The sequence below is a fragment of the Canis lupus genome, chromosome 7 (genome assembly GCF_003254725.2).
Source record: "Canis lupus dingo isolate Sandy chromosome 7, ASM325472v2, whole genome shotgun sequence".
In the NCBI taxonomy this organism is placed as follows: Eukaryota; Metazoa; Chordata; class Mammalia; order Carnivora; family Canidae; genus Canis; species Canis lupus.
The window spans coordinates 7,857,492-7,918,813 of record NC_064249.1 but is presented as its reverse complement, the minus strand read 5'-3'; the positions used below and the strand labels follow the sequence as shown (position 1 = coordinate 7,918,813).

General features: G+C 45.5%; 2 long non-coding RNA genes across 4 annotated transcripts; one reads left to right on the top strand and one right to left on the bottom strand.

Annotated features, from left to right (window-relative positions):
* Window positions 1-4,855: 4,855 nt before the first annotated feature.
* Window positions 4,856-13,879, bottom strand: LOC112648340 (uncharacterized). Its single transcript, XR_003128938.3, has 5 exons — window positions 13,757-13,879; window positions 10,160-10,290; window positions 6,691-6,809; window positions 5,583-5,672; window positions 4,856-5,484 (listed from the first exon to the last, which is right to left on the bottom strand). It is a non-coding gene; the product is annotated as an uncharacterized LOC112648340 (long non-coding RNA).
* LOC112648341 (uncharacterized) lies at window positions 7,459-47,857 on the top strand. Of its 3 annotated transcripts, XR_007411797.1 has the most exons (4): window positions 7,459-11,048; window positions 20,226-20,572; window positions 43,741-43,892; window positions 44,607-47,857. It is a non-coding gene; the product is annotated as an uncharacterized LOC112648341 (long non-coding RNA). The 3 variants fall into 3 exon arrangements; XR_003128939.3 differs by lacking the exon at window positions 7,459-11,048 and having other exon boundaries at window positions 20,082-20,572; window positions 43,741-43,907; XR_003128941.3 differs by lacking the exon at window positions 7,459-11,048 and having other exon boundaries at window positions 20,085-20,572.
* Window positions 47,858-61,322: the final 13,465 nt, after the last annotated feature.

Here is a 61,322-nt window from a genome sequence, read left to right as displayed (position 1 = left end):
TTTAAAAACACCTTTCTGAGCAATAGGATATCTACATTGGTTGAAATGTGGGGGACGAAGACCCTTGTGTGTCCAGTTGTCGTCTTTTATAGAATGGGAAGAGAAGCAGGGGGGACCCTCTGCTGGGTGGTTCCATCATGTCTCTGATGTATCTCCTCTCCCCTGTTTCTAGAAGCATAGCATCCTGATCCCAAAACCTACCATCCTGACTCTGCTCCCTGGCACTCACCTCTCCATCCTGATCCCAAAACCTACCATCCTGACTCCGTTCCCTGGCACTCACCTCTCCATCCTGCCCTTGACCATCTCAGCCTCCTTTTGACTAATCCTTCAGCATAGGTTCCTTGAACTTCTGTCTTCTGCCCTCTTGCTTTCTCCTTGTCTACTCTTAATCTCAATATCCACTCACAGGGTCTGTTACCATCACGTACCATTTACCATCACGTAAATGTCCCAAATCAACACCCCCCACTCCCACTCAGTGTTGTCGACCCTACCTTAACCTCCAAAAGTCCACTTCCACCCACAAATAATCCTGAATATATAATAGCCTCCCTCAAACCACTCTCCCCGTTTCCCCAGAGAGGCTGCAGAGCTACCACTTTCCCAGACACTCAAATTGGAGAGCCAGGCACTTTGTTCGGCTGTGTTGGTTCTTTCGTTGCCTTCCAAATCCAATCAGCTGTTACTCACTTTCAGTTGTTGCTTCGAATTAGCTTTTAAATTGTGCCTTTTCAGTTTTTTTTTAATCATTTGTGTTTTTTGAATGAATAGCGCATTCACGTGGGTCAGAAATCAGAACTATATTAAAAGACATACATTGAGCAGGGGTGCCTGGGTGGCTCAGTTGGTTAAGCGGCTGCCTTCAGCTCAGGTCGTGATCCCAGGGTCCTGGAATCAAGCCCCACGCTGAGTCCCACGTTGGGCTCCTTGCTCAGTGCGGAGTCTACTTCTCACTCCCTTTCCCTCTGCCCCTCCCCCTGATTACTCTCTCTCTTTCTCTCTCTCTCTCTCTCTCTCTCAAATAAATAAATAAATAAAATCTTTGGGGAAAAAAAAAAGAAGACATACATTGAGGTGTCTCACCCACTGCAATTCCCTGCCCTGCCCTCTATAGGTTGCCAGCCTTATTAGTTTCTGGTGTACCCTCCCATATTTCATGTGGACGCAAGGAAAAGAATAGATCGATATAGATACATAGATACAGCTGTAGATGGATATTTCCTGCCATCCTTTTTTACACAAAAGGCAGTAAGTAAATGCTGCCTCCTTTATATTTTCATCTCTACAATTTTAATTCAGGCCCTCCTCCTCTGGTACTGTTGTGGTAGGCTAGGCTCTAATTGGTCCCTGGGTGAGGTGGTCCCTTAGGATAGCTAAAATTGGCTCTGGAGAAGTCTTCTAGGTTAGACGCCTAGATGACTGGCTGTCTGGCCTTGGACAAGCAACTTAACTTCTCCGTGCCTCAGTCATCCCATCTGTGAAATAGGATAATTCCTGACCTTATTTCACACACAAGTAGGGTAGAGTGAGACAAAATGCTAGTTGCTTAGAACCGAGGCCAGCATACGATAAGCGGTCAATAATTGTGGCCTTACTGTTTTCTCTCCAATCCAACTTTCATTCTTGCTAGAATTATCTCAAGAGAACATATTGCTGCTAACTGAAAAAAAAAAAAAAAACTTTTACCTACAGGATAAAGTCTAAACATCTTAGCCCATCACTGAAGGCATTCCAGGATCCAGCACAAAACTGTCCTCTCACCTCTGGGTCCCTCTGTTGGGACTCCATTGGAGCTGACACTCCAGGCGCACTGTAGGAGACCCTGATTTCTAACACGCTGCTTCCCCCGCAAAGCTCCTGACCTTCGCTAGTGCTGGTCTACCAGTATAGGATGCCCTTTCCTCATTTTCTGCCTACGGAAATGCTACAGATTTGAAAAAAAAAAATCCTCATCAATTACTATCTCATCCAGAAAGCCGTTCACGATTTCCCAGCTTCCTCTCTGGCCATTCTTCCTCTGTGCTGTTCCAAAAACTCTTTGTCTACAGCTTTCCCCGGCTCTTTATCTTTTTCTGCCTTGAATTCTAGCCTGGGTTTCCACTGCTTAGATTCCCTAGGTGCAGCATCTCTAACAGCTGTCCTCCTCTTGCTTGAACACTGGCACTGGGGTAGTTTATCACAGCCTCAGAATAGTGCCCACGGGCATCAGTGTGTGTTAGAAAGTTTATCTCCATAGGGAGCTGAACGCCGCCACTCTGAGGTCTTCTCCAGCACACACCCACTTGCACTCATTCCTTAAATATTTATCAACACTGACTGTGTAGTGGGTCTCGGGGACACAGGACCAGACCCAGACTCTACCCTCATAGAACTGCGGTCGAGGCACATGAACCAGCCAAGTCCATGCTCTGTAATGTGCTCTGGTACAGGTCTGAGTTGGACGAGGAACTGCTGGTCAGGACCAGCCCACTGGAGCGCTCCCCAGCCCCTTCCCTTTTCCTTCCATCCACCTGCACACTGCTAGCCTCGGTGAGCCACAGGGTCAGGGAAGAAGTCTCAGATGCGGAAACAGAAAAAAAATTCCATGTTGGGTTCCATGAGCTAGTGTTACCTCTTTATGCTGAGTTCCAAAGGCAGATGTCCTCACGGGCACTGACCAAGCCACACGTTGGACATCAGGAGGCAGGAGTAGGGGCAGAGGGCCCATTACTGGAATAATAGCACAGGTGACTAGGGAACTGGGCAAGCATTTGGGAATGTTTCCTGGGGAGCTGTAGGAGAGCTTTTGGCCTGAGAACACGTGTGTACTTGTGCAAATACACATGCGTGCACATACTCACACATGCCTGCAATTTTGCCTGGTTCCAATTCTTTTAATGGCTTCATTGCTATGATTTCCCCAATCAGCGATTCAACCAAATATTTATACAACATCAACTATGTGCCCAGTAGAGGAGGCAAGACACAGAAAGCAAGTGGAGATGAATCAATAGTGAAATCAGGTACTATTAACTCACATCCTCACCAGATGTGGGGCCGTGGCAGGAAGGGCCTGGGATGGAGGCATCAGGAAAAGTTTCGTGGAAGCCGGCCTGGGCCTTATGGGTGGTCTAGGACCAGGCAGCCTGGCTGAGGGCTTTAGACTTGGCTGTGAAGGCAGTAGAGACATTGCAGCATCTCAAGCAAGTCTGTTTGTGGGAAACCAGCGGTGGGGTGCCTGAAGTGGGGGAGAACTTGGAGACTAGAAAGCCAGCAGGGAGGCTCTGCTGTCACAGAGCTGAGGGGGTGCAGGTCTGAACTAAGGGGGTAAAGGAGAGGAGAAGGCGGGCCCTGGCCCCTCGCAGAGCATCCTTTTCTCTCCCAAAATGACCTGTGCATCTGAGCCTGCCACAGGTGACATTGGCAAAGGGAGTACTCACTGTATGTCACCTCCACTGCTCCCATGGGGTCATGCTTTCCCCTCAAATGAACAAACTAAGGGGTCCTCTTACGGTTTGGGATAAGGAGGAGACAAGGGAGGTGTGCTCATGAGAACATAACAATCTTCCTCTTTCAAAGAGCACTGGTCTACATTGTCTTTTATGTTCAATTAGATCTCCAGATTGAGCTTTTTGGAGAGCCACTTGACAACAAGACGTGGGGTGCCAGGGTGAAAGAGGGGAGGGAGAATGATCTCCATGCATCCAGCCATCCATTCATTCATATACTGAAGAAGTCTAATATATTAGGCTCTGAACATACAGTGATAAATCAGATAGGCACAGTTTCTTCCCGAATGAGTCTTGCATTCTAGCAGTGAAGTCAGATTTTAAACAAACATGGATAATTATAGTTGTGATAATACTAGGAATAGTTTAGGGCACTGTGAAAATATGTGTTAGGGGACCTTACCCAGCCCTGAGAAAGTGACTTTCAAACTGGCATCAGAAGCAAGAAGAACTAGCTACGCGAAAAGTTGGAGAAACAAAAGAACAGGCAGTGGAAAGGCCCTGGGGTAGAAAAGGGGCCACACCTGTTGAAGAGACGGAGAAAAGTGCATTGTCACTGGCCAGTGAGAACAAGGAGAGAAGCCCTGGAGGCAGCTGGTGAAGCAGGAAAAGAAACAAATCTTGCAAGGCCTTGAAAGTAGGATAGGCAGGATCATGGGGCGGGGGTGAGGAGCCACCAAAGCACAAACACCACTTATTTCATAGTACATTTCCAATCTGAAGTTGGATAAGAGAGAATGGAGCAGGCTCGAAGTGGGGGCGAGAGGGAGGAAATGGAAATTATAGGAGAGTAGAGACAGGCGGGCACCCAGGCATGAATCAACGTAATACTTGCTACTTTAGTGTTTATTTGTTGTAAAAATAAGACACCAGATTTCTGGCACTTCCAGGAATAGACACCGCCACAATAGACAGTCTTGGTCCACATTGTTTTCTGCAGCCTGAGACTGGCTCCTCTTTTTGTCTGAGCTGGATCTTTACAAAGCCTCCTCCCCCGACCACTCTTCCCTGGCTCCACAGGCTGGACGGATGACCCTGTCTGTCCCCTCAGAGCTCACGTCTGCGGCAGCACGCACCCTGCTCCAATGGGTGGAAATTGGCGTGGGTCAAGGTCCCCCCCAGCTGGTGATGAGCTCTCCGAGCGTGGACACGACGCCTCAGTGACCTCTATACTATCATACCACCTGGCGGAAAGCATGTTGCACAAAGGTCTGAAAAATCAAAGAGCAGAGTACAACCTACGAGAAGAGTTTTCTGGAGTGTCTGACTTTGACACTATTATTAGCGGAAGGAAGAGGACGTCCAGTGCATTAGTAAGGGGTTTACCATGGGCTGCCCCTACACACACGCAGAACCCAAAAGAATGTATGAAAACAATCATTTATTCTGGTTTGTGCTGCAGCTTCTAGTATCTTTAGACGGTGCAGAGAGTTGGGTGTCAGGGTTGGGCTAGGGAGGAAGGCAGTAGTTCATTCAACCTAGACTTTCTCTTCCTTCTCCTCTTTCCCATAACCCCTTCATCCTATATACTCTGTCCTTAGTTCTTTACATTCTTCTCTTCAGCCCCTGCCAAGGTTTGGCAAACATTCGGCTATATCTAGCTCCACCCTGAGTGGGGTGGGGGTGCAGGTGGGATAGTGACAAGGTGAGTAGATTTTCACCTGTTCCCCTCCTGACATGTTTGCCATGTGTCTCTGTGCTAAAAGAATCTATCACCTCCATTGCCTTGAGTCCCATTCCCAAATCCCATTCCCATTCCCAGCCTTGGTATGTGCCATGTTCCAGGAATAAGTAGGGTACAGGACAAAGCCTTTCACCCTGGGCTTCAGATTTTTGGCTGATGATCTCATCAGTTTCCATGTGACAGCCTGGTTCGGGTCCCCGGCACAGACTGTAGAACCTTCCTCTTCTGTGTCCTTCATTGTTTGCATGTATTTCTCTCTCCAGGGCAAGAGGAATCCATCACGTCTCTCCATGGTCACCAGCATATGACCTTGAAAGACAGTAGGGGTGGGAGGGGGGGTCACGTGCAAAACATGGATGGTCATGAGTATCACTAGTCTCATCCAAACTTTTATCAAGGCTACTTACAGAGTACCTGATGGTCCAATTTGATTTTAATTTCCGTTTTCTGTTTCTTCCTAAGCCTCCAGGGAATGAACAAATAACAAAAGAAATGGCCTACAAAGGAAAAAAATTATGAGGTGAGAATTTCACCAAGGAATTTAGTCCATATTATTCTGCTCTAGTATAAGGCCTTGGAACTGGCCTCGAACTGGGGTTTGGGGAATCTAGCGTTTGTTCCGACAGTATCTTTTTTTTTTTTTTTTTTTTTTTAAGATTTTGTTTATTTATTCATGAGAGACACAGAGAGAATGAGAGGCAGAGACACAGGCAGAGGGAGAAGCAGGCTCCATGCAGGGAGCCCGACGTGGTGGGACTCGATCCCAGGTCTCCAGGATCAAGCCCTGGGCTGAAGGCGGCGCTAAACCGCTGAGCCACCCGGGCTGCCTCCACAGTATCTTTATTAGCCAAGGAACCCGGACTATGTCTAAACCTTGAGGGCCTTCCTAGTGCCACATGTAAGGAAAGGATTGTATGAAACATGAAGGGTTAGGGTGCGTTTATTCCCCTTCGAAAGTCACGTGTCCACCTCCCGAGCTGCCCCTGCATTGGGCAGAGTTAGAATGCAGCAGGATTGCTCTTGGCCTCTCCTCGGGAGAGCAGGCCATCAGGGCTCCTGCACCGCCAAGAGCAAGCTGCGACTGCCCTCTAGTGACAGCATCCTGCCCAGACCTGGTGGCTCTGTCCACCCCACTGGCTGATGGTGGAAAACAGATCTTTCTTTTCCTTGGCAGGACTCTCTGACCAGCCGTTTCTCAAAAGACGCTTTGCCTCAAACTTCCCCCTGATCTTGCTTTGGATGGTGATTTCTGCTCTTTCTATAATATTCTGAGAACTAACCTGTATTTTTCAGGTGTCTACTATGGGTGGGGGGGACTGCCAGGCATTGAGGTGACACCTGCCCTCTCCTCTCATCATGTCCCTCTGCGGCTCGGTCTCCCTTAGGAGGGGGACATCTCAGACCAGGCATCCCCAGGATGTCAGCCTTCTGGCAACATTCCAGGAATGATGACTGAGCCTCCTTCCCCCTCTTCCATGTAGGAAAGGACCCAGTGGTACCAAGGGCACTACCTACCAATCTCCTCTGTCCTCGTGGTGCCTGGCGCAGAGAAGGCATTCTGGGAGGATTTGCCTATTGAAGGATTTGTCTCCTGGACGAATAGTTGACCTTCAGAAGTGACTCTTGGATAGATCCTGAAATTCGGTAAATTATAGACATCTCTGAGAGCTACAGGGAAGAGGCCAAGAGTCACACACGAGAGCAGACTTGGGATTTGAATTGTGGGTGCTTGATTACTAGTGACGTGATCCTAGGCACGATTCTTAACATTTAGGAGCCTGTTTCCCCAACAAGAGGTTCATGAGAATTCAATGGGACAGAGTATGTGGAGGGCTTGGAAAATGATACGCATGCAGGAAGAGGACCTTTTGGGCGCGTGACTCAGTTTGGGATGCCGCAGGGACCAATAAGAGAGGAAGGCGTCTCCAGAGGGCACCGTGGAGGTGGCACACGGAGCCATGGGAAAGACAGTGTCTGCATCGATGGGCAAGTGTGCGTGTATGTGTGTGTACCCCTGTGAGCCAGGTGTCTGGGACAGAGGGTTTCCACGTACAGTGAGGTCTCAGCTTCAGAGCCTAGAGTGTAGAGGGGACAGGTCCTCTTGGGGTAACTGTCTTTTCCAGGAAGACAGATGGTCCTGAGCACACTAGCACCCAGGGAAGTCCAATGTATGCACTAATTATGGCCTTCATCATAGGTGGGGATGCAGCGAAAGACAAAACCTGTCCTTAATAATGGGAGGGTGACAACCAGAACTCTTGGACAACTGGTGATGCTAGGACCTGGGAGCTAGACATCATTCCGGGGACATATCCACCCACTCGTGTCCCTGGGGAAAGCAGCAACAAGAAAATCCCTTTTCTTCCTCTCCTAGTTACCTACCTACCAAGGGCAGGCAAACCCCTTCTCTCCCCCCTGCCCAGCCCCCGCCCCCGTCCAGGCTCCTGTCGCTGCCAGCAGCATCGCCACCTAGATGCTCTCATCTGCTGTTGCTGGGGAGCTGGAACACGTAAATAATAGGACTGATGATAAGTAGAATTTAGCAGAAATGATTTGCTTCTGAGGAAGGAAAAATCGCTTGATGCAGACACCAGATCTCTTGTTTGACTGTTCTCAGCTCTGTGGTCCAAAGTTGACCTTGGGAGATGGATTGACAGAAACTTGTGGAGGGAGGGAAAGCAGGCACGGCGTCTCCAGGGCAAGGTCTGCGGGCTGAGAACCACGGCCTGGGCTCTGCGGGGGCATCAGGAACAGACCAGTTCGCTCCAGATCCAAGGCTAGGTCCTGCGCTTCCTGGGAGGTGAGTCCGCAGCAGGGGCCCGGAGCAGACTGACACTGACCCCCCCCCCACCCCCGGTGATGGACCGTTTTTATCTCCACTTTCAGCGTTTCTCCCTCCCCCCAGTTGGTGGGAGGAAGCCTGGGCTTTCCAGAACCTTGGAGAAAGCAACCACCCCAAAGGATCACATAGAGGACGGAGGCCTTTGTTCTTGCGGTGGTGGTGAGGCCAGTGGACTCCGTGTCACTAGAAAATTATGATTGATCCTGGGTTCTAGAGGACCCGGATGAGCCTACTAAAAGGGTCGTGTTTGGGGGCCAGGCCTGCAAGATGGGGTGCGGGAGAAAGAAGGGCAAGATCTTTCTTTCATTCTTCTGGACTAGGGCATCGTAGATTCCAGGCACAGAAGAAAAGATCAGCGTTAAAGGCTGATGCCATTCCCTTTACAGCCTGGGAAGCTTTGGGAGTATCAGCCTTTGAAACCGAGCCAGGCCAGTTGTTTCAGACATTTCGCTGTAAGGTGAGGTTGGTCTAATCAAAACCCGTAACTCAGTTGAGAAAGGAAGGATTGGGGGTCCCCAGGGCTCAGTATCTGGAGAGGGTGGCAATGGGCAATGGGCGGGATGGCAGCAAATTGTCGCATCCCAAAGTACCCACAAGCGGTCATGGGGGCATCACAAGTGTGCAGAGGACCCCAGTGGGGAGTCCAGGAGCAACCAGCATTCTGAGATCGTCGTGCCACATGGAGTGTCCTCTCATTTTCTGCTGAGGAGCTTACCAGGCATGCTTCCAGAGCAGCTCACCTTTGACCTCCTCTATGAAATCCTCCACACCAAAATAGCTCACTCTTCCCACATTATTTGGCAGCACCTTATTCGTTCTTCCATTATATTCAACGTTTTTAATTACTGTGTTAATTTATTTCACTACGTTTGGGGCCCTTAGAGTAGATGCTGTCTTTAAGTGCCTAGGCTATCACAGCTAGTAATTTATTAATTCATTCAATTAATATGAATTAGGGTTCAGGACAGCAGGCTGAAAGATAGCATGGGGGTGAGATTCTGCAGGGGACATACCTGAGTGAGACTCCAAACCTGGGTTGGGGGTGGAAACAAAGGCAAGAAAGTGCCCTTGTCCCAGAAGAATCGAGCCCTGGGCAGAGTGTTCATGTGGGGGCTCCAGCACAGGAACCCCAGGAAATGGGGTTCAGGGAGGAGCCTTGGTTGCGTGAATAGTCGGGGACTCAGTCTGAGAGCTTGGAACAGATCTCCAGCCCGGCAGAACTACGGTGACCGCCAGCAGGCTGGACTCGTTCAAGGGCAGATGGGAAACAGCCCTGAGGATCTGCAGAAATCCTTGGGGCAACTTCAGAGAAGGCTTTAGGCGTGGGGTGGGATTGACAGGGCCATTTGGGTTTTTACCCAGTGAGATTTCTAAGCTATGCTGATAAGTGAAGAAGCTGAAGAAATTAGGTCTAAAATCTAATTCTGAATGACTTCTTTTTCTCTTTGTACCCGGGGCAATGGCATCCCCATCGGCCTGACGGAAGACTTGGTGGTTGGAGAAGTGCACATCCTCCTGTTACGAGTTGAATTGTGTCACCCTCAAATTCCTATGTTGCAGTCCTAACCCCCAAGTGCCTCAGAGTGTGATCTTATTTGGAAGTAGGGTCCTTGTAGCTGTAATTAGTGAAGACGAAGTCATTAGGATGGGCTCTAATCCAGTATGACTGGTGCCCTTATAAAAATGTGAAATTTGGACACCGACTCATACACAGGGAGTGTACTATGTGAAGACGAAGAGAGAAGTTGGGGTGGTGCTTCTACAAGCCAACGGGCCCTAAGGACTGCTGGCAACTCAGCAGAAACTAAGAAACACGGAAGAGATTCTTCCTCAGAGCCTCCAGGAGGAGCCAACTCTACCAACACCTCGATTCGGGACTTCCAGCTTCCAGAGCTGGGGGTGGGAATCCCGTGCACCTGGGCGGGGTGCAGGGTGGCGGGAGGGAGCATTGGGGTTAGCCTGCCTCCCCTGCCCACGGGCTGGAACGAGAGCCACACAGAACACCCCAAGTCGGCCTTCGCTGCCCTCTCAGTATGTGGATTTGCTGACGGTGTGAAACCCTCCATCCCGTTCTCTGCACTTCCAGGCTGGAGCCGGAGCCCAGGGGTGCCCCCCGGGAGCTGTGTACGCAGCACGCTTTACATGTCAGAATTATCCGAGAAGTGAGTTGCTGCGGCCTCTTTTCCAAAGCACAATTCCCACGGCTGGTCCAGTTGACAGGTACTCTTGCAAGACGGGAAAGATCCATTTCCGCGCCTTTAACCACCTGGTGCCTGGGTCGGAAAGAGTGGCTTCAGTCACTACTTGGGAGAGCTACCTTGGTAATGCTGAGCACAGCCCTGAACAGGTTAGGGACCCTTCACGATACGGGTCTTCAATGCAGAATAACTTAGATGAGCACTCAGCTCATTCCCAATCGTCCGTCCCCTCCGTCAGATCCCTGGCTGCAGACATGGGTTTGAAGTGTCAGCAGAAAATGTGAATGTTGAGTAAATGAGTGTGAGTGTGTGTGTGTGTGTGTGTGTGTGTGTGTGTGAGAGAGAGAGAGAGAGAGAGAGAGAGAGAGATGGATGGAAATAACTGACCACAAATCTTTGATAGCTGTCTAAACAAAATAGCCAGCATTTTCAGATTGCCTTGAACACTGTTGTGTTTCCAAATCGCTGCCAAAGAGATTTTGAACTTTTATTCAGAAAAACAGGAAATGAGAGGGTTGTAAACCCCAGGGAAGCAATCTGACATTTTGAGGCCAAAGACCGACTCCCTTTGATGCACTAACAAGGACCGTTAAGTATCCTGTGTTTTGGGTTAAACAGATCCCTCTTGCTGACCTAACATTCCCCCCAGAAATATGGAGTGACCCCGAGTGAGCGGGGCCAAGCCTGAGCTCCGGATTGGAAAGGCTCTAAGGCCCTGGACCAGTGCCCTCTGTTGGCCACTCTGGGCTCAGCCAGAGGCTGTTTCTGCAGTTAAATCGTACCTATTCCAACCATCAGTTAAAAACCAAACTCATGGAATCCAGGGTGTCCAGGTAGGATTATTCTCTTCCTGCTTCCACCTGTATTGTTTCCTAGCTCCCCCTTTCCCAGTTTCTTGTGGAGTGTGTGTGTGTGTGTGTGTGTGTGTGCGTGGCTTTCATAAAATAGAATAAAGAGATAGTTCTTATTAGTCTTAATTATTGTGAAATCCACGGACATTTTGCGAGCCTCGCTCTCTGCAGTGGAAAAGCTTATTTTTCATGTAGGTGCTCTAACCTGAGGGATGTAGTCCTTATTCCTTGGGACTGTGTCTCAGTTATGCTAAGACTTAAAGCCTTTTTGCATGATATTGTCAGGTGAGAGGCCGCCCCTCGCCCACGAGAGTATAGGGAGAAGAGATGCCCAGGTCGTGGGATGGGAACACTGCAGCTTGAAGTGTTTCTCCCCACGGAGCAGGGCCAAGGGGAGGAAGGCAGAGCAAGGAGATTCCTGGGTCCCATTTAAAGAGCACTTGTATGACGTGGGAGGCAATCCTAAGAGAAAAGTGGAGAAATGTCTTGTCCCATCCTCCAGGTCTGTGGTCAACTACTGGGAAGATTGCATTAAGGGACCAGATACAACCTGCTTGGTCTTCTAGCCACTGTGGGGCATCAGGGAGGGTCTTTAAAGACCTTCTGTTGGACCTGGACCCCATTTTCACATATCTGGCTTGAGCCAACTCCTTTGTGTATCAGTAGAGCTACTTGTGTGGGGGGATGGTCTCTCTGCAGAGCTGTTTATATTTAGAATATTTAGATCTAGGTTTATCCAAAAACCAAGTCTTTCCACTATAGTCTCTCCAACTCTCTCTTCAAAAATTAAATGAACCGTGCAGTGATGGAGGAGAACAGCCGTTAGGAAGGCGGACTCTCATGTCAGACTGGTGGGTGGCAGTCCCTGCTGTGTCTCTCACTCCCTGTATGACCTGGGAAAGCCACATAACAAAACTCTGCCTCAGTCTTCTTATTTATAGCCTGGGAGTATTGATGGTGCTCACCATAGAGGGTTGTTGTGAGGGACAAGTGAGTTAATGCACAAAAGCACTTAGAACAATTCCAGGCACGCGTGAGCGCTCTCTAGTTTCTTCCCACCACCACCCTCACTCTACGACAAACACGTAAAGGGTTGAAAATAAGTCCCCAGTAACCACTACTGCATTTGTATGTGATTTCGAATGTTCTCATGAGTGAAAAAGGAGACGCTCGGGTGGGATGTCTGTTGGCACAAGTGTTCACCAACATAAAGCTTACCTGTCATCTTAGGGACGGGGACGACTTCTACCTGAGGCACGCGCAGGGCCATGTGAGGAGTTCTGGTCAATAAAATGTGAACGGATATGATTTCCGTCACCACTTTGGGGCTGAGACAGTTAAAAGCTCAACTAGGATTCTTCACTTTTTCTTCCCTTGTCACAGCAGCTATGAAGGTCAAATGTCATAGAAGATGCAGCTACAAGATGGGGGCGGGGGGCACTGATTAGCCTGGGCCCTCCAGTGACTGTGTGGAGCACAGCCCCACTAACCCTTTTTCCATACTCAGCATGACCCAGAAATGAACTTCTGTGGTGCGAAGCCACTGAAATTCAGAGTTATAACCATAGCACGGCCGAGTCCAGCAGTTCTCGCCCTGGTCCGCTTACTTGGGGGCTCTAAGTACAGATTCTCAGGTTCCATACCACACACAGTGAGTCAGAGACGGAGGGTAGGGCTAGCCATCTGGGCTTCTAACAGCTCCCTGGGTGGTTCTGACACAGGTCAGGTCCGAGAGCCACTGCTCTAACCTCTCCTGAATGCTTTCTCAGGGTCCCCTATACACAGGGACTTTGCCCCCATAGGTGGCCATGGGTGGTGCTTTGGGATGATCCATTTTGCTTGGCCCCTTTCCATTGGTAGAGATATTTAAGCACCAGCTACCTCAGAGTGGTTAGCATCGAACATGTCAAGGCCTAGGGTATTTACCTGAGGTCAACAAACCACCTGGAAATGGGTTCTCTGTTGCTTTAAGAAGGTGAGTACCTTCTTTTCAGGTTCTTTTCAGGTGTGTCTGAAAGTGCTGGGTTTATTGTACTCTCACACTCTGCTTTACCCCAAGCTGATGACCCCTAGTTCACCAAGGAGGAGTATAGAGCTCTGAGTGGTCGTTTGTCCACAGCCTGGAGCTGTATAGCTCTGCACCACATGCAGCCCTGGCGCTGTGCGTCACCCAAGGTTAAATGGTGGTAGAGAAAAATGAGGACCTAAAGACGTCGGCTGCCCTAATACACTGCTTAGTTGTCTGAGCTCAGCCGGATGTCAGTCCCGGTGTCCATTGCTGGGTCTGGCTGGGCCCCACCAGCATCAAGGTGGCGCCCAGGCAAAGGGGAGACCCGAGAGGGACAAAGCAAAGGGCTGGGGTGTAGGATCTGATCCGGGTCCCAGAGAAGTGAGAGCCTGTGGTCAGCAGAGGGCAGTGTTGCTTCAACAACCGCATAGCTCACTTGGGTTGAAGCCCCAATTGCTCCCATCCGCGTTGACAATACTGATGGAAATGACAGAGGCCAGAGGGTCTGGTTCATTTGAAGAACAGAAGCGGCAAAAGGGAGATGGACACCTACATGCCCACCATCTGTATTAGACAATTAGCATTTCCTCTATAATTCGTTCAAATGCTCCGTGCCAAAAGGTCTTATTAAAATGTTAGTGGAAGCTCCCCCATCTCAGCCCTCCGGCTAGCAGGTGCTCACCTGTGGGCACCAGTCCCAGGGCAACCAGTGCTGTGTGGAGGCCGCAGGCGTCATTAACGGTCTCAGGCATCACGTTCTCGCTGCTCAGAGGTGTGTCCCCAACCAGCTCCGTTCCTCACACGCTGTCTTTCCTTCCCTGTCTTCCCACCCCCCCCCCTTTCTCCCTCTTCCCCGGTACTCTGTCCTTTACTCCTGTATCTAAGCATGGGTCTAAATGGGGGGCTGATGGCTTAGCAGGGCCAGGTACTGGGCACCAGGGGGTAGGTGTGAAAGACACAATCTATCCCTTAAGAATTCATAGTCTTGGGGCGCCTGGGGGGCTCAATCAGTTAAACGTCTGTCTTCGGCTCAGGTCACAGAGCCCCACGTTGGGCTCCCTGCCTGGCGGGGAGCCCGCTTCTCCGTCTCCCTCTCTGCTGCTCTCCCTACTTGTGCTGTCTCTCTCTCTCTCAAATAAATAAATAAATAAATAAATACCATCTTAAATAAAAATAAAATAAAAAGAATTTATAGTCTTGGAAAGACAAATCCACTGAAGCAGGACTTAGAGGAGAAAGGCAGGAAAACATCTAAATCATGTTCTCCAAGCCGTAGGATGAATGCACATTTGAGCCTCTGACTCAAACTTTAGCAAGAGGCTCTGAAGTTTTTTAGGACTTCTTCCTCATGAACTTTCTAGAATGCATCTCATCCGTGTCTGCAAACACGTTGCAAGGTTTTCCAAGAGCCCATTCCTATGCCCAGGAGAAAAAGGGGCAGGTTCCTTAATCTGGTGGTGAGAGGGCAGCTCAGCTCATCCAAGAGGTCCCAGGTAACCCTCCCCCTGGTATTGTTAGAACTCATTCTTGCGCCCACTGGAACCATTGGGTCAGGCCCCCTATAACCACCCCAGCCAGGAACAGGTCTTAACCAGGTTTCAAGTCAGCCTGGCTCCACATCCTGGTGTACCCTTCTTAGAAGGTCGCTGTTTCCTACTATGGTGCTGCCAGAGGGACCCAGGGTGCCCCACTGGGACCTGGGTGCTGGGAGGGGAGAGGCCCCATCAGCAGCCATGGCTACACTGGCATTGGGAGATTAATGAGCCATTCTGAATAACGAATGTGGCTACAGCCAACTGTTGGCAATTAGTTAGAGCAAAGCCCTGCTGTGCTCTGGATCTGTCAGCTGGGACCTCCGAAGGATCAAAACAGCAGGAAGAGCTAGTCAGAAAGGAAGGAAGAGTTGAAACTTACTTCCCCTGTCCTAGAGCACTCTGGGTCTGTAATGATCCGGAGTTAGGCCTTCCATAACTATATGAATCCGTTACCTCTTTGATTTGAAAGACATACAAAGCAGTGAGGTGCCTTAAGGAGTCATCTTGTCTACCTTCCAGCCTCTGCTTGGGACCACACAGCAACGCTTCTCAAAGTTTACTCTGGGTAGAGTTCACCTGAACCTGGGAACCTCACTTCCAGGTGATTGCCAACACTTCTGATTTAGGGACTACACATTGAGTGGCAGGACCCATAGCCAGAGGTTGGGAGGGAGGTGAGGGGTGGGAGAGAAAGAGAGAGCGAGTACATTTATTTCATTAAGTTGAGACCTTAGTGTTCATACTTCATTCGTCATCTATATGTTCATCCATCCAACAGGGTCTACTCTGTGCAGGCAGCTGGATTCACATGCGTTGACAGGGAGATGGGTAAAAATAGCCTGGAGTAACCAGAGAGATGCACCGGGGTTAGGAATGGGACACTCAAAAAAAATAAAAAATAAAAAAAATAAATTAAAAAAAAGGAATGGGGCACTCTGGGAGGCAGGGTGGGTACTGGACTGAATCACACCAGAGTGAGCAGCTGTGGGTTCTGGGAGCCCATCCTCCTACTCCCTTCCGCGGATGTCCTTCTAAAGCAGCAGTGACAGCAGCCAAGGGCCAAGACAGGCAGTGGGGAGAGACGAGTAATGCTCACATCATCTTCTCTTTAAGAAAGAAAATGCATCTTAAAAGCAGTGGGAGCTAATTTGCTCTTCCATAATCAATCACCCAGTACAGAAAACAAAAACACTGCAGCAATCCTGGAACAGCTGAGAGGGGATGCGAGGCTGGCAGGCAAGGGGGGGGAGGCCTGCAGAGAGGATCGTTTTCTCCTTATGGGTTTAAAAGAAAATGAATCTTAAAGACATATGGCATGTGTGTGCGTATGCGTGGCTGTGTGCGTGTGTGTGTTGGGGGGTCATGTCTGAAGTGGTGCCAATCTTTTCCTGGTTCCCAAGCAGCCTCCCCCCTGCCCCGTGGTCCTGCTTCTTTTTGGATGTATGTGTGGCAGCAGGAACTTGCAGCTGGAAAGGGTCCCCGGCAGCATGGAGCTTCCTCATTTTATTTTATATTTTATTTTATTTTATTTTATTTTATTTTATTTTATTTTATTTTATTTTATTTTATTTTATTTTATGAGTGAGCAGTTGAGAGAGCAGGAGCAGAGGGAGAGGAAGCAGCTCAGGGAACATGAGGCAGCCACTTAACCCAATGGAGCCACCCGGGTGGCCCTGGAGGCTCCTCTTTAGAGTTTTCTCTCTTTAAGCTCATCCCTGGATCGCTTCTGTTCCCCTTCTGGAATCTTCCCTTCTCTGTACAGCGGGGAGATTCACTCTCCTTCCCTGTTCACATTGCTGGAAAAGTGAGGTGTTACTAAAACTGACATAACATAAACTGCCAGAGGAGCTGGTGGTCTGGCTATTTCCATCTGGGTCTTGGGTTTGGGGTGAGGAGGAGAGGAGGACAGCCCAAGTTGGTCTCAGGCAGTAGTTCTGGAAGGAATAGCTTCTCAGAAATGCCATGTGGCACCTGCACCGTCTCTAACTGCCCCTGTCTCACCGTTCAGAGATGTGTCCCCAACCAACTCCCTTCCCCGCTTTCTTTCCCTGTCTTTTCTTTCTCTGTCTCTCCCTTTACCCTCGTACCCTCTCCTTTACCCCTGTATCTAGCATGACCATATTTTTCTTTTTTTTTCTTTTTTTTCATATTTTTCAAATTAAAAATTGGAATTCAGCCTGACAATGGGTCAGAGTGTTTGAAATCTGGATGTTTACAGGCATTCTAGAATGTAGGATCACTCTAAATACCCTTCTTTATGCTTCCTCCTTTGCCCCACTGCTGCTCTGGGCTATAACTACATGGTCATAAGACAACCAGTTGGGGTCAACATGATGCCAAATATCCAGATGTTTAGAAATGTCCAGATGGTAGATTTAATCTTGCAGTTTTGTTTATTCTGGGTGCTTAGTGCCCTGTGGACACAACTCAACAAAAACAAAATAGATGAATAAATAAAGATGACCTCTATAGCGTAAGCAGTGAGCTGTTTAGCATCTTGTCTTCAAAACAACTGGTGGATAGACTGGGAGTTTTTTCTTCCTGCTGACATTGTTTTGGTGTTATGCTGTGTAGACTTCACATAAGCTGTCTCTCCCATGTTCTCTGGGGACCCTCCCAGGAAAGAGACTCTTCTAATGAAAGATCAGCCTGAGAAAGAAAACCATGGCTTGGTTTTCTGGAGCCATGGGGTCTGTGTAATAGTGAGTGGAGTCCATCATCCAAAACCCTATTACATCATCCATCCACCTATCCATCCATCCATCCATCCATCCATCCATCCATCCATCCATCCATTTATCCAACCACCATCCATCCCCCTATCCACTTCATTTATCCACCTGCTTCCTTCTCCTCCCTATTTCTCTTCTTCCCTTCTTTTTTTTTACTTTCTCTCTTCTTCCCTTTCTCCTTCCTGCCTGCCTTCCTTATTTTCCACTTTTAAAACTTATATTCCTTCTATTTTCCCTGCACTGAGCTAGCTACTAGTCTTTGCCTGCTATCACTGAACTTATTGGGTGAGGCATGTGTGCACACAGCTGTTACAATGATGTTGTAGAACATATAGGTTGCATTTCTCCCCTAGACCCATCCCTGGACATTCCCACCTTCTCTTGGTTTTAAGTTTCTTCCCTCTTCAAGGTGGGGGCATTAGTTCCAGGAGTTCAAAGAATTGTAGAGAAGGGCTGCTCCTTTGTAGTAGCTAGGTCTCCTTCCAGACAAGATGGATGGCTGGAAAAAGGAGCAATTTGTATATAAGAATTTGAATGGTATCTTTTTATTTCTTCTCTCTCTGGAGCTCTTAATTCATGTTTCTTCACAGAATAACTGCTCTCCAGTCATGGGGAGCAGCAAACCTCTGATGAGACGGAGGACATTTCTTCCCTAAGAAAGTCCTGCTCTAGCATCATCACCCCCTAGTGGGAGCAGATGGACAGGGAAGCACAGCCATTCATTTATTTCAATTCTGGCTGGTGTCTGCCCTGGTGGGAGAGTGTAACCAAGAAGACAGAAGGCTCATGGCTTTTGGAGCTTAATTAAACATATTTACAAAACCCAGTCCCTGTTAGCTAGTGAGGCACAATGAGACAGAGACTGGTATTGTGTTGTAAGATTAATAAAGCAATTAAATAAAGACTGCAGCGGCTTGGCAACCCCATTGGGGCAGGAGGCAATTTTGACAGCTGCTCTTTTCTGATGATTGCCACAAATTTTAGAAGAAAAGACAGCCTGGTCTTCCCCCATTCCATGAGAGAATACCCCAGGCTGTTGTCTTGTCTAATGGCTCACATGGCAAGTCAAGTTGTTTTCCGAGCCTGTAGGTCAGATGTCATATTTGGCCAACTGGGAAAAAAAGAAAACAAAAGCTATTTCTTTCCCTCTAATCCTTTAAAAAATATCAAAACCCACCACTGTGAGACCATTTATTTCTTGCTGCAATGTACCATTTGGGGGGGGCAGGGGAATTCTGGGAGTCCCAGCAGGACACTGAAGAGGGGCTCCCTGTGGGTGGAGGCCCCACCTCCAGCTAGTCTGTCTCCTATCCTTTTTTCTCAGTGTTAGCATATGCGCCTTCAGATCTCTACTTCTTTAAAAGTCAAATCACTGTTTGGATTTTTACAAGTGTTATACTAGGTTCAAATGAAGGCACCCCCCTCCTCACCATTGTCTGGGGCATAATTAGTAAAAACAGACCCTTTTGCTAAGTGCAATGAAGACCTTTCTTCTGTGAAGCAACACATACCCTTATTCAGGGAATGGCAGTGAGAGTGGAGCCCCACACAGCTCTCTTTCTTCAAGATCTGCAGGCATCTCTTTCCTCGGCCCAAAGGCTTTCTGCTTAAAAGTGTAATGAGACTATGGCCAAAGAGGTCCCCACTTGATGGGATATGTCAGTCAGGAGCCCCTGCCTTCAGTGATATCAAAAAGCATGAAAGAAAGAGTGGCAGGGGCTTCCTACCCTGGCCCCGGTGTGGGAGCCCTGTGTGCTCTGGGGGGGTCCTGGGGTCACACCAGCTACCTTGGCTTCCTGCCCACGGCTGTTAGAAGTGCTCCAGAGGATCAGGAGTTTGGAAAATGTTGATGGGACTGGGCAAGTCAGAAAAGATTCTGAGTGTTTTAGTTCTCTCATTTGCAAAAAAAACAAAAAACAAAAAAAACTGAGGAGGGATAGTAATTATTATAACAATAAAAAATCAATTATAATAAAATAATTATAATAAAGTCAATTCTGTCCCTTTATAAAATTGGCGAAGAAGCAAGGCGAACAATGGGCTTGGAGACTTCTAGATAAATGTGAATATTTGTACTTAGCTGGTAGTCCCTCCATTCCTTTCTGTCACAAAATAGGGAATGAATGAATGAGACTGACCTGGGACATACCAATTACGATCTTGCCCAGTTGTTTAAACTCTGAGAGCTTCATTTTAAGTGGGTGTGGTTTGAAATAAAAAATGTGGACTTTGGCATCATGATCAGACCTTCTTTTTTTAAAAATATTTTATTTATTTATTATGAGAGAGACAGAGAGAGAGAGGCAGAGACACAGGCAGAGGGAGAAGCAGGCTCCCTGCAGGGAGCCTGATGTGGGACTCGATCCCGGGACCTCGGGATCACGACCTGAGCCAAGGGCAGACGCTCAACCCAGGCATCCCATGATCAGACCTTCTTATTTACTCTTTAACTTTGGAAGGTGTGTTTGAGTCTCATTATTCTCATCTGTAGAATGGGAATGAGCATAATTCTTACCTTATAGGGTTATTGTAAAGATTCATTAACATCACTAATGTAAAGCTTACAGCTCAGTGTCTGCGACTTAGTGGTCATCATCATCATCATCATCATCATCATCACCATATATGATAACCTTAATTATTCTCATTAAAAATGAGATTATGTCTATTAGCATCCTGCACAGTGTCTGGCACGTAGCAGATGTTCAGTATATAAATAAAGGTCCTGTCTCCTCTCCTTCCTACATGAATGATCCAAACCATGCATTAAAACAAAACAAAACTGGCCCAACTGTGTTTCCTGTTTAATAGAAAGGCTGTTGTAACACAGAGTGAGTGGATAGAGCCAAAAAAGGTCCCATGCCTTTACAACTCTGGCCAACAGGGTCACAGCTTTCTCCAGGGGAAAGAAATGCCTTCAAGGAGCCAGCTGGGAAGAACAAGGAAAGATCACAAGTCATGAGCACTGGGTGTTATACTATATGTTGGCAAATCAAACTCCAATAAAAAATATACGAAGAAGAAGAAGGAGAAGGAGAAGGAGGAGGAGGAGGAGGAGGAGGAGGAGGAGGAGGAGGAGGAGGAGGAGGAGGAGAAGGAGAAGGAGAAGGAGAAGGAGAAGGAGAAGGAGAAGGAGAAGGAGAAGGAGAAGGAGAAGAAGAAGATCACAAACCCCAGGCAGCCCCAGGCTGACTGCTGCGGCCCGGACCCCCCTCACCCATCGCAAAAGCAGTGAGTGTCCTGCAGAGGTGTTCACATGCCTCCTACCATATCCTAAAATCTAGGTAGCACACCCCCCCGCCCCGGCACCCTTAAGTTAACATCTACAGTTTTCTCCCTAAACTGAAATCTTTTCAAGATATAATTTCAGGGTATTATATACACTGACTCTTTAAAGTGAAACCATTATCCCTTATTAAATGTATTCAGTGGAATCCAAATACCACAGTGATTTGATATCCACCATCATCCACTTAAAAAGCACACGAGCAAACTGTTTCTTTAACATCAGGAAATTTTATTTCATTCTCTTTCTTAAACTCATCTTTCCCTTCTATGTCTCACAGAGTTTTATTCTAATGTGGTGTGTTTTTATGCTTGATAGTCCTTGGTGGTTGCCCAATATTATGTATGAAATAATATTATATGTGTAATGTGATGTAAATACTAAAAGGATTTTTTTTAATTTAAATTTTGGTTAGTTAACATATAGGGCATTATTGGTTTCTGGAGTAGAATTTAGCGATTCATCACTTACATACAGCAGCCAGTGTTCATCACAATAAGTACCCCACTTCATACCCATCCCCCACCTAGCCCATCCCCCCACCCACCTCGCTCCATCAACCCTGTAGTTTGCTGTCTATCGTTAAGAGTCTGTTATGGCTTGTTTCCCCTTTTTCCTTTTTTTTTTTTCTTTTTCTCCTTCCCATATGTTAATCTGTTTTCTTTCTTAAATTCCACATATGAGTGAAATCATATGGTATTTGTCTTTCTCCAACTAACTTATTTCTCTCAGCATCATATACTCTCCAGTACGTCATTGCAAATGGCAAGATTTCATACTTTTGATGGCTGAATAATATTCCATTACACACACACACACACACCATGTCTTCCTTACTCATTCGTCAGTCAATGGACATTAGGGCCTTCTCCATAGTTTGGCTATCGTTGATAGTGCTGCTACAAACATTGGGTTGCATGTACCCCTTCAAATCTGTATTTTTAATCCTTTGGGTAAATACCTATTAGTACAATTGCTGGATCATAGAGTAGCTCTAACTTTTTGAGGAACCTCCAAACTGTTCTCCAGAATGGCCACACAAGTTTGCATTCCCTCCAACAGTTCAGGAGGGCTCCCCTTTCTCCACATTCTCACCAACATCTGCAGTTTCCTGGGTTGTTAATTTTAGCCATTCTGACAGGCGTGAGGTGGTACCTCATCATGGTTGCGATTTGTATTTCCCTGGTGATGAGTGATGTGGAGCATCTTTTCATGTGTCTGTTTGCCACCTGGATGTCTTCTTCGGAAAAGTATCTGTTCATGTCTTCTGTCCATTTCTTAACTGGATTATCTGGTTTTGGGGGGGTTGAGTTTGTTAAGTTCTTTGTAGATTTTTTTTTCTTTGTAGATTTTGGATACTAGCCTTTTATCACATATGCTCTTTGCAAATATGTTCTCCCATTCCATAGGCTGCCTTTTGGTTTTGTTGATCGTTTCCTTTACTCTGCAGAAACTTTTTATCTTGATAAAGTTCCAGTAGTTCATTTTTGCTGTTGTTTCTCTTGCCTCCAGCGACGTGTCTAGTAAGAAGTTGCTACGGCCAGGGTCAAAGAGGTTGCTGCCTGTGTTCTCTAGGATTTTGATGGTTTCCTTTCTCACATTTAGGTCTTATATCCATTTTGAGTTTATTTTGTGTATGGTGTAAGAAAGTGGTCCAGTTTCATTCTTCTGCATGTGGCTGTCCAGTTTTCCCAACATCATTTGTCCAAGAGACTGTCTTTTTCCCAGTGGATATTCTTTCCTGTTTTGTCAAAGATGAGTTGACCATATGGTTGTGGGTCTATTACTCAGTCTTCTATACTGTTCCATTGATCTATGTGTCTGTTTTTGTGCCAAGATCATACTTTCTTGTTGACTAAAGCTTTGTAATATAGCTTGAAATCTGGAATCGTGATGCCTCCAGGTTTGTTTTTCTTTTTCAGAATTGCTTTGCTATTTGGGGTCTTTTGTGGCTCCATACAAATTTTAGGATTGTTTGTTCTAGCTCTGTGAAAAATTCTGGTGGTGTGGTGATAGAGATTGCATTAAATGTATAGATTGCTTTGGGTAGAATAGACATTTTAACAATATTTGTTCTTGCAATCCATGAGCATCGAATGTTTTTTCCATTTCTTTGTGTCTTCTTCAGTTTCTTTCATGGGTGTTCTGTAGTTATCAGAGTGCAGATCTTTTACTTCTTTGTTTAGGTTTACTCCTAAATATCTTATGATTTTTGGTTTAATTATAAACGAGTTTGATTCTTTGTTTTCTCATTCAGCTGCTTCATTATTGGTGTAGAGAAATGCAGTAGATTTCTACATGTTGATTTTTATATCCTACAGCTTTGCTGAATTCATGTATTAGTTCTAGCAATATTTTGGTGGAGTCTTTTGGGTTTACTCTATGTAGGAGTATTATATTGTCTGCAAATAGTGAAAGTTTGACTTCTTCCTTGCTGATTTGGATGCCTTTTATTTCTTTTTGTTATCTGATTGCTGAGGCTAAGACTTCTAGTATTATATTAAATAGTAATGATGAGAGTGGATATCCTTGTCTTGTTCCTGAGAGTAGGGAAAAAGCTCTCAGTTTTTCCCCATTGAGGATGACATTAGCTGTGAGTCTTTTGCATATGGCTTTTATGATGTTGAGGTATGTTTCATCTGTCCCTACTTAGTTGAAGGTTTTTATCAAGAAAGGATGCTATATTTTGTCAAAAGCCTTTTCTGCATCTATTGACAGGATCATATGGTTCTTATCCTTTCTTTTATTAATGTGGTGTATTACACTGAATGGTTTGTTAATATTGAACCACTCCTGCAGCCCAGAAATAAATCTCACTTGATCATGGTGAATGATTCTTTTAATGTGCTGTTAAATTCAATTTACTATTATTTTATTGAGAATTTTTGCATCAGCGTCCATCAAGGATATCAGCCTGTAATTCTCCTTTTTTAGTAGGGTCTTTTTCCGGTTTTGGAATCAAGGTAATGCTGGCTTCGTAGAATGAGTTTGGAAGTTTTCCTTCCATTTCTGTTTTTTGGAACAGTTTGAGAATGGGTATTAATTCTTCTTTAAATGTCTATATCCCAGAAAAAAAATTAAATATATTTTTAACTATGGTAAAAAAAACACACACACATAACAAAATTTACCATCTTAACTATTTCTTTTTTTTTTTTTTTTCAGTTGGCACCATACCCAATGTAGGGCTTGAACTCACCACCCTGAGATCAAGAGTTGCATACTCTACTGAATGAGTTAGCCAGATGTCCTTCCATCTTAACAAGTTCTAAGCATATAATTCAGTAATGTAGGTGCACACACAGTGTTGTGTATAATGAGAAATGTTAATCTTAAAATATTCCTACAAGGTTCAAATGTTAATATTACTTCTTGACTGAGTGATCATCATAAGTGTACAAACAATCAAAATAACATAAATATAACATTTCAAAATACTAAATTAAATAGAAAAAATGTATCAGGACTACATTTCTTAATGAAATTAATATGATTCTCCCAATTAGATAAAAACTATCACCTATTATAGAGTAAGGAAGGGCACAACATCACTTCTATTCTTTTTGGAAACTTATTTGTTTCGTTTTCATAGATGTGAACAGTGCTTACCTGAACAAATTGGTAGGAATAGAAGATGTCTATTGTGATAACTTTACTGATTATTTGAACTCTTTGGGTTCAGTGCCCCAGATTGCTTTCTCAATTTCTGGAGTATCCAAAAAGCCTTTTGCAAAAAATGTATTCAATGACTACTTTTTAAAGATTTTATTTATTTGAGAGACAGAGAGAGCATGATAAAGAGAGAAAAAGGGGATCGCTGGGTAGCTCAGAGGTTTAGTACTTGCCTTCGGCCCAGGGCATGATTCTGGAGTCCTGGGATCGAGTCCCACATCGGGCTCCCTGAATGGAGCCTGCTTCTCTCTCTACCTGTGTCTCTGCCTCTCTCTCTCTCTCTCTCTCTCTCTGTGTCTCATGAATAAATAAATAAAATCTTAAAAAAAAAAGAAAGAGAGAAAAAGCATAAGCAGGGAGGTGGGGCAGAGGGAGAGGGAGAAGCAGACTCCCTGTTGAGTATGGAGTCCAACCATCTAGGACTCAATTCCAGGGCCCTGGGATCATGACCTGAGTCAAAGGCAGATGGTTAACCCACTGAGCCATCCAGGCACCCTATTCAATGACTATTAATTACATTTTTTAAATGTTTTTCACCTTGTCTAATCCAAGTTATGAAGAAAGGGCTGGAAAATTAAAATAGTATTAATTTCAATCCACTTACCCAATGAGGTTTTTTTTAAATGAAGTGTTTTTATTTTATTACATGCTTAAGTATCTTTTTGTCAAATCTCAGAACTCAGATTTAGCTAATTCAATTTATGGAAAATACCTGTGCATAATCTATTTAGCAAAGCCAGTCTTGTCAAACCAGTTGCAAATCAGACTTAACTTCTCTAAGAAAAAGTCTGACTTAAATTTTTAATTTAGATCAACATTACAGTGTATTTTGACGAATATTATGAAAACCACCATTAAGAAGGATTACTTCTAATCTTGTAAAAAAGATTACTAGAAGCAGTCAAGATTAAAATCATGAACGATATAATTAATCAATTTTATGACGAGTTATAAAAGCAAGAATAAATCTATGTTTCTCATCACTTAGTTTGCCATAATTCAATGTTATGTGCAGCCCAAATTGTAAGCCACTTATGAAACAAAAAACATGATAAAAGCTATGTTATTTTTAAGTAAATGTGCATGCATATGTCTACTAAACCTTGGAGTTGGCTTTGGGAATAATTAAATAAGAACCTTGTATGAAAACACAGAACTGACTCCTTTAATTTCATTAAACAGCGAGATAAGCTCTCCAACACATTTATGAAAAGAGAAAGGTATATATTGCTGACAATAAATGTGTCTAGCAGCTAGTATTTAGTTTTCCTTTTTGATTAATAGGCGATGTAGGAGGAAAAAAATTTTAAAAATTTTATGAGATAAAATAGTCACAGGATTGATTGTAATTGGAATACATATCTCGTTATTTGATAAAATAGATTTTAACTACCTATTGAATAATGCATATTGCATTCAAAAGTAATCACATAAAATTTTTATCGGTGGGTTTTATCCGGTACAACTTGTCAAATTTAGTAATCTCCGAAAACGTTTTCAGTTGTGTTTAAAAGAATTAGCAAACCAACCCTGGTTTGACTGTTCAAAGATTTTTTTTTTTTTTCGGTTCCTTATAGGGTTGCATATTGAGCATAGCTGAAAGGGGTTGCTTATGTCTAACATGGGGGTGGAAGGAGCACTTTTAGTCTTTATTATTCCTTACAGTGCTATCTTTTCTTTCTTCTCCCCAGACCCTGTCAAAAGCAATGCATTCTTTGACAGGACTTGAGGAATGCAGACATGACATCGTTACCAGAACAGTGCCACCAGGCCCACTGCCCGTACTCTGTAACATATTAAAGAGCACTTCTATGGATGCCTGTTAACTAAGCTTGCGGCTTTCCCCTAACTAAAAAAAGGGGTAAAACAGGGAAGGAATGGAAGTCCCAAAGTGGACTAATTGCACCTTAAGTCATCAATAGGGAGACTCACCCCAAAATAACATTTTCTAAAAATTTTAAAGGATTTTATTTATTTATTTGAGAGAGAGTGAGTGAGCGTGTGTGCATGTGTGAGTGGGGAGGGGGCAAAGGGAGAGGGAGAAGCAGGCTCCCCACTGAGCAGGGAGCCTGAGTGGGGCTCGATCCCAAGACCCTGAGATCATGACCTGAGCCAAAAGCAGTTACCTAATGGACTTAGCCACTCAGGTGTCCCCCAAATAATATTTTTAATTGTCCTTCCTGTTTGGTGCCCTGAAGGATTCTATACCCTAGGAGAGTACACCATGGTGAGGTTGGGAATGAGGGAGGGAAGCGCCTGTCTTTTGTAGCATGGGACAAGGGCAGTTAAGAAGGGGGCAAAGCGAGAAAAGGAAACTCCTACGACACCAGGAAGTAGCATGAGTGGGATCTGAGAATCTTCACTTGAGAAAATTAACCACACCTGCAACCCCCGCAGAAAGTCCTGTTGTATGGAATGTTTTTGTCCACCATCTATACACCACACACACACACACACACACACACATACACTCACACTCAAAATGTACTCCCATTCTCATACACCTTCACACTCACTCTTGCACTCATGCACACATATACACTCAGAAACTCACGTACTACACATACACCCTCACACACCTCCTCACACTTACATACACTCACAAAATCTCACATGTTGGAACATACACTGGCATTCACACACACTCATGCTCACTCGCACACTCATGTACTCACTTCCATACACACCTACAGTCACTACAGTCACACACATTGCAGAGGCTGGTGGAAAGCGAAGAGATGTTTTTGATTCGCTTGGGTCTGTCAGTACAGCTTCATGCTCCAGTTCTAAGACCACTGCTTTAGGACGGTAGCTGTAGCTTCCCTTACTTGGGCTACAACTCTTGCTTCCTTTTTAGGAGACTGGGGGGGGGGATTTTTTTTTTTTTTCATGGAAATATTCAGCTCTTTGCTCTTCTGGGATGATAATGGTGCTGGGTCCTAGCAAGTGCAAGCTAATTCCCCAGCTGCCCACTGCTGTGCCAGCAAAGTGCTGCCTGCCCTGGGAATCAGCAGTGATTCTCCCTGAGGCAGCCAGGGAGACTTGTCCTAATAGCATAAGAGCCTAGGAATGTACTTAATTAATTGTCGGTTCTGGCATCAGTTACTAGCAGGCAGCAAACAGGAATCATTATTAAAGTGCCCGGACGCACTTGTCCCCTGTGTGTGCCTGCTTGCCCGGAGAAAGGCAGCATGGTAGCCTGATGAGACAGTCACCTAAAGATATAGTTCCAGGCGTTCCCCAGTTGTGTTATGTGACCTCATGTAAATAAAAGACCCTTCTGGGCCTCCCATCAATGTCTGCAATGTGTGTGAAAGCAAGTACGTGTGAGTGTGTATGTATGTGAGTGTATGAGTGTGTGCAGGTGTACGTGAGTGTGGACGCATGGTGCATGTAGGCATGAGCATGTTTTAGTTGTGGGTGTGAGGTTGTGTGAGAGAGTTCAAGTGTATGACATGACTGCATGTGTGTGAGGGTGTGAGTATATATGTGTTTGAGGACAAGAGTATTTTTAAGCATGAAGGTGTGTGAGTGTGTGGTGAGTATGTGTGCACATGTGTGTACATGTGGATGGTGGAGAAAGAGAGGGTGAGGCAAAAGGGAATCTTTAAGGGAATGTGGAAAGCATCTCAGTGTCTCCCAGGGATGGGTGGGGACACATGAGATTATGCTTCTTCCTTCAACAGACACTGATTTGGTACATATGGCACGTGGTTGCTGCTGGGCTTAGTGTTGGAGGTGAAGGGCAAACAAGACAAACATGGTCCTTGCCCACATGAAGCCTACAGTCTTGGATTCAGATTGGAACACAGGCTTTAGCAACTGAGTGTGAGAGTTACGACGGGGGCTGGGAGCACCAAGGAGGAGTACCCCGTCACGAGAGGCAGTGCCCCATCTGTCGTTGGGGCCTTGTTTTTTTAAAAAAGATTTTATTTATTCATGAGAGACACAGAGAGAGAGGCAGAGACATAGGCAGAGGAAGAAGCAGGCTTCCTTCAGGGAGCTTGACACGGAACTCGATCCCAGGACCCCAGGATCCTGACCCTAGCTGAAGGCAGACGCTCAACCACTGAGCCACCAGGGGGCCCCACTATTTTATTCTTTAATTACATGTTGAAGTGATAACATTTTGGATAGACTAATTTAAATAAAATACATTGTTAATGATAAGATCACCCATTTCTTTCCACTTTTTTCCAATGTGGCTGCTAGAAAACTTAAGATGGCACAAGTGGCTTGTATTCTTTTGCCATTTTTCTATTGGCTGGCACTGCCTGAAGCAACAAAAGCCATCCAAGCAGAGGCTCAGAGGTGGGTGACAGTTGAGGTGTCTGGGGACAGGAATTGCCAAGCTCAGGGTTTGAGGGAGGGCTGGCGAGAGCTGAGGCTGGAGAGGTCACAGGGCAGCGGCATGAAAGGCCCACAGAGCCCTTTCAAAGCATCATTGATGCAACAGGAAGGATTGTAAGCAGGGACAGGCCTTGAGCAGATTGATGTGCATTAGAAGTCCTCCTCTGGCTTCCTTGTGGAACGTGGAATGAAAAGTGGACGCAAAACCAAAGCTGGGAAGGCAGAAAATTCTAGCAGTGGTCCAGGCAACAGAAGACAGTGGCCGGGCTGGGGAGTTCTTGGTGTGTTGTGAGAGAAGTGGACCACCGATTGGAGTACATTTATTAGAGACACACAGGAGTTGTTTCAGCAAGGAATCCCGCAAGAACCAGTCTCCAGAGTTGGCTTCTGACCGTCATGGGATCCTCAAACCACAGACTGATGGGGCAGGAAGGGAGCGTGGAGGTTACCTGGGTGTTCTTCTTCAGGGGTTCTGATTGATGGGGCCATTTAATCCCAAACCCCCCAAACCAGATGAGATAGGTGCTTTGCTTCCTGGGCTCCAGAGAGGGGAGATTTTCTTCCCCACAGAGGCTTGTTAAAACAGCCGCAGCTTGAGCGCACCCCAGGGAGCAGGCCAGAAAGCCTGTTTGCCCATCTGATGAGCCACGTCCCAGAGGAAGCTCTGGATGCTGCTGTCCCACAAAATATTCAGATTAGTGGCTCTAGGTTCCCTTTCTGCAGAGGTCTGTGCCTTGGCTGATGCTTGGGGATGGGTGGGTGCCGGTTGAGTCTGGGTCCCTGGTGCTGCCTACTTTTCCAGCCCCCAGATAACAGCCCCTGGAGTTTGATGCACTTGACTAAGAAAATTAGACACAGCTTGGCGGCTGCCCTTAACAGTTTCCTGACTGCTGCTCCTATTGCTGATCCTGTTCACTACCCCCAGACGACCCCTGATTCTCGCTTTGTAATGCTGATTCTAATTACTTTCTCCCCTCCCTCAAAAACCTTCCAGGGTTTCCCCCCACCGAGATGGAAGCCAGCACTCCTTAGCAGGCTATTCAAGGCTCCCTACCATCTGGTCCTCTTTCCTTCAGACCTCAAATCCCATTGTTCTTTCCAAGTCTCTAACCCTCTAATGATGCCAACCACCTGCTAGTTGGAGAACATGCTACACCTTGCTTCGTGCTGTTCCTGCCTGCTGTTACCTACCCACCTTCTCTCCCTAGACGTAGTGTGCATATTTTCCAGGGCCTAAGGAAAACTGCTGCCTTCTCAAAGCCTTCTCTTTTGTTTCTGGTTGTAATTAATCCCATCCCCTCTGCTCTTCCGCAGATACCTCTGTTTAGCACTGGTGCTAGCCAGCCTTGTGTTATTATTTCTAGTTGCCGTGTTTTCTCTCCCTTTTATGCTGAGTTCCTTATGGGCAGGGACTCTGCCTTCTTTGTGCTCATAACCTGAGGGTATATAATAAATATTGGCTGAATGACTTTAGGGAGGCCTTGGGATTGATAGTGTCCCACCTTCAGTATTGCCTTGAGACCTGGCAAGGAAGCAGGGCGGGACCAACCAGGGTGAGGTAAGGACTCCAGAGCATACAATTTAAGTTGCTCTCAGTTGCTGGTCGTGTGCTTGCTTGACCCTGGGAGCTAGTACTTCTTAGGTGCCTCACTCGCCTCACCCTCAGCCTTGGCAGAAAGGAAGGATTGGAGTCTTGGGATTCAGAATGAGTCCATCAAGAGGGACAGGCCAGGTTCCATGGGGTGTAGTTCCTCCTCTCATGCTGACATGGAGCTGTCTGGACAAGCAAGCCCAACTCATGCCCAAGGGGTCCCCGGAACAATTCCAGAGCCCACTGGTACCAGGAAAATGGCAGGCTGCCAAAAGATGGAAGGGTCTCAGGAATCTGGAATGGCTAACGTTTGGAACACTTTGTAAACAGGCAGAAGGACAGCCCTCACACACAGTCTCTTGAAGGAACAAGGTACCAGCTTGTGGGCTGGGGCGTGGTACCAGAAAATATAGCCTTAGAATACAGAGCTAGGAAAAGCAGAGCCCCTAGCTGTTGACTGGGGTCTAAGGCAAGATCAGGTTTTATGGGACTTGGAGTACTAGCATAACTAGTTAGAACTTATGAGTGGGGCCACGTTTCCATGGGCTGACCTCAGTGAGGCTGGGGTGGGGGTGTGTGGAAGGAACCACATCCTGAGAAAGGGCTACATCCTGGTGGGAATGGGGTCAATGAGGACATTTAGCCCATGATACTGGGAACACTATGCCTTGTACCTGATGGTATCAAAGACGAGTAAGGGGAAGGGGTCACATGAAGCCCAGCACTCAGCTCTTGGCTAAGAAGCCCATCTCTGAGGATGTGAAAGAGTCCAGGTCAACCTGAAGAAAGGGGGTACAGGAAGGGAGAGGGGTGAAACAGAGGCTATTTAAATATGGCTATGATATATCAGGATTGGTTTGAGGAGGGGGCTTTACTGGGCTTTCATGAAGAGCAGCCAACAGATCCAGTTAGAGGGCTCTAGCAGTGGTCCCCTATTACCACGTCATGGACTAGCGGAGTCAGAATACTCAGGGACTCATGTTAAAAGTAGAGTCTTATAAGCTTCAAACCTTGGAGATTCTGGTTCTGCCAGTCTAGAGTCTATTTTAACTGAGCTCTCAGGGGGATATGCAGCCTGATTTGGGAGCCACATTTGGCTGAGAACAAAGTTAAAGGGGCAAAGTGGCTGACAGGTCATTTGTAGTTAGTACCATGTTTTCCTTTAGGCCTCATTTAAGCCGTGAAATACTTCAGTAAGACTGTCACTGACAGGTAAAGCTGCATATTAAGGGCACAATTCTAAGGCACACTAAATGTTTCCAGCTGTTATACTTCCTTTTCTCTGTATCACCCCCTTTTGGATATCCTAACGCTCATTTTCCTGCTTTGGTGTAGTGGTTCTCGAACTTCAGTATGAAAAAGAACCCCCCCCTCCAGAGGCCTTGATTAAACATACATTCTTGGCCCCCATCCCTAGAGTTTCTGAGTAAGTGGATTTGGGCTGGAGGGTTGGGGGGGGGGGCTTGATTATTGCATTTCTAACAACTTTCCAAGTGATGTTGATGCTCTTGGCCTAGAGAACATATTTGGGAAACACTGATCCAGTGGAATATGCACAATTGAATGCCAGGAGATGAAAGAGAGAAAGGAAGAGAAGAAATATTTGAAGTAATAATGGCCAGGAATTTTCCAAAATTAATGACAGGTGCCAAACCACAGATCCAGGAAGCTCATAATAAGTAGGATAAATATTAAAAAAATGTATACCTGTATGTATTATATTCCATCTGCAGAAAATCAGACATAAAGAGAAAGTATTGAAAGATACCAGAAGGGCAGCTCAGGTGGCTCAGTGGTTTAGTGCCGCCTTCAACCCAGGGAGTGATCCCGGAGACCTGGGATCAAGTCCCACGTCGGGCTCCCTGCATGGAGCCTGCTTCTCCCTCTGCCTGTGTCTCTGCCTCTCTCTCTCTCTCTCTCTCTGTGTGTGTGTTTCTCATGAATGAATAAAATATTTTTAAAAAGTAAAAAAAAAAAAAGATGCCAGAAGGGTGGAAATACCTTTTGTATAGAAGAACAAAGATAAGTATTAAAGTGGAAGTGTCAAAAACCATACAAGCAAGAAAAGAACAGTGAAATAATTAAAGTGCCGAAAGAAGAGAACTCCACCAACCTAGAATTCTACATCCAGTGAAATTATCCTTCACAAGTGAAGGAGAAATGAAGGCATTCTTAGATAAAAGCTGAGGGAATTCATCACCAGTGACTTGCTCTGAGAGACATGTTAAAAGATATTCTCAGAGAGAAGGAAAACGATAAGTCAGAAACTGGATCTCTAACAAGAAAGAAAGAGCATCAGAGAAGGAATAAGTGAAGGTAAAATAAAATCTTTTATTTTTCTTATTCTCAATTGATCCAACAGATAGGTGTTCAGAGTCATGCTAGTGACAGTGCCTGGGGTGATTATAGTATATGACTAAATGAAATGAGCGACAGCAATGTTGTAAGAGGCAGAGGAGGAGTGGGGAATAGTCTGTTAGTAGAAACTCACACTACCTGTGAAGTGACATAGTGATACTTGAAAGTAGACTTATGTGAGTTATAAATGTATTTTGCAAACTCTAGAGCAACTGCTAAAAATATTTTTTGAAAGGAAATACAACTGACATGCTAAAGGAGGAGAGAAAACAGAATCCTAGAAAATACTTGGTTAAAACTGAAATGGGGGATCCCTGGGTGGCTCAGCGGTTTAGTGCCTGCCTTCCATTCAGGGTGTGATCCTGGAGTCCCCGGATCGAGTCCCACATCAGGCTCCCTGCATGGAGCCTGCTTCTCCCTCTGCCTGTGACTCTGCCTCTCTCTCTCTCTCTCTCTCTCTCTCTCAGTCTGTGTCTCTCATGAATAAATAAATAAAATATTAAAAAAAAAAACTGAAATGACAGAGGGGCACCAGGATGGCTCAGTTGGTTAAGCATCGGACTCTTGGTTTTGCCTCAGGTCATGATCCCAGGGTCATGAGGTTGAGCCCTGGGTGGGCTATGTGCTCAGTGCTTGACATCCTCTCTTTCTCTCTCTACCCCTCCCCATCTAAAAGAAATACATAAATCTTTTAAAAATAGAAGAAAATAAAAAAGAGAAATGGCAGAAAGAGAAGAGAAGGCAAAACAAGAAACAAAGAACACGTGCAACTATTGGGCAAACAGTTGAAAAAGAGATATATATTAATCCAGACAATCACTTTAAACATAAATGGTCCACATATGGAAATTGAAATACAGAGAATGTCAGGGTGGATACAGAAAAAAAAAAAACGCAAGAGCCAGCTATGTCATATACAAAAATTCACTTTATGTATAAAGACACAAACAGGTTAAAAGTAAAAGGGTGGAGGACCACCACTCTGGCAAAATCAGTTCTTAGGAAAGAGTATCAGGAATGCATACTTTTAGTGAATTTGTTAAGTGTTCCTTTTCACAGGATTTTCTTCAGCTTAAGCTTCTTATGAAATGAAAGGACTTGTTATCTGTTACAGGAGTTTAAGTGGGAAAGATACAGGTGACCTCGTTGGAACTCCTGAAATGGCCAAATCAAATGCCAAGACTGAATAGGTCAGGTGGTGTGTGTATGTCTGCAGACAGTTACCATGAAGAAGCTAATGGCCGGGTGACTTGTACTGTCTGAGGTCTGCCAAAGAAATGGTTTTGTGAACAGAGCTTCATTTTGCAAGCTAGTTCCTGGGCAGCCTTAATTTTTTTTTGCATTCCTGGAAGGCTTCCAGGTACACCAGAATGAGAAAACACAGGTCAGCACACACCAAGGAGCTGAGAGCAGAAGACAAGCTGGGAGCAATTGACAGCTGGAGGGAGAAAACTCACTGGGGCCATTTTGGATTTGGGTTCTTGGAGGTATTTATGAGCAGGGCACTTGTGACTGTCTCTCCAATATGCAGCTAAGTAGAAAAAGCTATATATATATATATACATATATATATATATATACACACACACACACACAACCATATATACATGGGTTGCTCTGTGGCATCTGATATGAAACATCTGATTGTTGTTTTGTATCGATGTTCAGGTGTTAAGTATTCTGGAATTTCAACAGGTAAATATTGATGCGTTTATGTTAGAGATTCTCAAATAATGCACTGAAAAGGATTAGTTTTATGAAATATGAAGAAATGCTTTATATGTTGTGCTTGAGTGTGTATATGCTGTGGGAAGGGAGTTTGGGGAAAGCCAGGTTTTGAAATGTCAGGTTAAATCAAGTGAGCGGGCTTCTTTGACACAAACATGCAATTTAATATGGGCAAACGTGCAATGGGAGTCTCGACAGGCAAGGTGGGGAACTGTACTGTGGTGTGCAGTACTTCCCAAACTTATTTAAAGGAGCTCTCTTTCTTCCCCTCATCGAATGCCCGTATCAGAGTCAAATAATCTCAGATGGGTCACTTAACCAGAGTAAGGTTTCTATTTTAAGTAAACGAAACCCAAAAGTAGGCAGTCCAAGGGACTGTGACCTTGTGATATCATCTGGAATCCAGGCTTCTTTTATTTCTCTGCTCTACTATCCTTAGCTCATTATTTCTGTCCTCAAAGTCTCTACATGGATCCAGGTGACCAATAATGTGTGGCCGTCGCACCTTTGTTTCAGTCCAGAGGTTGGAGGAAGAGGCGAAGGGCATCACAGATAAGCCCCCTTGGTGAGCATCTCCCCCCACTTATGGAGATTTCCTGGAAGTTCCATCCCCTGACTCTGAGCGACATCTCATTGGTCGCATGTAGCTGCCACAGAGGTCCACAAATACAAATTTAGAGCTGGTCACATGGCTGCCCTAATTAAATCAGAGTTTTATAAAAAGAAAGAATATCAGGTAGACAAATAGTCTCTGCACACATATCCAATTGAACATTCCTCAGGCCAAGTTTGGGAAGTATTGATGGGTGTTATTTTCCCGCGGTCTCTGGTGCTTTGACTTACCCACGTACTACATGGTCTTGGTTGTTTGCTATGTCTCTCTCTCTCTCTCTGCGTACCTTTGTCTCTCTTCCTCACACCTACGTATATACAGAATTACACATATAAGTCATGGATTATCCATAGAATGCAAAAGACTGACAGACTGTCAGAGCAAAAACAAGTTTTAGATACGGTCTAGCTTGGTGGTTCTCAACCCTGGTCTCACTTTAGACTCTCTTGCGGAAACTTATAAAAAATATCTATGTCAGGGTGGCTGAGCCTGGGTGGCTCAGTCGGTTAAGCATCTGCTTTCAGTTCAGTCATGATCCTGGGATACCGGAATCGAGCCCTGCATCAGGTTCCCTGCTTGGCGAGGAGTCTACTTCTCTCTCTTCCTCTGCTGCTCCCTCTACTCATGCTCTCTCTCTCACTCACACGCTCTCTAAAATAGATAGATAAAATATTGAAAAAATATCTATGGCAGAGCCCTCCCAGTTTGAATGTAATCTTTGGGGGTAATGACCAGATAATCATCTTAGCTTCTGTCCTAAAGTTTCCCAGTTGATTCTAATCTGCAGCCAGGGTGGAAAGCCTCTGGTCTAGACCAGCTTCATTGTTTTATGGGGAAATTATCTGTGAAATTATTTCTTTCATGTCTGTTTCCCCTAGTAGACTACAAAACTTATGAGAGCAGAAATAGTGTCCATTATGTCGTCACAGCATTCATCCCCACACCAGTTAGCACCACACTGGCACAAAGTTGAATGAATGAATGAACTAATCCATCAATGAGTAAACCAAGGCCCCCCAGCAAGTGCAAGGCCATACAGCAAATACCCATACAGCAGAACCAAGATTAGAACTTTTGTCTCTCGACCCCGTGTTCAGGGCTCCTCCAGTTATCTCAAGACTTCCATAGTCAGATGGCCAGACCTTGGATCGCTTTACTCCAGGACTGATGTATGTGCTCTTTTGTTTCTGCAGCATTTATTGTAGGCTGTTGTAATTATTTTTGAGTCTCAGGTTAAGAACTGTATCTTATTTCGTCAAGCATCGCCAACCACCCACCATGCCTGGCTCACAACAATGACTGATGATAAAAGCGAACTGGTGGTGGGGTGTGGGGAGGGAAGGGGGAAAAAAGAAAAAAAAAAAAGAAATAAAAGGAAAGCCCATGCAAGTTCAGTAGTTCTGAACACCTCACCTTCCTTTCAGGCTATCCCTTGCCAAAGACCACTTTTCCATTTTCAATTCTCCCCTACCAGGCCCTAAACCCAGATTCTCCATCTTCTCTAGCCAGTTGCTCAAGTTGAGTGACCTGTCTTGTTGAAAGTTTCTGAAAACAAATTCCCAGTATTAATGACTGATCAGGTTCGATGGAACATGCCTTCTTGGTATGTTTGTATATTGACTAGGGGTTAGCCAGGATGCTGACCCAAAAGAAGAAAAGTCTAATTGGACTTGGACTTGGAGCACGGGTTGTCATGTAGCCCCCACGGTGAGTGGTATAAGAAACCAGGCTTTCAACCCTGGCTGCAGATTAGAATCAACTGGGAAACTTTAGGACAGAAGCTAAGATGATTATCTGGACATTACCCCTAAGTTTTAAGTATAAGAGCACAAAACTACGGGGCAATTTGGAGGTATAAACAGGGTGGCCTTCCTGGAGGGATATTCTCTAGTCAACCAGAGGAAGGCAGCTAGGTGTTCAACTTTGAGAAGGGTGCCTGGCAGGCACCCCTGGGGGGCAAGTTCTTGAGTTTGCCTTAGTTGGAGGTCTACTTGGAGCACGGGGTTGTCATGTAGCCCCACGATGAGTTCATGTCCCTGAGATGCTGCTGCAGGGCAGGGAGTGGGGGGGTGGGGGGAGGCTCGGCCGCAGAGGCTGGGCCCCATTCCTGTCAAGGAAGAAGGGAATGCATTTCTGTGGCTGAGGTGGAGCTCTTAATAAATGTTAACTCTCTTTCCTCTCTCTGCGGGGATTGCTCAGCCAGCAGCCCCAGAGGGAACAATTAGGTTGTTTATCCAAACCTCAGCCACTTTGCTATGTAATTGATTTTTCATTGAGTGTATTTAGGAAATGGTTATTTACATGAATGCAGGCACACCAGGGACGGAGCTGCATCTGATCATAGGAAATGGGAGGGAATCTGGATCAAAGTCTGGAATCCAGGAGGAGGGAGGGTGGGCTTCGGAGGCCTACGCCCGCTGACATTCTGACTCTGCTCCTGACTGTACATGTTTGAGCAAATTATTAGCCCCCTGAGTCTCGGTTTCCCCATTTGAAAAGGGGGGTAAATTTAGTCCCTAGTAGGGTTGCTCTGAACGTTAAGTTAATGCTAGGAGCTGGGCTTGCTCCATCCTTTAGATCAGTAAAATGCCATTACTGTCATTAGTATTACTACTCTTACTACTGTTACTGCTCATGCCAGGGAAAGTTCCCTTCCTTCCCTTAGTTCACGGCCGCCTGTCACCCCATCTCAGTGCTGCTCAGCGGCATTAAGTCCCACTTCTTCCCATCGCCTTCCCTGACAGCTCCAGTCTAGTTACTCCCACCGCTCATGAACATCTGTGAGATGGAGTCTATGGCATGGATTTTAAGCCTTAGTTAGCACAACAGGGTTTTCTTTCCTTCTTTTCCTGTCTAGACCAGAGATTGGCAAACTGGATTGTCCAGATCTGGCCCATGCACTGTTTTTGTATGGCCTGTGAGTTGAGAATAGTTTCCACATTTTTAAATGGTCGGAAAAAAAAAAAAAAAGAACAATATTTTGTGACGCACAAAAAAATATTTTGTGACCCATGGACATGTTAGGATATTTAAGTGCTAGCGTCCATAAATAAAGTTTTATTGGAATACAGTCGTAGCCATTCCTTAGTACATTCTCTATGGCTCCCTTCAGGCACAGTGGCAAAGCTGAGTAGTTAAGGGCAGAGATTGGATGACCTGGAGAACTCAAAATATTGCCCATCTGGTCCTTTATAGGGAATTCGCTGAGCCCTGGACTATGAGCTTCTTACAGGTGGGCAGTGTGTGCCATTCTTGGCTCAATCTCCAGGGAGCTTGTCACCCAGCCCTGCAGGTGGCTGATGGCAATAACTCAGTCTTGCCACAAGGGGGTTCTTGTCTGTCCTTCTTCAGCTCCCCTGTTGAGGCACCCAGGAGAGGATGATTTGTACAGCAGGTGTGTGTGATGAGCTGTTCCCTGGAGGCTACAAGGTCCTTAAGGGCAGAGAGACCAGTTCTTACTACAGAGCCCAGAGAAGGAAATGAGTGTTAAAGGCACTTTGCATGCTTTAATCTTTTTTTTTTTAAGATTTTATTTATTCATGAGAGACACACAGAGAGGCAGAGACATAGGCAGAGGGAGAAGCAGGCTCCCCATGGGGAGCCCAATGTTGGACTTGATCCCAGGACTCTGGGATCATGACCTGAGCTGAAGGCAGACGCTCAACCACGGAGCCACCCAGGCGCCCCGCAAGCTTTAATCTTACTTAATGCTCATTCATTCATTCATTCAATCATTCATTCAACACATTTTTATCAAGTGCCTACCACTGGCTGGGCACTGTTCTGGGCATGGGAATGCAGCTGGAGCTACACAGATGAAACTTTTTTTTTCTGCTATCATGGGGTTTATGTTTTGTATTAGAGTGGGGTAGACGTTCCAAAACAATAAGTAAGCACAACATACTGCAATATATTGCATGATAGGTGGGATTAAGTGGGAAAAATAAAACAGGAATGGGGGACAGTATTCTCCAGCATTTTATTTTAGGTGGAAAGAGCATAGAAATCTTAAATAGGGAGGTCAGAGGAGATCTCTTTGGAAAGGTCACTTGAACAAAGACAGAGGGTGTGAACCATGTGGACATTTGGGAAAAAAGATATTATAGGCAGCGACAACAGCAAGTGCAAAGGCCCTGTGGTGGAAGAGTGCTTGGTGTGTCCTAGGAACAACAGAAAGAGCAGTGTGGCCAGAGCCAGGACGGGGAGGAGAAAGTAGTAGGAGAAGAGGGTAGAGTGATAAGGAGGGAAGGGAACAGGGGAAGGAGCTAAATTATGAAAACTGTTTCATGTCACTGTGAGCGCTTTAGCTTTTCACTCTGAGATGGGAAGTCACTGGACCGCTTTGAACATGAGATTGAAGGTACTTGATTTTTATTTTAAAGCAACAGCTGTGTGAGGTAGGTGTTACCGGTCTTCATTCCACAGAGAAGAGAAATCGCAATTGGGAAAAGCCAGGTGGTGTAAGAGGTAGTCAGAGGCGGAGGTAGGATTTGAACCTTGGCTTGGCCAGTCTCTGCACTACCCTCCGCCTGCCTGGCTCAATAACCTCTTATTCAACGGATTTCAAGGACCTCCCGGGGCCTGGGCCGTAGAATGAGCTGCAGGGTCCCACACATGGCTCCATCTGCTGGCCCTGCCTCGGTGCTGGGACCAGTTAGGACCACGGTCTAGGGACTGTCCAGCTGGACCTTCTGTTTTCTTTAAACTTGCACCAGCCACGCAGTGGCCGAATGACAAACATTAATCAGAGTATGAGGCAACGACTTAATTAGCTCCTAATGGTCACATACTGCCAATTAAACACCTTGATGACTAGTTTACTCTGGAGCTTAATTAGGTACTTCCAAATAAACCTAGCCCTGTGCCACCACCTGTCAGTTTAGGAGCCAACCGCGTTCTTGGATGGGCCCGTTCTTCCTTGGGAGCTGGTCTGCATGGAGAAGCGAAATCGGATATTGGCCTCCGTCGAGAGGATTTCATGGTCCTGTTGTGTGTGTAGGACTCAGGGAAGATCACCACGCCGGCCGTAGCTCCCTCCCTGCCTGCGTTCCCTGTGATCCCTCTGGCAACAGGGACCTTTGGCTGAGGGGCCCTTGAGAGAGGGCACTGTGTGGAGTCTCACTCTGCAGCCCTGTCTGCTGCTTCCACACAGGCTGTCCTCCTAACAGTGGCGGAATTGCACTGCTATGATTGAGGAGCCAGGGTTGAAGAGCATCACAGGAGGGAAGGCTTCAGGCTCCCGCCAACTCCGAATGTGTTCGCAGAACCGGAAACTGCTGGAGACACCAGGACGGTGTCCAATGGAGAGGCGATGATGCCTGGGGGGTGCATGGTGCTCATCAGTGATCTGAGCACTGAGAGAGGGGTAGATTTTTTTTCTCCAAGGAACATTGACAAGTGTGCACATTTCCTAGGGATGCTGCTCAGCTTGGTAAAAGGGCCTGGGGATCAAATCAGTGAAGGAATACGTGAGAAAAATGCAAATGCAAATCCTTAGTCTGGGGCCTAGGCAATGCTTGGAACTGGGCACCAGGTAAGGTACCATATTCAAACTATGAAGAGCTGCCATAGTCAGAGGGCGGAAGCATATTGCACGTTGCCCCGGGGGACAGTACAAATGTCCAACATAAATGGTTCCACAGTCCACATTTTTTTAAAAGATTTATTTATTTATTTATTCATGAGAGACACACAGAGAGAGAAAGGGGCAGAGACATAGGCAGAGGGAGAAGCAGGCTCCCTACAGGAAGACTGATGTGGGACTCGATCCCAGATCCTGGGATCACAACCTGAGCCGAAGGCAGCCACCCAACCACTGAGCCACCCAGGCGTCCCTACAGCCCATATTTTCTACCATTATGTTTTCTGGAGGGCAGGGTAGTGGTTAGCTGGGTTTACAACCCTTACTACTCTTCCGCTCCATAGCTGGAGTCATTTCTTCTCAACTTGTAGCCTGTAGCCACTTGAAAACATGACTGTAGAGGTCTTTGACCCTTCCCCCATCAAGAGGTGGGGTCTGTGCCCTCTCTCTTTGACTCTAAGGCTCTGGGACTCCTTCACCGATAGATTATAAGGGAAGTGACAACGTGCCAGCTCCTGGGCCCAGGTGTTCAGGAACTGGAAACTTTCCCTTTGTGTCTCTTGGGTTGCTCCCTCTTGAAATCCAGCCACCCTACTGCAAGGAAGCAGGCAGGCATGTGGATGGCCACGTTTAGATGTTCCAGCTGACAGTTCCAGCTGGGGCCCACCAACAGCTGGCATCCACTACCAGGCACATGGAGCGAGCCTTTGAATGATCCTTTGCACACAGTCAAGATGAACTGTCTCCACCAAACCCTGTCCAAGCTGCATATTTATGAGCTAAATAAGGGATCATTATTGTTTTCAGTCCTGCCTTTGGGGTGGCTTGTTCGATAACGGGAACACAGGCCAGGACAGGCTCCCAATCCTCAGAAGCAGTCCTAACTAGAATGTCAGGTACTCCCACCTCTGCTATGACCTGGGCTCATCATCTGGGCATTGCAGGGGCTCAGCATCTGTTGAATGAAAGAATCACTCTACATTCCAGTCATGAAAACTGAACCTGTGCCTTAGCCTGACCTCCGTTCTTCCTTTAGCAACCCCAGATTGGTGTATTTTTTAAGCCCCGATTTTAACAATAGTGGGGCCCTTTGCTAAATGTAATCTGAAGGTATTGCAAATCTATTTAAAAAACTTGAGTGTAGAGCTGCTCTGGGTGAAGCAGGGAGGGGCCTCTCAGCCTGGCCGCTGGCCTCCCGTCAGCACCTCAAGACGTCTCTGAGAAGCTTGGCTTCTGTGGAGCTCAAGGGGAAGCCACCATCCTCATTCATCTTTGTATCCTCTGCCTTTGGTCCTACTCTTGAGTTTCGTCCTGACCACGTTAGTCTCCTGAGGTGACACGGGGAGGGGGTGGGGAGGCGGGTTGAAACTGAACCATTGTAAGTGGTAACAGAGGTCTTGTCCTTGAAGAGTCCTGGTGAGCTTTCTGGGAGATGAAGTTCTCACATCTCAGCAGATGAAAGAGGAGATGCAGCAGGGCCTGCATTTGGGGGTGGGAGGCTGGGCTGGCTGCGGACCGCCTTGCTGCCTGAGGGCAGGGCAGGGGGAGAGGGATTCTGTGCAGGTGGACGATGGTGGCACTTTGGGAAGAGGGTCAGGAGCACTTGCATTTGGACTGAAGCTGAGACAGTGGGAGCTGTGCCCTGCAGGGAAAGTTGGGTGCTCACCAGATCCAGGGGGAGGTAGTTAGGCATGAACATGGGTTTGGAAGGTGGAGAGGTGCCAAAAAATGAGGCCAGAAGGCATAAAGACATTGAAGAGGGACCAGATAAAGGTATGTGGGGAGGGGGGAGGACAGGCAAAGGCAGAGCCAGGGCTCATGGAAAGGCACTGGGTAAGGAAGCTTGCTCCTGTTGAAAGGGCCTGAAGAATAGATGTGTGGGAAGGAGAAAGTGGGAGGAGTCCAGTGAAGGCACTGGGCTTCCTGAAGATTCTAAGGGAAGTTCTCAGTTTCCTCCGACACTACGGTAGTGGTGGTGGGGTGGGGGGGAGGTGTCCTGTGGCCCATTGGTGTAATGTAGTAGGAAGAGCATTGTCTAGGAGTCAGGAGGTCTAGCTTCTTGCTTGATTTTGCCACTGGTGATGAGTCAGTTTTCTGGGCCTTTCGTTTGCTTATCTATGAAATGAGAGAGTTGGTTTGTCATTGGTTTGCCAAGTCCCTTTCATTTCTGGAAATGGTGTTATTCAAGTCAATAGCACAAGTGGCTCAGGCACAGCACTGGGCTCCAGAGGCGCAGTGGGCAGATGCCCTGCCTTCGTGGGGCTTGCACTGTGGTGAGAAAGGGGCCCCTTCTACAGGTGGCAGGGCTGCAACATGAAAGCACATGAAAGCGCTGATTCTTTTGCTAGACCCGGTTCGAACTTAGGGTGAAGCAGTAAAGAGAACCGGGAAACCCCCAAAATGGGGGCCAAAGGAAGAACCAATTGATTGGGAGGCTAAAGAAGGAGGTCTGGGAGGGTGTGTTCAAGGCCTCATGGCCAAGTCACGAAGCACGCAGGTGAATATATTGTGTACTTGGCTCAATCTGTACCAGGGCCTGCTCTGGATGCTCCAGGCCCTGCGCTGAGCCAAGGAGTGTAGGAAAAGCGCCCCAGAGCCCTCCTCCAGGAATATGGGGAAGTGGCGCTCAAATCCGTTTCATTCCTTTGAGGCATGCATTTATTTTTTAAAAAGTGTTTATTTTCAATGCTAAACGATAAAAGCCAGAGAAAGACAAATGCCATATGATTTCACTCCTATGTGGAATTTAAGAAACCAAAGAAATGAACAAAGCGGGAAAAAAGAGACAAATCCCAAAACAGACTCTTCACTATGGAGAATAAATGGATGGTGATCAGAGGGGAGGTGACTGGGGGCTGGAGAAAACAGGTGATGGGGGTCAGGCGTGCACTTGTGGTGATGAGCACTGAGTAACGTGTGAAACTGTTGGATCATCATATGGTACCCTGGAAACTAACATGGCCCCGTAGGTTGACTCCACTGTAGGTTAGCTAATTTTTAGAATTAAGAAAAATATTTTCCTTTTAGAAAACTTAGAAAATTCAAAAGCCAAATGATTTATAAGGTCTGCAGACAGTTAACAAACGATACACCCTTGGTCTCTCTGACTCTTTGTCTTTCTCTCTTCCAACACACAAACATACACACAATTATATTAGACTATTTTGTGCTTTTCTCACTTGGCAATGTTTATGAATGTCTCTCCTTGTCCATAAATAAGGATCGACATTGACAGCAGACAGCCAGGTCTCCGAGATGGCATCAAGCATGCCAGTGAAGATGAAACTCAGGATGACAACACAAGGGAGCTGCCAAGCTGGATGCCGATGTGGAATTCCGCCCCTCAGGGCACTGTTGGAGCATTTCAAAGAGGTTACTTGCTACTGGGTATTTCCTTTTTTTTTTTTTTTTTGGGTATTTCAACCTGTATGTCAGTGTGAAGAGATGGATCATTCCTGGGGTTTCTATGGTGCTGGCTTATGTGCCTCTCAACTATGGCTTTTCATACACCAAACTCACACATGTGCAGCCACACACCTACCACTGTGGAGGATGCACTCTGTAATCCTGATCACCTTTGCCTGGCACCCCTGAATCCTTTCATCACCTAATTGAGAACTAACACCCAATAAAAGATGACTAGTTAAAAAAAAATTTATATATATATATATATACATATATATATATATATATCAACATCATCATTTTTAATGGCTTCCCAGTAATTTTCTTGTGTGAGCATAACAAGTTATTAGATAATTCCTGTTGTTTGAACTCAGAATTCTTTCCTTTGCTCTTATAAACAGTGCTTTAATGAAAATAGTCTTATGCATAGATCTTCGCACACTTCCCTAATTACTTCCTTGAATATGATGATCGCTCCAGCTTCTGGTGGGCATGACTGTATTTGTCTCTGGGAAATTTGTTCCCATTCATTTCCAGTAGCAGCATGTGGATGTGCATTTCCCACGCTCTTGCCAACACCAGGCATTGTTACTCTTCTTAATCATCTGAAAAGTAAAGAGGGCATACCATCATTTGAAGTCACATTTTTTAAAAAAGAGTTTATTTATTTATTTGATACAGAGAGACCAAGAGAGAGCACAAGTAGGCAGAGGGGCGGACAGAGGGAGAAGAAGAAGTGGGCTCCTCGCTGAGCAGGGAGCCCGACGTGGGGCTTGATCCCAGGACCCCGAGATCATGACCTGAGCTGAAGACAGAAGCTTAACAGACTGAGCCACCCAGGCCCCCTTGAGTCATATTTCTTTTGTGACCATTGAGGTTTGAACACTGGTTATGTTTTTATTGTATTTGCATTTCGTCTTCTGTGATTTGCTTTTCCATATCATCTTGTGGTCCCCCCGACGCCACGGTGTGTGCATGAGTTTCCCAGGGCTGCCGTAGCACAGAACTACTGCATGGCTTAAAACAACAGAAATTTATTCTCCCATAGTTCTGGAGGTGGGAAGCCTGAAATTAAAGCAGGAAGGTCACATTCACAGGGGGGTCGAATGTGAATATTTCTTTTTTTTTTTCTGGGGTGGAGGGGCAGGGAGACACAATTAAACCTACTACAGCGTGCTTGTCTTTTCTTTAGTAGTTTGTAACCACTTTATGCTTCAACTTTTCACTCTTCAGACTGGCACCTGCCCCTCTGTTTGGTTAGAGCGGGACAGAGATTAGACTGAACCTGAGGCAGGTAGGATCTTACACCCAGCTACCTTGGGAGTCATGAGACCCATGGGTCTCAGGAGTTCCTGCATTAAGCCTTTCTTCCTGGAGAAGCTAAGTGACAGAGGAAGAAAGAAAAGAGCTATCTTCCTGGCACTGCTGTGAGTGACTACTGGCAGCTCTTCCAGGAGCAGTCCTTGAAACCACTGGTCAGGTGGATGATGATCAGGATGGGATCAGACTGAGCCACCAACGACAGTCTCTGAATGATGAATGACCACTGGGAAGGGTGTCATTTGGCTTCATTGGAACTTTCTGGGCTTATATGAGGCTGTTTGGCTAATGTTCGTTTGTTAAAACATGATTTATCCTTCTTCCTGCTTCTCAAGCACTCAAGTGTTTCAATAGCAGCTTAGCCTTTGAACTTATAGTTTCCTTGCACCTGCATGGATCATGCTCATCATAGGAAGCAGAACTATTACAAGCTAAGAAGACTCTGTTCTCCCAGGCCTCTGCAGGGGCCTTTCCTAGTCCGGTAGGAGGATAGAGAAGAATTGGCTTCAATTTCCAGATTAGTTAAACTGGAACAGTAGTCCAGCGGCAAGTTTCACTGGAACCCCAATCTGGAGCCTTCTCTTTTACAACCTCACCTCTGAGGAGTGGCTCTGCAGAGTCAAGAACAAGGCAAAACTCCTGAGAGCCTCTGAGTCTCTGAGTGGGGAGGGCTTTTTTCCAAGATGGTAAGGAGGTGGTGTGCCAGTAGGTCTGTTCGACAATGAGCCTGAGGCAATAAGCAGTGTGGCAGCTCAACTTTTATCTTTCTCATTGGGATGGTAAGTAGTGAGTGATGTCAGGGCCAGGAGAGGCAATGAAGGTGGAGAAAATTGCAGCGTGCCCACCACCATACACTCCTGCTCAGAGAGGACTGTGAGCATCAATACAAATGGCTTCCAGAAGCTGAAAGCTTATCAGTGGAAAAGTGCTGGGGACTCTTGAATTTAGGAGAAAATATAGACCTGCTTTTGAATCCCAGCTCTGCAAGTTGCTAGCTAAGTAGCATGAGTTAATTCTCTTAATCTCTTTTAAGTTTCAGTTTATTTTTTGTAAAAGTAAGATAATATTTTCACAAGTTGTTTACCAGTAAAATAAAGTAATGTTGAAGAAAAGCCCATCAGAGGGTCTGGCACATATCTTACCGTATACAAAAATCAGCTCAAAATGGATTAGACTTGAATGTAAGACTGGAAACCATAAAATTCCCAGAAGAAAACATAGGCAAGAAACTCTTGGACATCAGCATTAGCAACAGTTTTCTGGAATTGTCTCCCCAGACAAGAAAGACAAAAGCACAAATAAACAATTGGGATTGAATCAAACTAAAATGTTTTTGCTTAGTGAAAGAAAAACTGTCAACAAAATACAAAGACAAACTACTGAATGGGAGAAGATATTTGCAAACCATCTATCCAATGAAAGATTCATATCCAAAATATATAAAGAATTCATAAAACTCAATAACAAAAAGACAAAGAATTAAATTAAATTCTGACTAGACATTTTTCCAGAGAAGACATACCAGTGGCCAACAAACTAATACATACAAATGTTCAACATCACTAATCATCAGGGAAATAAAAATAAAAACCACAGTGAGGTATCACTTTGCACCTGTCAGAGTGGCTAGTATCAAAAAGACAAGAAACAGCAAGTGTTGGTGAGAAGGTGGAGAAAAGAGAACCCCGATACATTGTGGTGGGAATGTAAATTGGCTCAGCAACTATAGACAACAGTAGAGTTTCCTCCAAAAATTAAAAATAGAGCTACCATATGATCCAGCGATTCCACTGCTGAGTATCTATCTGAAGAAAACGAAAACACGAATTCAAAAAGACATATGCACCCCTATGTTAATTGCAGCATTATTTACAATAGCAAAGATAGGGAAGCAATCTAAGTGTCCATCGGTAGACGCGTGGATAGAGAAGATGTGGTGTATGTATACAGTGGAATATTACTCTGCCATAAAAAGGAATGAAATCTTGTCATTTGTGACAACACGGGCGGATCTTGAGTGTATTATGGTAAATAAAATAAGTAAGACAGAGAGAGACACAAATACCACATGATTTCACTTACATGTGGAATAAAGCATAACAAAAAAATAAAATGAAATAAAACCCAGACTCACAGATACAGAGAATAGGCTGGTGGTTGCCAGTTGGGGTGGGGAAGAGGATTAAGAAGTATAAAACTCAAGTTATAAAGTAAATAAGTCATGGGAATGTAATCTAAAGTATGGGGAATACGGTCTATAGCATTGTATTAACTTTGTAAAGGTGACAGGTGGTAACTAGAATTATTGTGGTGACTATTTCTCCGTGTATACAAATGTCAAATCACTATGCTGTATACCTGAAACTAATATAATATTGTATATCAATTATATCTCAGTAATAAAAAAAAAGAAACAGTCTTTTGAAGGATTAGGCATTTTCATCACCAGGGGGAATGAGATACCACAAGGACTACTTCGGTCTTCTTCCCAGGGGGTTCATAACTCCATAGACTAAGACTCTGGTTATGTGTATGGGGCAAGGGACATTATGCTTTGTGTGATTGAATGTGTGATTCATTTGACACTGAGAATAAAACCCGGTTGAATAATAAGAAAATACAAGCCTCAGAGGATATGAGAGAAAGCCTTGAAATCATTGTCAAATCATAAATTAACACCCATAACAAGAGTTGAAATTTACCCTGAATTTAGGACACACTGTTTTCATTTTTTTCTACTGAGTTTAAATGCTTCCCATAAATCCCAAATATCTAGGGGCTGTAAAGATGATTAAACACCTGAAATGTAGTTCCCTGGGACATAAGAAGAAAAATATTAAGCACTTTCTTAAAGTCTGTGAGTGAGGACTGAGTTATGGTCTCTTTGAATAGTGAGACTTGTGCCTTTTCCACTGAGGTCAAAAGGAAGTAAAGAGAAAGGAAATCAATAGGAAAATGAGTCTTACACTTGAATCATTATTTTCTTCTTCCACCAGGCACCTGCTATTTGTTTGTATAAGTTAACAGTAAAGTAGTTTAAAATGTACTAAAACCTTGAAAGAGAGTGCGGGGGCAGTAGCCTGAGCGGAAAGATCCTTGCTCCTTCATCATTCTGCCCCCTTGGTGCCCCCTCCACCATCCTTTCATCCATCAGTGGAGCATGACTCATGCCTTAATGCTGCTGTGACATTACATATTTATATGGTGATTCATCTTTTAAGAGAGTCTGTGCCTAGCCTTGCAAATTGTTCTGCCGTCCACATTCTATCAGATGTGGTTGCTATCGCCACCAATACCGAACCATGACATCCCCATTGCCCAGAAATACTATGCTGGTTGTCCTCCCACTTGCAATGCGTGAGTCCTCGCCTACAGTTTGAGATCCTTAATCATGAGGCAGATGGTCAAGTCAGTAAGTATTCAATGAGCACCGATTCTCAGATCCTACTCTTTGATGTGTGAGGCACGTTGGTAGCAAGCTGGCCAGTTGGCACCCAGGGACTGGGGGCAGAAGCCTCTTACCCACGGGATTTATTATCTCCATCTTTTGGAGACGTTAGATAACTTACCTAAAGTTCCAGGCTAGTAAATGGCAGACTTGAACCCAGGTCTCCTTGATCTGAAGGGGGAAATGGGGAGTGACAGAGAAGATAACTGGGAAGTTGAGATAACTGGGAAGCTGGCCCGCCATCGCCAGCAGGGAGTTTTTAACATCCTTTCGATATGCACTTACTTTGGTGAGTTGAGCTTATTTGATGTGTGGGAACAGACAGACATCAAGTACATACTTAGCACGATTCCAAATACTGTGGGGTTAAAAAGTACCCGGCAGGACCTCACTTCCATGGCCTCTGCCACCGCAGACTTGAGTCAAAGGGGAACAAAGTTGGAGTCTTGGATGAAGCAAACTTCATGAATCAAGAACTAATGCACAACGTTAGGCAGATAGGTGGGACCAGCTGCAAAGAGAAGAACCAGCCACAGAACTCAGGTCAGGAGAGAAAGGGAGTCAACTCTCAAGCCTGGAGAAGTCCCCTAAGGTGGTGGAGTCCTAGGACAGAGGACCTGCTAGGCTTTTCTGAGGAAGGTCTTTCTCCTCAGGCTCAGTGACCCCATTTTGTGATTTCGATGTTTTTCTTGCCCAGAGACCTAGCGTCTCTAGAGCTGGTTACTCAACTAGAGGCTCATTCTGGTGCCTTGGGACCTCGGCCCTAACCTCTCCCTACATGTGCAGGACTGGCATGTCACCCCCTGGCCCACTGCTTAAGGTCCATCTGGCGACATCCCTAGTGGATCTCCCTCCAGTGACTATGACCTGAATTACATCTTGGGTCAAGGCAGCCTTTAACGTTGCATCTCAAATTGACCCCAAAGGGAAGACACCTCCGTAGTTAATGTCCTCAGCCGCCATCTCACTCCAGTGTGAAGTCCTTGAGCTGATCCTTGATTTGTTCCTCTTCCTGCCTCCGAGGTTCACCAGAGGATGTCTCAAACCTGGATCCTGCTCTCAGAGAGGTGCAACTTTTGTGGGCAAGCAAAAAGCATGCAAGCAAAACAGATGGAGGGCATTGCAAAGTAGGACAGAGTCCAGTGCCAAGCTGTGTACTGGGACATGGTCTGAAGTCAGAGAAAGGAAAGCAGCATAGAGCACTGGAACCAAGAAAGGCTCCATGGAGGAGATGAAGTGTGCACAAAAGGTGAGGATCAAGCTAGTCTTTTATTTCCCCATCCTGGCTACAGATGCTCTGTACTTCCCTTGGGAGAATGGAAGTCCTGAAATGGGTGGGCTCCCAATTCACGTTTTTGTGCACATGAGTGCCAGCCAAGGGGGCGAGGTGGATAAAAAAGCCACGCATCCCTCAGGATGGCCATCAAGGGCTATTAGTTAGGAAAGCAGCTATTGACCAACAGCTATTGAATCTTGGCTGCTTGTTCACATAGGTAATGATCATAATGAAATCTACTTTTCTGCCAAATGAACATGGATGAAATATTAGAAAATGAAGAACTGGCTTCTTTGACGGGGAGCTGGAAGCAGCATTTATCAGTAGGAGCAGGTGCCCCATTCTCAAGGAAGGCTGCAGGGAAGATAAGAGCATGGGTGGGACTGGGGCAGGGAGGTAGGGACTTGTGGTGGGAAGGGAGCTGGAGTTGTGTGTGGTATAGAAGCAGGGATACGGAGCTTTTTAACCAGAAGTTTGTATATGAGACCCATGAGGAACTTTGGGGTGTTGCATGTGTTAGGGTAACTCCTACTCTGTGATTCTAATATAGTAGGTCTGGGGAGGGTGTAGTTGAAGGTATACATCTGCAGCTAGATCGTGAGGGGACGTGGTTATAATCTTCTCTCAAATCCCAAGCCTACCTGGAACCTGAGAAGTGTTGACTGAATGAGCAGCAGAACCATTTTGAGAATGGACAGGACCTGGAAACCTGGTGGGTTAGTGTTTCTCCAAGTGTGGTCTGTGGGCCACCTGCACCAGAATCACCCCAGATGTAATGAATGGAGTCTCTAACGGGTGACAATCGGAAATCTGTTCTTTTAGCAGACATACCAGGACGGTAGATACTTCTGTATTTGCCTACTAAGGTTTGAGAGCCACACAAGAACACTTCTTTTATAAGTGTGGAAGCATAGAAGCCCCCCAAGCTCGTACAGGTAGTAAGTGTTAGAGGTGGGATTCAAACCCAGATCTGCCTGCCTCTGGAATGCACCCTTGTTATGCCACATTGAGTGGCCTCTGAAAAGCAGGCAATGGGAAGGATTCCAGGCCGGCAATGTTTGGACAAGGGTGATTGTAGGCTGACAGAGTGTGGCAGAAGACAGAGAAGACCCCTTCACAAAAACTGAGGGGTCAAGGCAAGATGTCAACCTCGCGGGGACTGGGTGAAGGGGCTAGTTAATGCCTCTGTCCAGCATGGGACCAGGAGGAAGGACTAGTACCAGAGCCCAGGGGCTGGGACAGAGATACAGAGTGGGCACTTAGTTTTCAGGAATAAGAAAAAGATGCAGGCTTGAGAATCAGGGTAAAGATTAGTTTCAAAATTAGGGATTAGTCTCTGATTAGGACCCAAGTCTGAAGAGTGCTTCCAGCTGAATACACACTCATTCCTGGGTAGGAAGCTGTGCTGTTTCATGTGACATAAATCCTGATTGCCCAATATTAACTTGAAGGCTACTAGGAAGGTTCCATGATTATGTCCATAGTCCAAAGCCACCCACACGGGTTCCAGTCTTCCTACCACCATCAACCCAACCACCCTCGAGAGACTCTCTTTTTTCCCATGCTGAACTTAGGATGACAACTCAACCCCCAAATCCTGATCTTTTGCCAATGATAAATATTTATTATTATTTTTTTGGCTGTTCCACATGGAATCCTCTTTCTTATTTGGAAGACTTTTTGACCCTACAAGTTTTACCGAAAAGCAGATCTTGTCTCTGCTACAAAGGTCAGTTACTTAATTTCCAATCTTCTGTGGCTAGAGTGAGATAAATGACAAGGGCTCATTCAGTCAGATAAAACCACCTAGACTTTATTTGGGAGCTAGCTTCCATGGGCAGCAGGAGTTAGGGCCCAGTGGCCTGCGCGAGTGGTGCTGGGAGAGTGGCCCTTAGTTCTGGTGTTCACCAGTGGCTGTTGAGGACTCTTCACAGTGGTTTCTGTGGAGTGTCTTTGGCTGTGGATCTTGTTGCTTAGCCTGTCTCATTGCTGGCAGCTCTGCAAATGACCCAACATACTGCCGATAAATTACTTTTCTCCTTAGACCAATCAGAATGTATCACATTTCAAATAGGAGAAAAGAAACCACCTTGGGCCTTTCAATTGGGGGATATATTTATTTATTTATTTTTAAAGATTTTATTTATTTATCCGAGAGAGAGAAAGAGAGGGAGAGAGAGAGAGGTCGAGACACAGGCAGAGGGAGAAGCAGGCTCCATTCAGGGAGCCCAATATGGGACTCCATCCCGGGACCCCAGGACCATGCCCAGAGCTGAAGGCAGGTGCTTAACCCCTGAGCCACCCAGGCGTCCCTCAATTGGGGGAATTTAATATCAGGAATTTCATACAATGTGATGGAAAAGCTGCAAAGCCAAACAAGGAATGGTGAGGCAACTCAAAGACTAGCCATGGCAGGACATCGCAGCTACCCGTAGAACTGGAGTCAAAGTGGGAGGAAGTTAGTTTTCAGATCCCACAGGCTGAGGCTAACCTGAGTGAGCTTGAATCATGCATGGCCTGTTCGGCGCCTTAGGCAAAGCAAGAAAGGAAAAATACTGCTTCTCCCCTCTTCCCTACTGCCAGGCTGCCACCAGTGTCCCATTGACAGAAATTACCCAGAGGCCAGCTGCAAGGGACCCTTGTCATTCCCTGCAAAACAGAACAGAGCAAGAAAAAGGCAGGAAATGTATATGAGAGGCAACATACAAATGACCAGCCCACAGAGTTTGTCTCTATTGTTTTCATATGAGAACATTGCTGATGAGATACTGAAGAGAACCTGTGCACATGAAACACAAAAATACACAAAAATACACTGGAAGTCAAAATCTACAGAGGTATTTCTTAGGCCGAGTGTTATTTTAGCAGACAAACTATAGGTACATAGAGTCTGTACAAACTACTTAGAGATGCTAGCAGCCATGTCTGCTTATTTCATTGTCTCCTCTTCTTGGGCTATTGGGTCTTTCTCTTTCAGCCTGGAGCCCTGGGGCAGTTATTATATTTTGTGACAGCGTACCAGGAATAACCAACTACTTTCCAAATTTTCAGGTAACCAGTCTTTTCTAGACTTCTCTTAGCTGCTTGACCATGAGGTTTTCGTCTCATCAACTAGTTGGAGTGACATAGCTCGTAAGAATGAATTAAGTGACACCAGGGGGGTGCTAGACATTTGGCAGAAAAGGGACCCAGTGTTGGAAAAGGTCCCAAACACTTCTTTGTGAGTTCACTCAGAGCTTCCCCTGTCCCACAGAGGAGATGAGAAGGGCCTACCCTCAGGTAGAAGAATTCATCACTGTAGTTCATGACCCTGGGATCTCAGCTTCTAGAGTTCCTTTTTCTTGGTGTGGTCTAACCCTGAATTAAAATTAGGGACTGGGTTTGTTCATGTTGGTACCTCCAGTGCTTAACATAGATTGATATAAAGGAGGTGAAGAAAAATATTGAATGAGTAAATAAGAGAATGAATGAATGAAGAGCAGCCATTATGACAATGAAGCCTATAAGCCATTGTGTGGCCATATGAGATAAATGTCTAGGAACTGATTGCCTTTTCGATATTTTTTCCTGTAGATGGGCATGTGTACCTCACTATCTTTGCTGCTATGAGAAGGAAGTTGATGGGGAATCCAGAAGCCCAGAAGTTTCAAATATGCAGAAATACAAGGAAATGGCTTTTTCTCTTTGCTACTCCAAAAAGATGGCTCAGTGGCCAAGAATGACAGTGTTGGCTTGTGCCTGCTTTTCTGCCCTTGACCGACATCTCCCCAGTCACACTACTCTTCAAGTCAGGCTGGTGTAGAAAACTTCCCTGGGGAGACCTGCAAGCTTATGGCTTTCTCTTTTTAAGTGAGGGGCCTCTATGACAGGGATAGCGAATAGGGACTGTTACCCCCAAAAGCCAAACTCAATTTTTACCTTGCTAAAAGAACATAAGAGCAAAGGGAGACCTTAGTTCACGAAGTCTGTCTGTTGTATATGACCTTCCATTATGAGAGACTGTTCGAATGACAAACAGGTTCTAAAGCTCTGTAGCTTGGAAATGGCTGGGTCTCTGTTGATGGGCTTCCTCTGTCTCCACCTACTTCTCCATGCACACACACATACACACTCACACACACAGACACACCCTGGTGTTCTCCTGCTAGCCCTGACACCTCCTTCCTGCTGTTAATTTATGATTCCTCTGAACTGGTGCCTGTATTTGCTGATGCTAAAGTGACTAGTCTCTCTTTGGAGATCTTTGGAAAACTCCAGGAAGCTGGAAAAGATCAGGATATGGAATTAACATCTGGTTGGATGAATAATGAGTACAGAGGGACACCTAGTAGCTTGCCAGAGATCAGGAACATATGCTCCTTCCGGGGGTTGGGGGGAGAATATCACATCTCCTGGGTGGTCCAGTTTCCTCTCGATAGAAGGTGAATGGATAGGAGATTGCTCTGATGCCCCGAAATTGGCCTTTGGAAAAAATCTTTTTTTGACCAATATCCAGGTTCTCAACTTTAAAACTGGAAACCCCATTAAGTCCCCATTAACAGTTTTAGGGCTGCCCCCTGGGCATCTAGCAGAGAGAAGATGCATATTTGGGGGCAATTCTTTAAACACCAGAAATGATTCTCTCTGCCTCTCACACTCGGTGTGCAGGGATGTGCATGTGTATGTTTGTTTCCCTCACTAGCACCTTTCTTTTGTTTTCCTTAAGGCTTTTATTTTTAAGTAATCTCTACACCTAACATGGGACTCGGACTCCCAATCTTGAGATCAAGAGTCACATGCTCCACCAGCTGAGCCAGCCAGGTGCCCCTCACTAGCAGCTTTCTATTTCTCTTTCTTTCTCTTTTCTGTTTCATCTCTGTGTCTCTTTGTCTCTCTAGTTCCGTGTCCTCCTGCCTCTGTCTCATTCTCTGCATTTATCTCCTCTCTCTCTCTTTTGTTTTCTCTGCTTAGCTTTCTCGGTCTTCCTCCTCTACCTGGGTCTCATGTCCTTGTTGTACTGAGTCGAATAGCTACTACCCCTTTCCCCACCACCAAATTCATGTCCTACCTGGAACCTTAGATTGTGAGCTTATTTGGAAAAAGGGTTGTTAGAGATGGAATGAGTTCAGTTAAAATGAGACCACATGGGAGAAGGGTAGGCCCTAAATGCCATACAATGGTGTCCTGATAAGGAGAGAAGAGATTCAGAAAACAGACTCATCCGGGGGGCACCCATGTGATGACGAAGGTGGAGACACCAGCGATGCAGCCCAAGCCAAGGAACGCCAAGGACTGCTGGCACTAACCAGAAGCCAGGAGGAGGCAAGAAAGAACTTTTTCCTAGAGCCTTCAAAGAGAACATGGCCCTGCTGACATCTTAATTTCAGATTTCTAGCCTCCAGGACTGTGGGAGAATATGTTGTTTTAAGCCATCCAGTTTGTGATAATTTGTTACATCAGCCCCAGGAAACGAATACATTTATCACTAGGTTTCTGCATATTTCTCTTCCCTAGCCACAGCTCGTTTTTTCAGATACAAACCATTAACCTCATCCATCGCATTCCTGGCATCAGATATCAGCTGGTTCTTTCTCTTTGAGGGCAAAGCTCACGTCTGCTGGACTCACAGCTCAACAACTGTGTGGGCTGCTTCCTTGCTCAGAAGTGTCAGGGTTAGTAAATATTTTATGAAGGGATCCTCCTTTTGACCTGATTCTCCCAAGTGAGTATGCCTTCTTCAAGAATCACAGAAAGACTCAAGAATCTGGGTTTTAAATCTCCATGTGGCCTTGGGCAAGTCTCTTAACCTCTCTGTGCTCCAACGTCTTCACCAATAAAATAAGGAAACCACTTCTGTCTTGCCTGCCTCCAGAGAATGTTGATAATGTGAAAGAACCTTCGACGGTACAGAGCACACAGTGCGATTTTATAGCCCTTCTACTATCCAGGCTTAGGATGCTGAAATCAAGCCAACTATTTATTGAACATCCAGAAAATGATAGGGGCCTTTTTGGAATATTATTACATCGAATCCTCAAAGCAACGTACCAGATGGGTGACCCTCATTTTTTAAGTGAGGAGAAAAACAGACTTGGACAGAAGTGAAGAAATGTCACTTGCATAAGAAATGATAAAGTTCCTAATTAAACTCAGATTTCCTGATGTCCAATCAAGTAGTTATCCTACTACATTACACTGTGACCTTCTCATGGGTTGATTGATTGATTTTTTTAAACAACGTACTTCCTACCTTGTCATCTCAGGAGAAGTTACTAACCTAATAGAGTCTGGTCTCTTCTGTAGGATGAAATTTTTACAGGTATGAATTTTAACAACCTGCTCAGAAACCATAGAGGAGATATTTGGCTAGAGTAATTGATGAGAACAGATGGGGGTCTAATAGGAGGTAAAGGGTTTGGGTGTTTGTAACATTGAATTTTACGCAAACCTTTGGAGGGGACGTAGGAAAGACTATCCAGAAGGTAGGATTCGGAAGTCACAATGGGCTAGAGAATGTGCAAATCTGGGCTCATGCTTTGCAGGGAGTGGGAAGGAAGGGGGACAGTTTGGAGATATAGAATTTTATCTGCATAGTAGCTTGTATGTGTATGCGTCAGAGAGAAAGAGAATTCCTCTAAGTTGTTTTAGGCATCTTCTAAAAATGTACATGCCTCAGAAATGGCCACTTTCTCCCCTACTGATTTTCCCGACTTCCTATACATCTTCCCACTTGCTGAGTCTCTCCTTTCCCTGCAGAGCAACAGGAACACCAGCTCCTTCTTTGGGCATTTATCTGGCACCTGCCTCACTGCGGAGGGAGCAGACCCCTTTTCTTCCCTTCTCTAAGTCCCAATTGTAGCTTTCATCTTCCCACCCCGAGTGTGATTAGGGTGAAGAAAAGCTCGTAAAAAAGAAAATCAAACGTTGGGTAATTACAGCCCATAATTTGTTTATCTTTAAGAAGCTCATATTGGAGGAGCATTACTCACTCTGAGGATCCCGGCATAGGCAGATGCATCATTTATACTGAAGTATATTATCTGCTGTGATATTTATGATGAAATGAGTTTGCCAGCCATCGTCTATCAGGTCATAAACATCTTACTCAAGCTTGAAAAATGGCTTTTAATACGGTCTTGTTGCAGGATTGGGATGGATGTGCCATGTGTGACTTTTCCACTTCTCCTGCCGGGAATGGGGTGTGCAGGGCTGGGTCTCAGGGTGGGGAGCCGTGTTTGTGTGCCTCATTTACACCGCCATCCCCTCGTCCATCCAGTGAGATCACAGGTTCTTAAAAACAGAGTCCATATCTTACTCATCTGTGTCAGGCCCGTGGTTGATTGTAAACAAATCAGTAAAGCGGAATAAAATGAACTGATTCACATGTAAGGATGTTTAGATTCTCGGTTCACAACCTCATGAATTCCTGGGGAAAAATAGAATAAATACCTTACATCACTTGAGATCATTTTTTTCCATTCATTTATTCAATTTTGCATTTGCTCATTCATTCAACAAACGCTCGCCAAGAACTACCGTGTGTATGGCTCCGTACTAGGTGCTGTGTGGGCTAAAGTGATGCATAAGACACGGCTTCTACTTTCAAGTAGCTTATGGTCTAGCACTGAAGGTAAGAGAGAAATAAATGGTACAGAGAAGGCAATAAAGCCATTAAAATGCTATGGGTGTTCTGAAGATGAGATCACTTCTAGCCGGAGGCATAGGCAGGAGTAAGTGTTTGAGTAAGATTAGAATGAATGATGTTTTTGGTTTTTGTTTGCAAGTAAAATAAATCAAAATTAATCTAGTTTTAGATGTTCATAGGGAGTAGGTTGTGATACTTTAGGGAATCTAAGGAAGTACTCAACAAATAAGTCTCAGGCAGGGTGGGAAGCAGAGATTCCCCAGGGGCCTCAATCGTGGAAAGTATGACCTTCTTCTTGAGAGTTCCACTGTCAATGTGATTCAGTGCCAAAGATTCTGTCTTTCTGGTCCAACCTGCAACTTTTGGGACATATAATATGATTAACCAACCTGTGTGTCAGGAGTTCAGCCCCTGAACCAATTAGCTATGGTCAGAGGAACTATCCCTAGAAACGTGGCTGCCAAGACCTGCTTGGGGCAGTGGAAACAGTTTCTAGAGAATAAAAGCCAGACAGCCCCTCTGGCAGGGGTCCCTATAGACGGGTTAAGACTTGGAAGTATATGGACATGGACATGATGAGAGACATCTCCGGTGTGGGGATGCACGTTACTAAAAGCCTTCCCACCAGGGAAGGCTTTGGTTTCCATCTGTCCTTCTGGGCCTAGCTGTGCTCATTAATTCCCAATGCTTCCCTTCCAGGTGGACTTTTATATAAGTGTATGTTCCTGTGAACCTGCGTGTGAGCACAAGCATAAGCGTGCATGACTGTGATTTTGCAAGAGTGTCCGTGCATGTATGAGCCGGTGTGAGCATGTGTGTGAGTATATACATGTGGGCAGGTAGGAGTGTGATTGTGCTTTGGGCAGTGGTGAGATCACAATCTGAAACTTCTCACTCCAAATGAGCTTCTTCTTGACATAGCATTTACATGCCGTTGCGTGAGATGAGTCCCTTGTCCTCCACCTCAGAAATTACTTAAAGACTAAATGCTGTCTTTTGTTAACCCATGTTGTATATGTGCCAGCCCAGACAGGGGGTAGAGCAGAGGAAGGACACCTGTTCTGCAACACGACCAATTTCTTCATGCCCAAACTCACTAATTTCTTTCCCACAGCAGAAGCTCTTTTCATCTTCTTGAACCTTCTCTACTTGCTCCTTATGATAATCCCTAAGCTGATCATAGCCATCTCCCCCTCTCTCCTGTCTTCCAGGCAAATGAACTGGCTCCGTCCACTTCTGTGCGCTCCTTTTCCCAGCTCCTGAATGCTTGGGATGCTCTACTGTTCACACGTTGTGGTTGTCCACTCTATCCTTGCTTCTCTTTATGCCCCCTGAGCTCCATGTTTTCCCCCAATAGCTTAAGAAAGTGATCTTTGTTTCCTTCTCTTCACCGAGGATCTCATAGCAATGACTGCCTCACCAGAGAGGGTCCATGTGTCTTAATGAAGAAGTCATTTCAAAGGCTGGTGGGATGGAATAGCAGGCATGTATAGTTGAAAAAAAAATCCTGGATATTCTTCCTGGCATGGAGAGTGGACCCTACTGACTGGCATGAGCGAGAGGGTGCTGCTTACGTATCCACTGGACTTATGTTTATGTAGGATATATCTGTGCTTTAACCGAATTCCCACACTCCCCACAAACCCACATTGTTACAATGGGAAGGAATAGGAGTCTTGCCCACCTCTCTGCGCTGCTTTATTCCCCACTGGTGAAGGCAAGTTGCATGCATATCATGGCTATGGCCCAGTAGCACAGGTCGCAATTTATTTATTCTTATTATTTATTTTTTTTAAGTACAAATGACATGCAATATCCTATTAGTTTCAGGTGTATAGCATAGCTGTCTGATATTTTTATACACCTCATATTTTATCAACTGTAGTTTGTTTGTAAATTATGAACTTTTCAAGAGTCACTATTTGCTCAGGGCCACCCATCATCACCACACACTGTAAGGACAAAGTGAGGAACTGAACTTAGAGGATCTTGCATAGTGCTTGGCATACGATAGGCATTTAATAAATGAAAGCCAACTGGTGTTAGTAATTACAGCTAGAAATGAGAAATGAGAAATTCTTAGGTAGGAGAGTAGGAGTTGGAGGTAAGGGGCCCCGTTGGGTGGCTACTGTCCAGGAGAAAAGATGAGGGCAATGATGATTGGAATGGGGAGGAAGGCAGAGATTCAAGAAATGTAAGGAGGCCAAGTCTTCAGGACTTGCCCGTTGATTGGGTGTTGGAGGGAGGAAAAGAGGGAACCAAGGATGATATCCAAGATTTTGCCTTAACCAGCTGAGAAAATGATGGTGCAGTTACAGAGAGAATGTTAAGGGGTGAAGGAGGCTTATGGGAGAATATAAAGTGTTGAGGGTTGTACATGTTGAGTCTGAGTACTTGGAGGACACCCCGGTGAGGATGGACATCCAGCAGGCACTGCACCCCGAGACAGAAACTAAGGAGGAGGTGAGATTGGGAGCATCACTTCTTGGCCACACCCAAGCCCAGAAATGAGTGATGACTGTAAATGTCTCTTCCTGACCTCCCTAGTCTTGAATCTTCCTTACTCTTTATTTGCGTGCTTACCAGAATTGCACAATTTAGTTTGTAGAAAACCAAATTGCATGGCCTGGATTCTTGCTCCCACCATGACGTTTCCCCCTTTATGCTTCTCCTTCCCACCCAGTTAGTTCTCACTCAGCCTTCAAGACTCAGTTCCAGGTTTAAGGATAAACATTTTTTTTATATATTTTTTTATTGGAGTTGGATTTGCCAACATATAGTATAACACCCAGTGCTCAACCTGTCAAGTGCCCCCCTCAGTGTCCATCACCCAGTCACCCCATCCCCTCACCTACCTCCCCTTCCACTACCCCTTGTTCATTTTAGGGATAAATATTTAAATAAAACTCTACAAATATCCCTCAGGATTCCCATAGTCCTCGAGACAGATATATGAACTGGTTTTGACAACTCACCTTCAGTCACATCAGCAGACACCTCTGTGTCCTTGGGTTTTCCTCTCTCCTACCCCCTTTCCTTCTCTTCCAGGCTTCTTTTTCTTTTGTGCCTGCAGTTTCACCTACTGCAGGGCTGAGTAGTGACTGCAAATCAAGTCACTAATTCTATGTCGAGGTGCCCCTATGCCACCCTCGCCCTGGGATTTCTCAGCCACTCCCCTGTGATCTGCATTGGCTTACTGAAAGTCAATCACAAATCAAAATGACAAACTCACATGGGAGAGCACGGTTGTTTGGGTCCAGCAGCCTGGAATCAATACCTTTAGCTGTTGAACTTAAAGTGAAATAAAAATAGGAAGGAAGGAAGGGGAGAAGGGAGGAAAGAAGGAGATAAGGAAGGATTTTTGAGTTGCTATTATGTGCTAGAATTTGCCAAAAAGCTATTGATCCATAGGTTCATTCAACTTCCACTTAATCAAGTATCTACTCTGTTCCAAATATCCCAGCCACTGTGGATATAGAGGTGAATAAGCACTCACCAGAGCTTTGAAAAGCTTGCAGTCAAGGGGGTGGGGATGGGGGGCTGACAAGCACCTAAGGCATGCACAACGAAGTGATTACGATGCGCAAGACTGTGAAGGCACCGAGGAGAGAACAATTTTCTCTGACTGGGGAGAAAGGTGGGTCGGGGGAGATCACACAAAGGACTGAGAGGCACTCCTGAGCTGAGAGGGGACAGAAGAATATCCTGAGCTGAGATCTGCAGCCACAA